This window comes from Eumetopias jubatus, unplaced genomic scaffold (assembly GCF_037043125.1).
Source record: "Eumetopias jubatus isolate StellerSeaLion01/CBP00866 unplaced genomic scaffold, mEumJub1_p1.0 scaffold_10, whole genome shotgun sequence".
In the NCBI taxonomy this organism is placed as follows: Eukaryota; Metazoa; Chordata; class Mammalia; order Carnivora; family Otariidae; genus Eumetopias; species Eumetopias jubatus.
Genome location: NW_028274816.1, coordinates 62266151 through 62333659, shown reverse-complemented (window position 1 = coordinate 62333659; position 67509 = coordinate 62266151). Strand labels below are relative to the sequence as shown.

The 67509-nt window shown below is 57.7% G+C and overlaps 6 protein-coding genes across 10 annotated transcripts in view; 3 read left to right on the top strand and 3 right to left on the bottom strand.

Moving 5' to 3' along the window:
• The first annotated feature begins 7118 nt into the window (after positions 1–7118).
• Positions 7119–10591, top strand: SBK3 (SH3 domain binding kinase family member 3). Its single transcript, XM_028097298.2, has 4 exons — positions 7119–7163; positions 7705–7855; positions 8354–8556; positions 9902–10591. Exons 1-4 carry the CDS (start codon positions 7119–7121, stop codon positions 10589–10591), a joined length of 1089 nt encoding a protein of 362 aa, XP_027953099.2.
• A 3663-nt stretch (positions 10592–14254) lies between these two features.
• SBK2 (SH3 domain binding kinase family member 2) lies at positions 14255–17435 on the top strand. The gene is made up of 3 exons (XM_028095012.2): positions 14255–14507; positions 16188–16390; positions 16773–17435. Exons 1-3 carry the CDS (start codon positions 14255–14257, stop codon positions 17433–17435), a joined length of 1119 nt encoding a protein of 372 aa, XP_027950813.1.
• Positions 17436–23984: 6549 nt separating this feature from the next.
• Positions 23985–45305, bottom strand: SSC5D (scavenger receptor cysteine rich family member with 5 domains). 3 transcript variants are annotated; one of them, XM_088027226.1, is made up of 15 exons: positions 45281–45305; positions 44741–44767; positions 44119–44427; positions 43790–43909; positions 43462–43575; positions 42887–43195; positions 41012–41329; positions 40622–40798; positions 38581–38898; positions 36832–37148; positions 36540–36783; positions 36151–36465; positions 35863–36030; positions 28483–28647; positions 23985–25555 (listed from the first exon to the last, which is right to left on the bottom strand). In XM_088027226.1, exons 1-15 carry the CDS (start codon positions 45303–45305, stop codon positions 23985–23987), a joined length of 4497 nt encoding a protein of 1498 aa, XP_087883352.1. The 3 variants fall into 3 exon arrangements, with proteins under 3 accessions (XP_087883352.1, XP_087883351.1, XP_027950899.1); XM_088027225.1 differs by having other exon boundaries at positions 36151–36468; positions 36540–37148; XM_028095098.2 differs by having other exon boundaries at positions 36540–37148.
• A 1011-nt stretch (positions 45306–46316) lies between these two features.
• Positions 46317–48896, bottom strand: NAT14 (N-acetyltransferase 14 (putative)). Of its 3 annotated transcripts, none has more exons than XM_028095087.2 (3): positions 48795–48896; positions 48177–48293; positions 46317–47413 (listed from the first exon to the last, which is right to left on the bottom strand). In XM_028095087.2, the coding sequence occupies exons 2-3, from the start codon at positions 48246–48248 to the stop codon at positions 46865–46867; spliced, it is 621 nt and encodes a 206-aa protein (XP_027950888.1). In that variant the 5' UTR covers positions 48249–48293; positions 48795–48896; the 3' UTR covers positions 46317–46864. The 3 variants fall into 3 exon arrangements, with proteins under 3 accessions (XP_027950888.1, XP_027950887.1, XP_027950886.1); XM_028095086.2 differs by lacking the exon at positions 48795–48896 and adding an exon at positions 48655–48788; XM_028095085.2 differs by lacking the exon at positions 48795–48896 and adding an exon at positions 48685–48788.
• Positions 48897–49567: 671 nt separating this feature from the next.
• On the bottom strand, positions 49568–56457 carry ZNF628 (zinc finger protein 628). Its single transcript, XM_028095114.2, has 2 exons — positions 56377–56457; positions 49568–52752 (listed from the first exon to the last, which is right to left on the bottom strand). Exon 2 carries the CDS (start codon positions 52745–52747, stop codon positions 49628–49630), a length of 3120 nt encoding a protein of 1039 aa, XP_027950915.1. The 5' UTR covers positions 52748–52752; positions 56377–56457; the 3' UTR covers positions 49568–49627.
• A 7537-nt stretch (positions 56458–63994) lies between these two features.
• CUNH19orf85 (chromosome unknown C19orf85 homolog) overlaps positions 63995–67509 on the top strand; it is a 5642-nt gene continuing 2127 nt past the window's right edge. Inside the window, exon 1 of the mRNA XM_028095099.2 lies at positions 63995–64167. Within this exon, the coding sequence (XP_027950900.2) occupies positions 63995–64167 (173 nt within the window). The remainder of the gene's footprint in view (positions 64168–67509) is intronic.

The window sequence follows — 67509 nt, the reverse complement described above, 5'->3', positions numbered from 1 at the left end:
TGCATCCTTGTGCACGGCACCTTCTAGACTCCTCCCCAGCCGGGACAGAACCTATCTGCTGGTACCGGCTCCAACTCACGGGCCCCAGGAAATGTGTGTTGAATTTGAATGGAAACGAGAGAAGTCAGCAACCTTGACACACATCTGTCCCCAGCTCCTGCCCTGCAGACGTCCACCCACACCAGAGAGGCTGGGGGAGGGTGTGTGTGAAATGTCCTACTGTGCCGTTGACCCCTAGCAGGACACAGAGCAAGAGATTTAATCTCTGCAAGTCTCCCTTCCTTCAACTATAAAACGGAGCTAATAATAGGACCTACCTTTCCCGGCTGCTGTGAGGATTAGCACAGGGGCTGGTAATACACAGAGTTCAGTAAATGCTAGCTATAATTATCGTTAATCACGCGGGATTTACAAAGCCATCACAAATGCACTCCGGCCATCCGTCAGTCTTGTCTCACACACATTTCCTGAGGAGAGGGAGAGAGAACCCAGTGTGCTCCCGGGAACTGTGAGTCCTTCCGTGTGACTGGGGTGTCGGGTGAGATAGGGCGGGGCGGCAGATAAGACGGAGAGAGCATCAGCTCCAGAAGGGCTCAGAGGCCAGGCTGGGGAGCTTGGACTCTATCCCAAGGGTAATAGGGAGCCATGGGAGGCTATTGAGGAGAGGGACACGTGTTGTCTCTGAGTGTTAGATGCTTTTGGGGTGGTGGGTGGGACACTCTATGGAGAGACACCGGAGGCCAGGAGGAAGGTGGGGTTATGGTCCACATATGTGAGGGACCTTGACCTGCAGCCCAGTGGACATGGGCGAGGCAGTCATTCTTAACCCGTGGTCTCTAGACTTCTAGAGAGATCCAGCAGGGTCAGTCCCCCTCGATGCTGTCTGCCAAATCGTGTTTCCATTTTTCCAAAAGTAAAAAAGGAACTAGGTGAAAATAATTTTGATGCTTTATTTGGTTCAATGCAGCGTATCTTCCTCATTCCGGTCGCTCAGTACACTGATTCTTCTTACCTATGGTGGTTATGGTCTATAAAGTCATAGTGAATGCTGAATCAATGAATACGGAACCACAGTCCCTCGGGGAAGGACGGGCTTGGGCTCCTATGAGCCTTTGTCACAGAATTCTCATTAACCGGTCAATACATAACCTTGTTTCATGTGTGTTCTGTTTAAAGACACCTTACTTAATATACACTGTTGACTCGCTCACACTGAACTCACGGCCCACGGCTCCGTAACTCGTGCTTGAAGGAAGCTTACCTAACACAGATATTTCTCGGTAAGACACATCACACCTTCTTGCGCTCGGGGGCCACTTTCAACCACAAAGTCACCAACAAAAAAGCACAATACCGCGAAAAATGCGGCACTAGCCAGGCTGCCGGAAGGACACTTTTGTACAGGGTGACAGGTGGAACAAGGAGGCGGGGGGGTGGGGGGCGCCTGGGGGGCTCAGTCGTTAAGCGTCTGCCTTCCGCTCAGGTCATGATCCCAGGGTCCTGGGATCGAGCCCCGCATCGGGCTCCCTGCTCCCCGGGAAGCCTGCTTCTCCCTCTCCCTCTCCCCCTGCTTGTGTTCCCTCTCTCGTTGTATCTCTTTCTGTCAAATAAATAAATAAATCTTTAAAAAAAAAAAAAAGGAGGCAGAGGGTCCCTGTGTGCAACCACAGCGGGCTCACATTTTTCGCCGCCCTGCGCATGCCCACCAGAGTGCCATGATGTTGATTTGAGGACTACAGGAAACTTCGTGGGTAGGCGAGTTTGCAAATACGAAATCCATGAATAATGCAATTGACCGTATATCCAAAACATTATCATGGCATCATGTAATTAATATAAAAATCATCAGTGAGAGAGTTTACATTCTCTTTTTCATGATAAGTCTTTGAAATCCGTGGTCTGTTTTATACTCATGGGAGTTCTTAATTTGGACCAGCCACATTTTAAGTGCTTAAGAGCCACACGTGTGGTGGCTTCTGTATTAGACAGTGCAAGTCTCTGTGGCTTTCTTCAGATTCTCAGAGGAGCCTACGAACTCAAAAACTGACAATAAAAGGTCAATGCCAGATAGAACCACCTTGGGGAGCGTATGGCAGCACCAAAGTGAGCCCCTTAGCCCAGGGCAGCCCGTGTGAGAATATTCTTTGCATCCCTGCTTGTAAGAGCGCAAGATGGGAGAAACATAAAGTGTCAGTCATCAGAAGAATGGATCCATAGAACAGGGCAGGTTCATAGGCTAGAATATGCAACATCTCTGCAAAGGAAAGAACCTGAGCTCCATGTAATGACACAGATGAAGCTCACAAACACAGGGTTGAGCTGGTGAGGACAAAAGCCAGCTGCAGAGGGTCACAGACATACTATTTATATAACATTTAACCACATGCATGGTGATCCTCTATAGCAGCTATGTGTTTATATGTGTGTAACAAATACATTTTTTTTTTTTAATGAATAACAGATACCTCCTTAGTGACAGTGGTTACTTCAGGGAGGGAGGGGAAAGATTTGGAGTGTGGTAAGTACCCTGCAGGTTGCAATTGCGGTAGCAACATTCTCTTTCTTCAGCTGGACAGTGGTGGACATGTAGGTGCTCATTATATTATTTGGGATATTTTTGGTGTGTCAGCTAAAATATTCCATTGCATGAGGAACCATAGCAAGGTTTTGTGTGGCTATGAAGAAGCAGACTCCCTGCTGAGCAGAGAGCCTGATGCAGGACTCAATCCCAGGACCCCGGGATCATGACCTGAGCCGAAGGCAGACGCTTAACTGACTGAGCCACCCAGGTGCCCCAAAAGCCAAGATTTTGATTTACTAGTTTATCATCTTATTCTTTTTAGACAAAACAAATCAATTTAAGGTTACCCCTTTTCTTTTTCTATTGATCTTTTTTTGGGGGTGCGAGGGCAAGGGGGTTGTCAAGTGCACAGTCTTTAAGTCTAACTCAATTTTTTCTGTGATCTTTCCATACATATTTTATTCATTAGTTATTTGGAAAAAATATAAAATATATAAAAAATAGGGGTGCCCAGCTGGCTCAGTTGGTGGAGCGTGCAGCTCTTGATCTTGGGGTCATGAGTTCAAGCCCCACATTGGGTGTAGAGATTACTTAAAAATAAAACCTTTAAAATATGTATATAACAGGGGCGCCTGGGCGGCTCAGTCAGTGAAGCATCTGCCTTCGGCTCACGTCATGATCCCAGGGTCCTGGGATCGAGCCCCGCATTGGGCTCCCTGCTGGGCGAGGAGTCTGCTTCTCCCTCTCCCTCTGATGCGCCCCAACTTGTGCTCTCTCTCACAGATAAATGTAAAAATCTTAAAAAAATTTTTAAAAATATATAAGATATATACTCTACTATATATAAGATGGTATATATTATATATAATTATATGGAAGGTAATGTATATTACATTTATTATTATATTATATACAATATATAACATATTATAATGCTCTGGGTAGAACCTGCAGTTGCTCCCATCTCATAAGGAGGAAACTGAGGTATGGGGGCAGTTGGACACTTGAGGGAGAGCACACCCTGGGCCAGCAGGGACTGAGCTAGGTTAGTCACTGCAAAGAGCCCATGGGGCGGGTGGACAGGAGACACAGGAGGGGATGGGCATGAGGCCTAGAGGCCGACTTAAATGAGGGTGTGTGCACCCTGGGGCCAGGACTGGAGCCTGCCCTGCCTGCCTACACCTGCCTTCTCCAGGTCACTCCGGGTGACCCTGTGGGGTGGCGTTACTAAATGGGGAGGTGCAAAGCTCCCTGGATCATCAGTGAGCCTCTCAGGGGGCCAGGGAGGGCCAAAGGCCGGCAGCGTCCCCGCCCCCCACCCCAGCAGACCCAGGTGGCTCTGCAGCCTGACCTTCTGGCTCCAGAGTAGCAGCTGCTCTGCAGTCCCTGCGGGCCCCTTGCACGCACACATCCGGCCCCACGTCCCCAGTGGAAGAATTCAGCTCTAGTCACACACCAGGGGGTCTGCCTCCCTCAAGCTGCCTGGGCAGGGGACAGAGAGTGGCCTGGAGGCCCCAGACCCTCTGTCTTTGCCTCTCACTGTCTGTTGGCCAATGCCTCTGCTGCTCCATGCCTCAGTTTCCCCAACAGTAAACTGGAAACCATCATTCTACTCATCCAGGGCTTATAGGGAGGATTCCACAAAGTCTTAATTAAAAAAAAAAAAAAGCCAAGGCCTGGCATCTGGCATCTGAGAAGCATTGAATAAATAGTCATCATTGCATTTCTTCATTTTAGTTCTGGTTTTTGAATAGGTAACACATGCTGGGCAACAACAACAACAAAAATCAAATAGTACAAAAGGCACAGCAATGAAAGTTTCCCCCAAAGCTGTGTGTTGACATCGATCACTGACCCAACTACAGCAGCAACAGAGGGTTTGTTTGGACAAATTGGGGTGCGCAGAATAGGACTGGGTATCAGCTGGTTTTCTGGAATTACTGTTAATGTTGCAATTGATAATAGCATTGCAGTTGAGCTGGAAATGATCCTTACTTTCAGAGAGATGTAGACCCCAGGATAGCAATAATTTCTCATGCCGTCTGTAGTGTATTTGACAACATTTAGCTTTTTATGAGGAAAAATGTCCAGCATAGCCAAAAATAAAGAGTAAAAGGAATCCCCTCATTCACATTTTGCGAGGCGAATGCTGCTCCTGTCCCAGCAACCCCCCACCTCCCCCACCCCCGCCGCACACATTTTTGGATTTTCTCCTGCTGGAGTATTTGAAAGCAGGCACCAGGCAGCATACCATTTCACCCAAAAAGATTTCGGTAGACTGTAATTTACTTTGACATACTTCATTCCCCCACAGAAAACAGATACAGCAAGTACTGGAAAAAGTCAACCTGTGAGGTCTGGTCAGTGCCCTGGAGGGTGGTCACCGTGGGGTCCTTTCGACTTTTGTGCACGTTTGCAGAGGTTTTCACCATCAAACCCCCCGAAAATCAAAGAGCAAAGGAAGTTCTCTGCCACCTGCCCCACCCCCGGCCTGTGTTCCCAGGGGCAACGTCGCAGCCAGTTTCCCTGGGGATCCTTCCAGAGTGTGAGTAGCGTCCTGGCTTTGTCTTTATTAATAGCGGGTTGTAGTAGTAGTAAAACCAAGCTGGGCAGAACTCAGGGCTGTGAGTCACTCCGACCTGGCTTGGGTCCTACCAGACACCTCCTCCCACTCTGACCTTGTGTAAGACGGTCCCAGCTCACAACCTCAGTTTCCTGCTCTGTAAACTGGGGATAAATCTTCACCCTTTCTGGATGGCTGGGGAGGATCTATGGTAAAGCCCTACCCCAGCCCCTGCCCAGAACCAGGCTCGGGGCAAGTGCTGAGAATATGAAAGAAGCCCTTTCCCCCAGTGCATCTCTTGGCTATTAGAGCTCCTGGGTCTGAGGGAGGGGGGTTGGGGGGTCTGGACTCCTGGGTCTGAGGGAGGAGGGGGCTGGGGGCTGGACTCCTGGGTCTGAGGGAGGAGGGGGCTGGGGGCTGGACTCCTGGGTCCGAGGGAGGAGGGGCTGGGGGGCTGGACTCCTGGGTCTGAGGGAGGAGGGGGCTGGGGGCTGGACTCCTGGGTCTGAGGGAGGAGGGGCTGGGGGCTGGACTCCTGGGTCTGAGGGAGGAGGGGGCTGGGGGTCTGGGCTCCTGGGTCTGAGGGAGGAGGGGGCTGGGGGTCTGGGCTCCTGGGTCTGAGGGAGGAGGGGCTGGGGGCTGGACTCCTGGGTCTGAGGGAGGAGGGACTGGGGTCTGGACTCCTGGGTCTGAGGCAGGAGGCTGGGGGTGTGGACTCCTGGGTCTGAGGGAGGAGGGTGCTGGGGGGCTGGACTCCTGGGTCTGAGGGAGGAGGGGCTGGGGTCTGGACTCCTGGGTCCGAGGCAGGAGGCTGGGGGTGTGGACTCCTGGGTCTGAGGGAGGAGGGGCTGGGGGGCTGGACTCCTGGGTCTGAGGGAGGAGGGGGCAGGGGCCAGAACTCCTGGGTCCGAGGGAGGAGGGGCTGGGGGGTCTGGACTCCTGGGTCCGAGGCAGGAGGCTGGGGGTGTGGACTCCTGGGTCCGAGGCAGGAGGCTAGGGGTGTGGACTCCCGGGTCTGAGGGCGGAGGGGCTGGGGGCTGGACTCCTGGGTCTGAGGGAGGAGGGGCTGGGGGCAGGACTCCTGGGTCTGAGGGAGGAGGGGGCTGGGGGGCTGGACTCCTGGGTCTGAGGGAGGAGGGGCTGGGGATGGGGACTTGGTATTAAAGAACAGGGCTTTGGGAACAGTCTCCCTGGTTCCTGGAGGCCAGACTCCCATCCCATGGAGGAAGGCAGAAAGCATGGAGCTCTGGGTCTCCCATCCCAAGTAAGGTATGTGAAGGGGCCCTGTTTCCTCTTTTCTCACTGCCGTCAGGCCTGGCCCTTGGGGGTTCACAATATGTTTTGTCCCCTCTGTCCTGGGACCAGAGCCCAGAGTCCAAGCTGGTCTAAGTTTGGAAGGGGGAGGGAGGGGGGCAGCGGGTCAGAGGGGGTGAGGGAGGGGTGTGTGGGGGGGACAGGATGTCTCTGAGCTGTCACACACACCTCTGTCCCGGCCCAGAGAAAGGGAGGGACAAAGGCTCTGAGAGAGAGTCAGGAACAAAGACGGGAGGAGGGAGACAGAGAGACACTGGGGAGAGCAGGCCAGAGCACGGCCGAGCGGGAGAACAGAGAAGCAGTGAAAGTGTGGATATCCTGAATGACAGACAGTGGTGACAACAGTGGGGAGAGTGTGGGGACGAGAGACAGGATAGGGAGACCCACCCGGAGATCCGAGAGCTGGGGCAGGGAGGCTGGTGGGGAGAGAGACTGGGAGACAGATAGTCACACAGGAGCAAAGACACTGTGAGGTCAGAGAGGGGAGGGAGGTGTGAGACGGAGCAGAGAGATTGGCAGGAGAGTACCTACGGACACACAGAGACCCGGGCTGACAAGGAGGCCGGAGGCCGGCAGAGGACGGCGGAGAAATCCTCCGACTCAGACAGGCAGAGGGAGACCGAGGCAGACCCTTTCAGACGGTTCTAGAGCGGGGCTCTGTAGGGCGAGGACCTACGTGCTCGCTCACACAAGGTCCAGCTGACGCCAGGGGACTCTGACATGGAGCTCAGGGAGCCCGAGAACCGTGAGGATGGGGACCCAGAGGTGAGAGACGGGAGACAGGGAGAGAGAGAGAGAGAGAGATGCAGAAAAGCAGAGTCAGAGACAGACATGAAGAGGGACAGTGGACAAACACACAGAGAGATGGAAGAGACGGGGAAACGGAGAAACAGCAGAGACCCAGAGTAACACAAACCCGAGGACACAAAGCAAGACTGAGGCCGCCAGGGCAACAGACTCAGAAACAAAGAACGGGAAGCACAGGGGGAGGAAGGAGAGAGAGATGGGCGCAGTGGGGGGTTGTGTAAGCTGAGGATGCGGTCCCAGCCCCCCAGCTGGGGGCTTCTGGGGGTTCCCAATGATGGTGGTGGGCAGGGTCTCTGAGACAATCACCCCTAACCCTGCCAGGACACAAGAACAGGTGGCCCAAGGCCCGTGAGTCATTGTGACTCATCATCCTCCCTGGGGACAATGACCCCATCACCCTGGCTCCCCACCTCAGCCCTGGGCTGGACCTCCAGTTTCCCCCACTGCTCTCAGTGGGCCCCAGACTCACCCCTTCCCCACCTCTGCTCCTCTCTGACAGGAGGACACAGCTACAGCCCTCCAACGGCTCGTGGAGCTGACAGCCACCAGGGTGACCCCAGTGAGGAATCTGCGTGTCCCGTACCGCCTCATCCGAGAGCTCGGCTCTGGCTCCTATGGCCGTGTACTCCTTGCCCGGCCTCGCCAAGGAGGTGAGTTTGGCCATTGAAGGGCAGACTCCAGAATAGGGTTCTCAGAAGCCACTGAGACAAGGAGCATCCCCAGGAGATGATGGGAACCCTTGATGGGGGCTCTCAGAAAGTTAAGAGCTCTTTGATCTTCCAATAAACAGAGCTAACCCAAAGAAGGGGGACTTGCCTGAGGTCACACAGCAAGGCAGGAGGGTAATCTGGATTGGAGCCCCAGTCACCATGTCCCCTACTTGATTCAAGAGAAAACTGAGGCTCAGAGAAGGTAAAGCAGTCATGCAAGGCCACACAGCAGAATAGGGAGTCCTCAGGGAAGGTCACCTTCAACCCTTATTGCACACAAAGACAAACTGGAAGCAGAGGGAGGTCAGATGCCATGCCCTGCCACTCTTGTTTTACACATGAAACATCCACAGTTCAGAGAGGTTAAACAGTTTGCCTAAGGCCCCACAGCAAGATCAGAGCTCCCTGAGCTCCCTTCTGCACCCTTCTCCCTGGCAGGTCCAGCTGTGGCTCTGAAGCTTCTTCGTCGGGACTCGGTCCTGAGAACCACCTTCCTGAGAGAGTTCTGTGTGGGCCGCTGTGTCTCATCACACCCAGGCTTACTGCAGACCCTGGCAGGACCCCTGCAAAGCCCCCGACACTTCGCCTTCGCCCAGGAATACGCACCCTGTGGGGACCTCAGCGGGATGCTGAAGGAACGGGTGAGGCGGGTGGGGAAGAAGGTCAGAACAGCTCATCCCATGTCTAACCCTGTCCCTAACCCATTTCTATCTCCAATCCTGACGCCCAGATCAGTGCTCAACCTAGCTCTGCCCTAACCCCCCAGAAACCCTCCTTATTTCTAACTCTCGGTGCAGTCCCACGCCTAACCCTAACCTAATCCACCCAGCCATTCCAACATGAGTTTGCATGGGCCGGGGGATGCGGTTGGGTTGGGAATGAGATTAGGGGTGGGATTTTAGTTAGTACTGGGATTGGGAGTGTGGGCGTGGGTGGAGTTGGGTGGGTTGATAATAGACTGGTAATGGGTGTGGAAAGCATGGATGGGGTCTCAGAGAGAGACAGGGATGGTTGAGGATGTGTATACAGAATGAGTTGGAGATCGGTTGTAATGAGGTGCTCTCTGGTGAGGAGACCAGGTCAGGACTGAATCCATGAGATTCTGGGGGTACATGAGTTTGAAGATTAGGGTGGAGCCATCTTTAGGAATAGATTTTGGATTTGAGATAGGGTTGGAGATAAGCAGAAGGAAAGAAAGGAGGGAGACAGATGAATGGATAGAGAGATGGACAGATGGATGGAAAGACGGGTGGATGGATGAAAAGATGGGTGGATTGATGGGTTGGTGGATGGATAGATGGATGGAAAGACGGGTGGATGGATGAAAAGATGGGTGGATTGATTGGTGGGTGGATGGATAGATGGATGGATAAATGGATGGTAGATAAATGGAAGGAAACAAGGAAGAATGAATGGATGGATTTTGGATATTAAGCAATTGAATACATTATTGGATTGCTGACTGGTGGAATGGAAGTTAAGCAGAAACCCTGCTGGGTAGACTGTTGAATGGATGAGTGCTTTGACAGATGGATTGTTGGCTAGCTGCCTGGCTAGGTGGATGGCTAGATTTACCAGTCCAGTGATGAAGAAAAATGACTTCAGAATGGTGTCTGAATTAGAAACACCATCTAAATTAGTAGGAACTAAGACTAGGATTCAGTATGAGACTTGGGGTCCCACTGGAGATCTGGGTGGTCAGGCGAGAGCAGATAAGAAATGTAAGGAGCAGGTTTGAGTGTTAGGGTTAGGAGAAAGCTTGGTGGAGGCGAAAAGATCTTCTGGTTCAGTTTGGGGTTCCAGCGATGACATACTAAGGGGCTGGAGTACAGAGGTTGTAGCCCGGTGTGGCTGAGGATAATCTGGAGAAGGTGTTGGGGGACACTAGAGGTAGCCACTGGTCTGAGGTTCTGAATTCTTGAACTCCAAGAAACCAAATAAAGAAGGAGCCGAGGCACCCTGACCTTCATCTCTCCTTGACCCCAGGGCCTCCCAGAGCTGCTGGTGAAGCGGGTGATGGCCCAGCTGGCCGGAGCCCTGGACTTCCTCCATGGCCGGGGGCTGGTCCATGCGGATGTCAAACCAGACAACGTGCTGGTCTTTGACCCCGTCTGCAGCCGTGTGGCCTTAGGTGACTTGGGGCTGACCCGGCCTGAGGGCAGTCCAACCCCTGCCCCACCAGGGCCACTGCCCTCGGCCCCACCCGAGCTCTGCCTTCTGCTGCCCCCGGACAGCCTGCCCCTGCGGCCAGCAATGGACTCCTGGGGCCTGGGGGTGCTTCTCTTCTGCACTGCCACTGCCTGCTTCCCTTGGGACATGGCACTAGCCCCTGACCCTGAGTTTGAGGTCTTTGCTGGCTGGATGACCACCAGGCCCCAACCCCCTCAGCCACCCCCACCTTGGGACCAGTTTGCACCCCCAGCCCTGGCATTGCTTCAGGGGCTCCTAGACCTGGATCCCGACACTAGGAGCCCCCCACTGGTTGTCCTAGACTTCTTGGGGGATGACTGGGGGTTAGAGAGGAACAGAGAGGGGCCTGGGGGCTTGGGGGGCACGCCTAGTGAAGATGCGGAGGAGGAGGAAGAGCGAGGAGCTAGCCTGGAGGAGTGGACGGATGAAGAGGAGGAGAATGACAAAGATGACAAGAGGATGGGCACAGATGGGGGAGCTCCCTGACCAGGTGACTGAGACAGGTGGTCAGAGCCTGGGCCAAAGGCCCCTCCCCCAGCACCCCCCTCCCCGCCCTGGCCACCTGGATGGAGACAGCTGCTCCTGGGAGGACAGAGACGGAACACACTGCATCTCTCCCTGCCGAGCGCTGGACAGGGCTGCATAATTCCCCTTTCAACCAGGACCTGGGAGTCCAAGACCCAGCCCCTCCTCCCTCGACCGGGAGTCCAGGCCCCCAGCCCCCTGCTCTCTCAAGGACCCTTCCTCTTCCTTCTGTCCTGAATGGGTCTTCTAGGAGGAGGGCACTGCTTCCCTACAGACACATTTCCGCAGCGTGGGGACATGCTGAGCGCCTCCATGGAGTTCTCATGGGGCCACTCATCCCCACTAAGACCTGGTTGACTCTCACCATCCATGGCGCTACATCTGAGCTTTCAGGATCCAACACCATGGAAACCTCACCCTCTGCATCTTCCATTGCCCTGGGCTCCGGGTGACACTGGGGAAGTCACTCATCCTGTCTAGACCTAAATCCTTGCACACACACACACACGCACTTTCCTGCCACGGGCCCTCTGCACACTCTGGGTCCTCCCCTGAGAACACCTTTCTCACAGCTCGGTGCCTCCAAGCTCTCTCCAGCCTCATCGGGAACCTATATCCGGGCGATCTGTGTCTCCCGTCTTTTTCAGCCTCACCTGTTTGGGCTGCCCAGGATGGACGTGGTTTTCCTCCTTACGACATCCTTTCAGTTCTGCTCCCCCCTGTGCCAGCTCCCTACCGGCTCGGAGCACCGCGCCGTGTGACTGTCCCAGCTTTGTGGGCCTTGGGCTCCGTGCTGACAGCTGAGGCTGGTTGGGATGAGCTTGCCTTCACCTGCGCCGGCCCGTGCGCCCCACGCGTCTCCAGCGCGCGCCTGGTGCCTGATGCTTCCCACCTGCAGGGCAGGGGCGCGAGCGCGAGCGTCGGTCGTGTCCCAGTACCCAGCTCAGGCTCAGGAATGCGGAACTGCTCCCCCCTCCCGGGGAATCTGTCCGGCGTGCTTTCTAGACTCAAAAGAGTGGGTTCACGAAGCGCAGTGGGGTGTCCCGGATCGGACCCCGGGGGACGGCACAAGGTTGTTGGCGCAAGTGCTGCCGAAACAGGCAGGGCCTCGCGCCAGACGGATGATTTCTTGGTTTGAACAAATGTGCCGTTGGCTGCGTGAGATACCAACCTGGTGGGGAGCTGGGGACGGCCCGGCAGCTCTCGGCACAATGCTTACAGCTGTTCTGGAAATCTAAAACTGTTCCGAAATAAAAGGTTTGTTTAAAAAATTAAGGAAGTTCACAGTGGTCATCTTGCTGCAAACCGGAGGAGGGGATGTGGCATCCCAGGCCCCCAGCCCTTCCTCCATCAGGCCCAGGAGTTCCTGCCTAGACCCCCACCAAAGTTGAAGTCTGCAGACTCAGAACGAGGGCCTCCCCTCCCCGCTCCTCCCAGGGGCTCCACCACCTGCTTCCCCTCAGCCCCAAGTCTGAGATCATCTCTCACTGCATCGTTCTGGAATCTGGTTGTCTCATCCTTTCCCCAAACAGGACCCCAGTGTCCCATCCCCTGGACACCCCTCACCAAACACTTGTGTCTGACCTGTCAATGGGGCATTGATGGGGCAGCTGGGTGGGGTCAAGGCAGGGCCAAACTAGAGAAATGATTTCATCCTCCACAGGGGCCCGGACTCCTGGGTCAGAGAGAGGAGGGAGCTGGAGACCTGGACTCCTGGGTCTGAGGGAGGAGGGGCTGGGGGTCTGGACTCCCGGGTCTGAGGGAGGAGGTGGCTGGGGGCCTGGACCCCTGGGTCTGAGGGAGGAGGGGCTGGGGTCCGGACTCCTGGGTCTGAGGGAGGAGGGGCTGGGGGTCTGGACTCCTGGGTCTGAGGGTGGAGGGGCTGGGGGCCTGGACTCCTGGGTTTGAGGGAGGAGGAGGCTGGGGGGGCCTGGGCTCCTGGGTTTGAGAGTGGAGGGCGCTCTGGGGCCTGGGTCTGGGACAGATTTCTGGCGGCGGGCAGTTCTAGGAGTCAACACACGATGTCGCTCTGGCCCTAGTGGGGTAGAAGGGGCGGGTCCAGGGGCGGGGCTTACGACCCCCTAGGTGGGGGCGGGGTCTGCTCCTGGGCAAGCCTCTGCTGGCATGGGATCTAGTGCTGGGCACTGACCACAGCAGGCAGCGAAGGGTCAAGCAAGCTTTGGAGAAGGTGAGGTTTGGAGGTCGGCGCCCTGGTCAGGAGGAGGCAAGGGTTAAACAGCCTGAGGTGGGCAGCACCTGATAGTGAAGCGGCACAGCTGGTCAAACTCCTGGGTCCCTCCGAGGGTCAGGGGCTGAACTTTGAGGCTGTAGAGTGGTTGAGTGTTAGAGAGACAGAGTCTGAGAGTCATAAGATGTGTGAGTTGTATAAGGTTCCAGGAGAGGGGTGGGCTGGCAGTCCAGACTCCTGGGTCTGAGGGAGGAGGGGCTGGGGGCCTGGACTCCTGGGTCTGAGGGAGGAGGGCCTGGGGGCTGGACTCCTGGGTCTGAGGGAGGAGGGCCTGGGGGCCTGGACTCGTGGGTTGAAGGAGGAGAGGGCCGAGGGCCTGGACTCGTGGGTCTGAGGGAGGAGGACCTGGGGGCTGGACTCCTGGGTTGAAGGAGGAGAGGGCCGGGGGGCCTGGACTCGCGAATCTGAGGGAGGAGGGACTGGGGGCCTGGACTCGCGGGTCTGAGGGAGGAGGGGCTGGGGGCCTGGACTCCTGGGTCTGAGGGGGGAGGGGCTGGGGGCTGGACTCCTGGGTCTGAGGGAGGAGGGGCTGGGGGCATGGACTCCTGGGTCTGAGGGAGGAGGGGCTGGGGGCCTGGACTCCTGGGTCTGAGGGAGGAGGGGCTGGGGGCATGGACTCCTGGGTCTGAGGGAGGAGGGGCTGGGGGCATGGACTCCTGGGTCTGAGGGAGGAGGGGCTGGGGGCCTGGACTCCTGGGTCTGAGGGAGGAGGGGCTGGGGGCATGGACTCCTGGGTCTGAGGGAGGAGGGGCTGGGGGCCTGGACTCCTGGGTCTGAGGGAGGAGGGGCTGGGGGCTGGGCTCCTGGGTCTGAGGGGGGAGGGGCTGGGGGCCTGGACTCCTGGGTCTGAGGGAGGAGGGGCTGGGGGCTGGGCTCCTGGGTCTGAGGGGGGAGGGGCTGAGGCTGTAGGAGTTGGACCCCAGACATCTCAAGGACTTGACCTTCCAAGTGCTTGCTCCCATCTAGGTCCCAGGCGTCCCCCAAGGCCCTGGTGTGCGCAGCCGCCCTCACCAGCCCCTGGAGGCAGAGAGCACCTGTTTGCTCTTAGGAGAAAGAGGCTACTCATCCACCCCCAGGGCCCAAGTGTGTTTGCTTTGGAAACAAGGTGGGGGGTGTCTGGAGTTATCTGGTTCATCTTTCACCCTTGGGCCATTGGGTGGCGCCAGGATGTGGGGGTGGGGGCAAGAGACATCTGTGACCTTAGGCTTGACCTCACCCCAACCAGCGACTGGTCTCCCCACTCCTCAGATGCCATAACGAAGAGGGAGACTGAGTCACAATGGAAAGTGCCAATGAGCCCCCAGCCCCTCCTCCCTCAGACCCAGGTCCAGCATGACCTGGGCCCTGGGTCACTGTCTCTGCTCCGTCCTGCAGAGATGCCTGGCAAACAGTCAGATGCGGAACAGGAGGAGACGGGGGCTGCCGAAAACGTAGCTGAGGAGGACCTAGGGGGCCTCACGGCAGAGGAGCTCCGGCAGGGCCAGGAGGCAGCCCTGGAGCTAGAGGACATGATGGCACTAAGTGCCCAGACCCTGGTCCAAGCCGAGGTGGATGAGCTTTACCAGCAAGTGCGTACCCTGGGCCAGGGCCGCTTCGGCCGGGTCCTGCTGGTCACCCACCGTCAGAAAGGTACCAGGGCCCGGAGACAGATGCAGGAGGGTCAGGGGCTGGTGGAATGGGCCAAGACAGGTGCCAGCCAAGGCCGGGAGTCTGTAAACAGGAATCAAGTGCTGCCTCTGCCTCTTCCAGGCTGTGTCTTCTTGGAACCTCCCCTACCCTCTCTGAGCCTCAGCCTCCTCCTCCGAAAATGTGGGTGATTCTGTGAGCATAGGTCGATGGTTCTCGCTGGTGAGAAAGGGGGGGGCAGACAGAGTCCTCCCCTGTGGTTGGCTTAGCGGTCATCACGGGGATGATTCGGAGCCACACCGTGTGCCGGACCCTCAGCAAGACCAGAGCACAGTGGGTCCCCCCACCCCCAGTCTGGCACGTTCCTGCCAGGTGTGCACACATCCTCTGTCTGTCCTCTGAGACCGGCACAGTGTGGATGGAACTCGGAGTCGGTGCCAATCCAGGGACACGCCTAGCAAGGCCCCCTGGGGAGCTCGGCCCTGTCCTGAGTGCTTGGTGCTTGGACCCCAGAGCTGAACCCGTGAGACCTGCCTTCATGGAGGAGCTCCAGCCTGCGCAGGGAGAGAGAGTGCAAGCGTGCTGGGGCAGCCACAACAAAGCACCACAGACTGGGGGGGGCGGGGGGCTTAAACAGCAGAAGTTTGTTTTCTCATGCTTCTGGAGGCCAAAGTCCCCCGCCCCCAGGTGTGGGCGGGGCTCCTCCCTGTGTGTCCACACCTGCGTGTCTGTGTCCATTTCCTCCTTCTCTAAGGACACCAATCACAGTGGGCTAGGGCCCACCCTCATGACCGCACTTTACCTCTTTCAAGACTCTGTCCCCAGATAGAGTTCTATTCTACGAAACCAGAGTGGGGACTTCCACCTCTGGGTTCGGGGAGGGAGGGTGCACAGTTCAGCCCACATCAGAGACGGATGCAAAGAGCAAGAGGTCCAGGTGTGTGCCATCAAACGTGGGGGCACAAGCCATAATGGGGCACAGGGGCCGTGCTTCTTTCCACCTTCTGGATGCCCGGCGCCTGGGCTGGGAGGTGCTGGGGCCGAGCGCTCACAGCACAGACGGACGCCATCAAAACAGAAGGCGGCCTGTGCCATCATGGCGGGAGTCCAGGGCATCCCAGATGCTTAGGAAAGGCGCTGCAGCATCCAGCTGGGGAACGGAAGGAGAGTGGTCAGCGTGTGAGGCGAGGAGGTGACCTTTCTCCATCACTCACAGGCTCCTGGTGGGGGAGGTCGGGGTCCTGGCAGCGGGTGACTATGCAAGTGAAGAAGCCAGAGTTCCGGCCTCCAGGGGACTTACGCTCCAGGTCACTATGCATAATGACTCCTCCTCGGTGGGACGGAGTCTCCGGGGCAGAGCATCTTTTCTGCATTCACTGTGGCTTTTGGGCACCGGTTTGCCGGAAGCAGGGCATTTGAAGTTCCGAGTTCAGTTTCCCAAGGGGCCCCCTCCATCTGCTCCAACGCAGCAGAGCAGAAACTCACCGAATGCTGCATTGTTGTTATTATTAAGTACCACTGACAGCGTTTCCGTGGCCATGCTGCGTTTAGGGTGGCGTGGCAGGGAGGCAGCGTTTGGAGGAGGGGGCGATGGCGTGTGGGAAAGTCAGGGCTGGGGTGGGGGGCGGCCAGGGCCACCCTTGGCTCTCACACTCCCTCCACACCTCTCCCCACTGCCCCCAGGCACCACCCTGGCGCTGAAGCAACTCCCAAAGGCCTCGACCTCTCTCCGTGGCTTCCTGTATGAGTTCTGCGTGGGCCTCTCACTGGGCACGCATTCAGCCATAGTCACGGCCTACGGCATTGGCATCGAGTCGGCCGACTCCTACAGCTTCCTGACGGAGCCCATCCTGTATGGGGACCTCATCACCTTCATCCAGCCCAAGGTGGGTAGACGGGCCCCGAGCAGGCCCCTGAGGGCCCCTCCCTGGGCCTCTCTGGAATTCACGGACACCACAGAACCATCACTGTGCCCGAGTGAGATTCACCTGCCCCCATGGACTCACCCCAGGTCTCTAGGGGGTCGCATTAGACCTCCCCAGGGCTCACAGTGCCTCACGGGGTCACACTGGGCCTCACAGTGCCTCACGGGGTCACACTAGGCCTCACAGTGCCTCACGGGGTCACACTGGGCCTCCCCGTGGCAAGTCTGTTGGAGGTCCTTCAGTGGTCTGGGCACCCCTGGGACTGAGGAGCTGCTGCATGGCCTCAGGTCCCTGCCGGCTGTCCAGGGAGGGGGCAGGAGGCCCTGACACCAATCCCCCGCAGGTGGGCCTCCCGCAGCAGGCAGTCCAGCGCTGTGCAGCCCAGCTGGCCTCGGCCCTGGAGCACATTCACTCCCGTGGCCTGGTGTACCGGGACATCAAGCCTGAGAACGTGCTGGTGTGCGACCCAGCCTGCCAGTGGGTCAAGCTGACCGACTTCGGCCACACGAGGCCCCGTGGGACGCTGCTGCGCCTGGCTGGGCCACCCATCCCTTACACGGCCCCTGAGCTCTGCTGTCCCCCACCCCTCCCCGAGGGCCTGCCCATCCAACCTGCCCTGGACGCTTGGGCACTGGGGGTCCTGCTGTTCTGCCTTCTCACCGGCTACTTCCCCTGGGACCAACCCCTGGCTGAGGCCGACCCCTTCTACGAGGACTTCCTCATCTGGCAGGCATCGGGCCAGCCCGAGGACCGTCCTCAGCCCTGGTTCGGCCTGACGCCTGTGGCCGACAGTCTCCTGTGGGGGCTGCTGGACCCTCACCCCCGGAAGAGGAGCCCGGTGAACTCCGTCCGGGGCTACCTGGGGCGCCCCTGGAGGCAGCAGGAGGAGGAAGCTGAAGAGGCAGAGGAAGGGGACAGAGAGGAGGGTGGAGGGGAAGGGGGACAGCCCGAGCCCACCTTGCCCGCGGAGACTCGGAAGGGGAACCAGGTGGGCCCCGCATCCTGAGGTCACCTCTGCCTTCTTGTGGTGGCTTTTGGCTTCTCTCTTGCCCGTTTCCCCTTTCTGCCTTCCTTGCCTCCCACGTGGGCATTCTGTGTCCCTCCCGTGGCCGGGGCGGGGGCTGAGACGGCCACGTGTCTGCCCCACTGTCCCCCTCTTCCCCAGGGCTCTGGCACCTACTGCTCGTCTTGCCCGCGGGCTTGTGGCCCTTGACCTCGCCTCCCGCACACCCTGGGGGCCTCCGCTGCCCTGCTCAGCGAGGCCTGCCCTCGGCGAGGCCCCCCGGCCCGTGTTCCTACCGCCGCCTCTCCTCTGCTCCCTTCCCTCCGGGATGCTCCTCCCCTGCGAGCTGTCTGCTGAGGTCAGTGTGTCTCTTCTGCGTGTCCTGCTGGGGGGCGGGGGTCCCGCCCGTCCTGTGAGGTACCCCGCGTAACCGGAGCCGTCCTGGCCGAAGATGTTTGCTCAATAAATGCCCGTCTGGTTCTGTGGCTGCCTCCGTGTTCCTGTCTTCCGGCCCTGTCTCTCCCCCTGGCTGGGTCTCACTCCCGCGGCCCCGTGTCTTCTGCCCACATGCCAGGCTGTCACCCTCTCGATGATGTGCCCTCTCTTCTCGCACCCAGCTTCGTCCAGCACTTAGGTCTCCATGCTGCTGCTGGTCTGTCTGCTTGGGGAAGACTGGACAGCATGCTGTCAGGCAGAGAGACGGAGCGAGGGACGGACAGGCAGACAGAGAGACAGAGTGGCAGAACACGGCCCCACGGGGTGGCTATGCTGCGTGCCCGAGGCTGGCCTCGGTGTCTGTCCGGGCACAGGCGCTTCCACTGGACTGGGGCGGGAATTGCTGCAGATGTGTGTGTCCAGGAGCGCCTGGGCCCGTGGGTGTGCACAAGTCATGGTGCGTGGGGGAGACACGGTCACGTGACTGTGTGTTTCATGTGTCCGAGCGTTGGAGCCTGTGGGGGGGTGGGGACGGAAGTTTGCGTGCGCCCGGCTCCGTGTGTGCGGATATCGGGCCTGTGTTTGCATATCCACGAGACCTTGAGTGCACGTGTGTGTAGCAGGAGGAGAAAAGTCACCCGGGCGCCGCTGCCAGTCACCAGCTGGGCCCCTCTCTCCTTCACACCTTCCCCCCCCCCCTCCACCCCGGCCCCTTCTTGGCAGCTGCCCTGTTTGCAAACACTCTGTCTTCCTCTCCTCGCCTTCTTTGGCCACCCGCCCAGAGCAAGGCTACAACTCAGAGCTGGATCGTGTGTCACTCTCTCCCAGGCCCCTACCCTCCCCCCCCCCCCCCCGCCCAGGGCCCCTGCTGTGGCCTCCTAGGTGTTGCCTGGACTGGGGAGGGGGGGTGTTAACAGCACCTGTGGAGTGACCCCAAAGACACTTGAATCTAGTTCAATTCAGAGGACTAGTGACACTGACCCCTGTCCTGGGCAATCCAGGTGAGCTTCCTGGAGTAGGGGATCATTAGAGAGAACAAGATAAGGAGGTACATAAGGGGGGGGAGCATGATCAGGACCTCCCGCCATCTTATCCGTGGATGTGAACTATCCCAAGCCATCAGGCCAAGAGTGTGTCCCAAAAAAGCTGGAGGGGGCTGGGGCAGGGTGGAGCTGGGAAAGAGGGGAGTGGAGATGGGCAGGGGCAGGGGAGGTTGCAGAGGGTGTTAATTGGTGGCAGCAGCTGAGGATTAACTGGGAGGTGATAATGACCCAGTGGGGGGCCCCAGGGCAGGGCAGGAGGACGAAAATTCCCAGGCAGGGCCTGAAGGGGGCAGGGGCAGTGCTAATTAAGTATTAGTTGCTTAATTAGGTAATTCTTAATACGAATCATAATACTTAACACTAACAAAGCAGCTTGCTCCTCGAGCAGCCCCCCTGGCAGAAACATCTGTTCACTTGGTGGGATCCTCCTCATTCACAGGTGGGGGCCCCAAGGGCAGCCAGGGAGGCCAAGGCAGCACCTGAGCTCCCACCGTGGGCCAGGGGCAGGAGCAGAGCCAGGAGCCGAACCCAGACTGGGTCCTGCCTGCCCGGGGTCCACGGTCTTCAATTTTAGGGTGTCCCGCTACCATCAGTGGCCCAAGGTGTCCCACACGGGGGGCTGGGGTGCATGTGAGGGGGTGTGTGTCGGTGTCCGTGTACGTGTGAATGTGCAAGGCTGAGTGTGCATGAGGGGTCGTGAGGTGGTCATCCCTCTCTGGGAGGACACAGGCGTTGGGGCAGGGAAACCATAGGGATAGAAGGTGGGGGCAGGTCGCAGAAGCCTCCGGACCCACTGACACGTGCTAGTGAGGATGTGGAGAGGCTAGGACCCCCATGCGGCACAGAGAGAGTGTAAACAATGGTGCCGCTATTGTGGGAGACTGCCCGGCAGTTCATCAGCTCGTTAGACACAGAATTACCATGGGGCCGGGCAATTCCGCTCCCAGGTCTGTGCCCATGAGTAACGGAAGCATGCGTCCATACAGATATTCACAGCGACATTACTCACAATAGCCAATCCGTGGAGACAACCCAAATGTCCATCGGCAGCTGAGCAGAGAAACACGAGGTCGTCCAACCAGACTCCGAACTACTACTCAGCCATGGAAAGGAATGAGGCCCTAACACATGCCACGTCGTGGGTGGACCTCACAAATACCACAGGAGGAGAAAGAGGCCAGCTCTGGAAGATGAGCCATTGCAGGACCCCATTATGAAAATGTCCAGAACAGGCAAACCCACAGAGAAGGAAAGACTGCTGGCTGCCGGGGGGTGGGGCTGGCGGGGGGAGACAGGGAATGGCCGTTGAGGGGCACAGTTTTTCTTCTTGGGGGTGGTGATGGTGGTGGAGTCGTCCTAAAATTAGATTGCGGTGAGTGTTGCACAACCCTGAATATATTAAAAACCCCTGAATTTTACACGGGAAAAGGGTGAATTTTATGGCATGTAGATTTCATCTCAACGAGGCTAAAAAACCCACAAAACAAGCATGTCCAAGGTTCTCATGCCTTGATCAGCTTCTTTCCTTCTCGGGGCCTCTGAATTCCCTTCAAGGAGAAAAGAGAAAACCCTGCCCTCCTTCTAATGGCTCTGAATTAATCACAAACCAAGACCTTAAACACAGGACCCACTCCCTAGCCTTCCCTCCGTTTCACAGAAAAGACCACTGAGGCCCCAACGGCGAGGAACCTACTTCCCGAAGACCAACAAGTCTAAAGGTGTTGGAGCCTGAGTTCAAACCCAGCTCTGGCCTGATTCCAGAGTCTTTGCTTTTCACCTCAGTCCAGCACCTCTAAAGTGTGCCCAGGCTGGTGGTCCTCAAGGAAGATCTGCTCCCCGCAGCTGGGAAGCCCCAAGCTTGCAAGCAGGACCACGTGGGTGTCCAGTGCAAAGTGAAAATGTGGGGTTTCTTGCTTCAACAAAAGTTTTTCCTTCCCCTTGCCCTCTGCCATTCGCTGTTGATGCCACGCCCTCGCCTCAGCCTGGGGCATGGAGCTACTCCCTGGCCGGTCCTCACCGGGGATGGGGCATCCAGCCACCAGAACCCAGCAGGGAAGTGACTGTGCATGAGCCCGGGCTCCGGTCCCATCGACTTCACTTAGAAAACACAGAACCAAAAATCACGAAGAAGAACATGGGCAGAGCATTAAACCAACCCAGCTGCACCCCACATGCACCCTGCTTGCAGCGGGGGGGAAAGAGCCTGCCCGGGGCTAGAGGGGGCCAGCCCAGCAAGGCCTCTATGAACAAGCTGCGGGGTGGGAGTTCTGCAGTTCAGTCTAGGACACAGATAATGCAAATGGCTTGAGCAGCTCTTCTCAGTCGTGACAGCTGCCGGCCGCGAATCACCGGCCACCTTGTTAAAACGCAGATTCCGATGGGGGGGGAGGGGTCTGAGGGGGTGCTGGTGAGGTCCGTGCTTCCAGGGCACGGGTCACACTTGCTAGTGCAAGGGACACAATTGTAGAGTACTGATCTTGCGTCCTAGCTAAACTCCTGTTAACTCTAACCATTCGTCCACTGGATGCTTTGGGGTTTTCTACGTGGACAGTCATCGCCCATGGGAAAGGACAGATCTGTGTCTTTCTTCCCACCCTTCCTGTGATTAAGGAAGCCCCCTCTGCTCCTACTCTGCTAGGAGTGTGTGTGTGCGTGTGCGCGTCAACCATGAATGGGTGCTGAGTTTTGTCAAATGTTTTTTTTTTTCTGCATCAGTCAAGCTCGCTAGGCCTCTGCAGCTACTGTTCTGGGCTTGTTGCAAGCTGGCAGGCACAGGATAGGGCTCAGCTGTCCCGTGGGAGGTGCCCAGGTCAGGGCCAGCAGTAGGTGGGGGCTGGCCTTCCACCCTGGCCCTGGGCCCTGGGGCCAGATGTTTGGGCTTAGCTGCCTGGCCAAGCAGGGATAGAGTGACCGGATAATTAAGCACCCGCTTCTTTGGGGCTGGCAGAAGGCAGCAGAGGGTGGAGGAACCTGGGGCCAGAGTGCCCAACAGCCCCCCCCACCAAGTCCAGCTCACAGATGGGGGCCTGGAGCCTAAACTCCCAGTGGGGCCCTCTGAGGGGACCCAGAGTTGGGGTGCACCTGCTCCCAACCGCAAATGGGAAAGTAGACCCTTTGCCTCCAGGTTGGCGTGCCGTCCTCTGAGCCCCTGACTGCCCAGGAGGGCAAGGGGCGGGCAGGCAGGGCCCCCTCTGGCCCTCCCTGTTTCCCAGTCAGCAGTTATTTAAGTCTGGGGCTTAATGAGACCCGGGGAACAGAATTCTCTGCGTGTTCCTTTGCCTGTTGGCAGGGGCAGACAGTCTATCTATTAGGACCCCCGGACATTATCCCTCCCCACCCCCAACAAGTAACTGGACCCTGCTGGCCTTTGCAGGACCGCGGGGGCGCCAGCTCCATGACCTTCCAGGACCTCTGAGCCAGGCTCCAGACGGGGGGGGGGGGGGGGGGGGGGGGGAGAGGAGGAGGAGGGAACGGTCTCCTGTCTGAGGCTGCAGAAACCAGAATCGGAGCTTCTTTCAGTCTTTCAAGACGGCCCCCCCTTTTACAAGTTTACAGTTTACAAGGAGAGGGGAAGGGGCCCACCCAAGGTCACTCAGAGAGGGGCCATCAGGGGAGTCCTAACCTGGAATCTCAGGCCAAGGTAAAAGCAGGGGAATTGGCATCGTGTTATTCTGGGTTTGAGTTCCCACTCTGCTGTGTGGCCTGAGGCAAGGCGCTTGCCCTCTCTGAGCTTCAGTGTCTTTTCTGAAATGGGGATCAAGTTCCTCCCTCAAAGGGCTGTGGTGAGGATGGGATGTAGTGTGTTAAGAGGCCACCCTGGGTCACATGCAGAGAAGCACAGTCAGGAAGGGATCACGATCATTCTTGTTAACCGAGCACATGATATGCCGAGCTCTGTCCTTGCCCACACCACCTCATCTAATCCTCACCACCACCACCTCCCCAGAGGGCACGTGCTATTTCTCTCCCTGGGTACCCGACGAGAAGGTTCAGAGAAAGGAAACAAAACCCCAGAGTCCCACCGCCTGGACATGGTCTTGAGTCCAGGATAGTCTAACCCTGGGTCAGACAGGCCTGGGCACCAATCATGGCTCCACTAGATCTTCCCTGAGTGACCTGGGGCCTCAGTGCCCTGATCTGTAAAATGGAGATATGTACAATAACAACTGGCACAGAATGAGCACTTATCGAGAGCCAGGCCCTGTGCTAAGCGCTCTTACATATGCATTAATTTATCAGTTAATCGGCACAGCAACCCATGAGGTATGTCCTCATTATCCCCCTTTCATGGCTGGAAAAACTCAGACCAAGAAGTTAGGTAACTGGCTCCAGTTCATGGCCACGAGCAAACTCAGGCGTTCAGGCTCCAAAGCTCACTCCTTCTCTGCTGAGCTGTGGTAACAGTACCCTCCTCAGCAGGTGTTCATGAAGATAAAGTGACATTATGCACGTAAAGCTCTTAAAACAGAGCCTGACCCAAAAGAAGTACCCAACAAATATTAGTCATTATTATCATGTACTCATTCATTCAAGAGATATTTAAGGAGTGTGCACTCTGCGTCAAGCTCTGTTCGAAGGGCTGGGCATACGTCTGTGAACAAGACAAAGACTTCTCCCCTCGTGGGGCTTCGCCACTGCGTGGTGGCGTCATCTTCATCACCCCCATCTCCACCATGATCTTCATCACTATGTCGTCACAGTCATGCCCAGGCCTGTGAGCACCTTCGTCAACAACACCGCCATGACCATGGCCAACCTGACTTCCATCACCATCATCGTTGTCACCATGACCATCACCACCATCACGGCCATTGTTAAGCTCACCATCATACGTCTACCACAGTCACAGTGACCATCATGCTCATCGCCCGTTATCACCAACACCATCACCATAAACACCATTGCCTTGCCTGGTGCCTGTGGGATTGACAAATCAAGACCAATCTTGCGATTCCATCTCTCTGGAGTTCCCCCTAGGTCCCCACAAATGTCACTGATATTTTGTTTTTAATTAGATACTTTGGTTTTCATTTTTTGTTTGGCTGTGTCTTAGCCCCTCAAATCCCATACAGGGTCACACGTCTCCCCTCAGAGGCCTTTCTTCCTCCTCTGGGGTGGTGGTGGTTGGTGCAGATGTGCTGGGGGGCCAGGCCCCCTCAGCAAGTCTTTTTACAACCTCACCCAGCTGCCCGAGGTTCCGGGTGGCCTCCACCAGCTGGGTCAGCCCCAGTCCCAGGGCTTGGCGCTGCTGCAGTTCCTGCTCCAGGACCAGGGTCAGCCTCTGCAGCTGGCCACCCACGTCCCTCACAGCAGCCACCAGCTCCACCAGGGCAGGCGGCTCACAAGCCATGACCCTTACAGGTGGTGGCGGCGCCACACATGGGCCAAGGGGGTCTGGGCTCTCACCAGGGGTTGGCTTTGGGGTGAGATGGTCAGGGAGAGGTTGAGCCAGGGGGTGGGCCATGGAAGACAGGTGGAGGTCAGAGGTCACAGTAGGGTCAGAGCCTGAGTGTGGGGTCTGGGTGGGTGGTAGGCTTGGTCTGGGGCTCTGGCTTCTTGGTGGTTCAAAGTCCTGAGTGGACAGTGTGTCCATGCTTGGGGCTGGAGAAGGCGTGGAGTGGCTGGACTCTGAGGCTGGAAAAGGCGCTTGGCTCAACATCTGGGATGTAGAGAGATGGGAGGACCCCGTGGAGGTCAACCAGGGCTGTAGGCTAGGCTTGACTGTTGGTGCTGGAGTGGGAGAGAAGAGTTCTGTTCCCAAGGAAGTTAGAATGGATTTGATAGTGATCATAGGGGTGGAGGTAGGGCTGGCCGTCATGGCGGGGCGAGTAGAGGTGGCAGAATGAAGGGTCATGGTGGGGTGAGGGGTCGTGGCAGGGTAAGGGGTTGTGATAGGGTGAGGGGCTGTGGTGGGTTGAGCGGCGGTGGACTGAGGGGATGTGGTAGACCGAGGGGTCGTGGTGGGTTGAGGGGTTGTGGTGAGGTAAGGGGCTGTGGTAGGCTGAGGGGATGTGATGGGTTGAGGGGTCATGGTGGGTTGAGGGGGTGTGGGGGGTTGTGGGGGCGTGGGGGGTTGTGGGGTCGTGGTGGAGTGAGGGGTGGTCATGGGTTGAGAGGTCATGGAGGGGTGAGAGGTCAAGGTGGAGTGAGGGGTGCTAGTGGGGTGGGGCCTTGTGGAAGGGTCTGGGGATCTGGAATGATCTGGAACTGTGTTGGTGTATGGAGCTGTGTCCAAGTTTGGGGTTGTGTCGGATTCTGGAGTCAACTCTGAGGTAGAAAAAGGCTGGGTCACCACTGCTGGTGCAGAGGGGTCAGAGGTCAGTTCTTTGGGCAAGGTGGGTGGTAGGGTGGGTGAGAGATCAGGTGTCAGCGCTGGAATCACAGCGGCCTCGGGGGTGGACAGAGTGAGGCCAGAGTTCATCCAGGAGGCCAGGTCTGGGCTGGGTGGCAAAGTGCCAGGAGGGTCAGAGGTCACCTCCCGCGTTGACGCCGTCTCGGGAATAAGCCCTGGCGCAGAGTCGGGGGTCACCGGTGGGCCAGGGGGCTCTGGCGAGGCCGAGGGGGCCGGGCAAGGGGCAGGGGGCGCCGTCCTGGCCGTTGTGGGACGCTGCAGCCGACGCTCTGGCCACGGTTTCCTCAGGGAACCTGGAGGAGGAGGAAAATCAGATGGCTGAAGTCAGCTTGCCCCGCCCACCCACTCGGCCCGCCCCGCCCCTCCAGGGAGAAACCGACCAACGGGAGGGCGCAGGGCCTTGTGACGTCATGGGTTGCCAGCAGACTTCACCCCGCCCTAGCGCCCCACCTCCCCGCCACCTGTGATGTCTCCAGGCGCCACCTGGCGTCGTCCCCTGCCGGTGAGGGAGCGCGAGGGAGGCGGGGGGTACCGCGGCCGGCGGGAGGGGGCGGAAACGTGGGGAGCAGTAGGGGGAGGCTGCAGGGGGTTGTGGAAGCAAGCAGGAAAATGCGGGAGTGTGGGGGATGCGGGGGCTTACCTGGGGATGCAGGAGGGGCTGAAGGGCAGAGGGGTTGAGGGGGCACACGGCGGGAGGAATGTGGGAGATGCCGGAAGGCTCAGAAACGTGAGGGGGTATGCAAGAGGGCTCTGAGCCTAATCTCAGTAGTCAAGATTTTTATGTCACATTTTTAAACAAAATTATTGCAAAAGATCCACTGTGAACAAAAAAGTCACAATTTTACCCCAACAGAATCTGACGGGGCCAGGATTCGGGAAAGTCAAGTGAGGTAGATGGGATCCTGCCTTTAGTTAAATTTTTGATATTTAGTTCATTGTGAATGCTTTACACTAATTTTTATTTTTAAGACCATAGAGGTACTATTCACCTTGATAACTGAGTGTTTTGACGGCTCCTTACATTTAGGGCCTGAGTAGAGTGAGAAGCCTCACCCCCTTCCTGGCTCAGCTTCCAGGTAAATGAGAATTTTATCCCTTTTTGCAGATGAGGGGAGTCAGGCCAAGAGAGTAGGTACCTTGCCATAGGTCACACAGATACAGTTCGCAAATTGTGGGAACAAGATATGAACCAAAGTCCTTTGCATTCAGAGTCTAGGTCATTAAGTATCACTTTCTCAGTGATGGATATGATAACATGTGGCCACTGAGTACTAGAAATGTGGCTAGTCCAACTAAGGAAATGAAAGTTTCATTTAAAAAAAATTTTTTTTTTTTGGTGGGCAGCAAAGCAAGGGTTATTGAGACTTAGCAAAGTGATAATACAAAGCTCCCTAGGAGGGAGGGGACCTGAGGGGGTTGCCCTCATTTTTCAAATTTTTGATTCATTTAAAGTAAAAAGCCACCTGTGTTGATAGCTACCATATTGAACGATACAGCTCTAGAGGATTCCAGTTTTCCTGTAGGATTTTTGATGTGCATCCTGTTCTTGCCATTTGTTTACAGCATTAGAGAAGTGGTTAAGTAAAGTGTTTGGCCTCCAGCCAGGGCTTAAACCCCAGATCTGTCACTTTCCTAACTGGGTGACCATGGACAAGTTATTTAACTGCCTTGAATCTCAGTTTGTGGATGATCAATGTACCTCCCTTGTAGAGCTGTGATGATTCAGGGAGCTCCTGTGTGTACAGGGACTTAGGACAGTGCCTAGCATGTAACAGGCACTCTTGTGATTATTAATACTGTCATAGTCATTGATGTCCATACCTCAATTTCTCTCATCTGTGAAATGGGCATAATTCTAGCACCTACATCATAGGGCTCCTATAGATGTTATGAGGGCTAAAGGGGTAATATATGTAAAGTGCTTAGAATAGTATCCAACACATGGTATATTGCTCAGTAAATATTAACTGGTTTAGTTATTATTTCAAGAATCTCAGCTTGCTTAAATATTGTAGGGGTTCAGATGCCTACAGTGGTATTTTTAATTTTTCAGACGCAAGGTACAGAGAGCTAAGCTAATCATACTCCTCTGTATATTGTCATCAACAACCCTGCAATGTCTCTTCTTTCTTCTTTTTCTTCCCTGATCTCCATCCCTTGCACTTTCTCCCACAGCTACCTCCATTAATGTATTTGACATATGTCCTTACACAATATCTTATACAATATAGAAGGCATATATGTATATATGTTAATATATTAAGTGTATGTGTATTTTTGTGTTTGTGCTTTTTAGTTTTTGCAAATCACTGGAAATTTCATTCTGCTTCTGTCTTCCTCCATATTATGTTGTTCATACCGCTCCATGTTGCTCTCTGTGCAGCTAGTCACTGCTTTAGCTATTGCATGGGATTCCATCATGTGCACCCACTGCATTTCTCTTGTTACCCATTGCTGGACCCGTAACCTGCCTCCAACTCCCTGATACCACATTCCAAAGAAAACCCTCATATAGGTTTCCCTTAGAAGCCTGTTCAACAATTTCTCTGGAATACAGGAAGATGATTGCTGGGTCACAATGTACAATCCTACTTAATTTTACTAAATTGTCTTTATCAAATAGCTATATCTAGTGGGGATGTCTGTATTCCCACATCTTCACCCACACTTGATATTACCTACCTTTCAAATTTTGTCCATGCTTGTCATCATTTTAATTTGAATATCCTGAGTCCTTATGAGTGTGAATGTTTCTACATGTACTTGTGGGCCATTTGGGCTTTCCCTTCTGTGAATCACCTATTCATAACTGTTACCCATTCTCTTATAGGGTTTCCTGTCATTTTTTTATTGATTTGTCAGAGTGAATTGCATAGTATAGGTTAGGGCTTCCCCACCTGGGCATCGTTGATATTTGGAGCTGGATGATTCTCTGCTGTGGGGACTGTCCCGTATGTAGTAGGATATGTAACAACATCTGTGGCCTCTACCCATTAGGTTCTAGTAGCCTCACTACCCTTAGTCATGACAATCCCAAACATCTTCAGATATTGCCAATCATTCCCAGTCGAGGGCCACTGATGTAGATAATAACCCCTTGTTTCAGGATGTATTTCTGTTGGGTCTCTGGGGTAAGAGTGGGGTCAGCACTGGGGAATTTGGAGTCCATTTCTCTACCCCACAACACAAACGACGTGGTTGTCACAGCTACAGTCCTCACCTGTGTCTCCACGGATCCTTGGAGCTGGAGAGGAATGGCCTGGGCTCCAGGTGGTAGTAGTGGTAAGAGTGGATCCAGGTCTGCCTGCGGTGGGTGTCCCCTTGGGCAGAGCCCCTCCTGAAGGTGTATCCCACGTCTGAGAAGGCTCATAACTATCCTCATCACCTTGAGAGATAGAGGGAGAACTGAGTCTCGCTTCCCTTGATTTTGACCCTCTGTTTCTCTTGGACCCCAACTCAGGCTTCATCCTGTCTCAACTGGACCACCACCCCAATCTCCTCCCTGACTTCACAGCCACCCTGGTGACTCAGCTGAGATGCTCTGAACTACCAAGAACAGAAACTTGGACTAAACCAGCTTATAAAATAAGAACAGTTATTATGTCAATGTCCTGATGTCCCTGCCCTACTCATTCTTTATATTTCCCTCGGCGGGGGGGGGGGGGAACCTATAATATCTTTATTAATGAACCACCAGGAACATTTCCGTATTATTTTCCCTATGGTTTTTGGATGAATACACTTGGATAATCTCTACATGACAATAATTTTATATAACATATAAATGTATAATATACAGTGACCCTTGAACACCATAGGTTTGAACTATGCAGGAACACTTGTATGTGGATTTTTTCCATAAATACAGTATGGTACTGTAAATATATTTTCTCTTCCTTATGATTTTAGTAACTTTTTTCTCTAGCTTACTTTATTATAAAAATACAGTGTATTATATGTGTATATATATATATAAAACTTACAAAATATGTGTTGTTTATGTTATCAGTCAACAGTAGGCTTTAGTAGTTAAGTTTTGAGGGAGTCAAACATTATATGTAGATTTTTGACTGCATGCGGGTCAGTGGCCCTAGCCCCCGTGTTGTTCAATGGTCAGCTGTGTAATAATAAAAATATACCATTTTATAAGCATAATGTAAAATATAATGTAAAGTATATCATTTTATATAGGGAGAATAGAAAGACTGAATTCAGTCTTCTAGCTTGGTGGATCAAAAAACTTAACAATAGCTTTGTTGGGCGCCTGGGTGGCTCAGTCGGTTAAGCACCTGACTCTTAATTTCAGCTCACCTTGTGATCTCAGGTTTGTGAGATCCAGCCCCACGTGGGGCTCCATGCTCAGCACCCAGCGAGTCTGCTAGAGGTTCTCCCCTTCCCTCTCTGCCCCTCCCCTTCACTTGCATGCGTGCGTGTATGCTTTTTCTCTCTCTCAGGTAAATAAGTAAATCATTAAAAAAACACAATAGTTCTGTTGAGATATAATTCACATACCTTAACATGTACAATTCTGTGTGTTTGAGCGTATCCACAACACTGTACAACCGTAAAGTCCATGTTCCTCATCTCACTTCATTAACTGCCCCCTACCCACCTCTCCAGCACTCCCTTACCATGCCGCCTTCCACACGGTGTTGCTGCTCACCCTGGACCCCAAGCCTTGAGGTGTTCACATCTAGCCTCCGTGCACCTCTGAGCCTTTGCCTTTCCCTTCTGCACCACAGACATTTTCCCACTCTGCATGTGAAACCAGGCAGAAGGATGGTATCTGACATACTAGGCATGTTTGTCCTGGTCACCGTGAGCTCTGCGGCTAGCTGTCCCAGTCGCAGAAATCCCTTGCTCTGTCACCTGGCTGATACATCACACACGGATAGAACATGGGTCAGTTTTCACCCCGATGACCAGCATCGCAGATACCTCAGTCATGTCTCCCTATTATTAACCGTTCTTAATTAAATACCTTCCCCATGCCTGTCAAATATCTTAAGAGGATAACTGTGAAATCCTACCTGACGGTCACACTCATTAGGAATTTTAAAAACCATTAGCAGTACTATTAATTAAAAAATTAAAAATGGAAAAAAGAGAGAAAAAAAAACATTCGTGGTGAAGATTTCTTTTCAAGATGCTGGGTTTTAGGAGAACTCCATTGAGAACATAAATTGAACTCCGTTAAAATGTCAGCCCACCAACTGCAGGCATACTCCTTGGGTCTCTGTGTTCTTGAAATGTGCTCTAAGATATGGCCACCTGCTCATGGTCCGTTAGCATGGGATCAATTTGATTTTTTTCATTAAAATATGCATTTTTAATTTAAGCAGCAGCATTCCAGAGTTACAGTCCTGGTGAGGCCCAATCACACCCCTTCTCTGAAGGACTTTCTGATGCCATATTGTTTCTCCATGCTTCGGCTTCCTAAGTTGAAGACTTTGCCCATCTACATATATACTGCATACGTCCTTTTGCAGCTTGGTTTGTGGGTGTGTCCCCTCCTAGCTGGGTGAGCAAGTCACTGAACTCCATGACTCAGTTTCCTCACCTGTAAAATGGGTACCATGATGGTCTACTCCATGGGGTCGCAAAGCCTGGCATGTGATAAGCTTATTCTTTGAATTAAATTCATCTATCTCTAGCTCCTTCTTTTTAACCTTCATATACCATTCCGTTGTATGAAAACACAACTGTTGATTCCTCTGTACCCCTGTCGACAGGCGGTTAGGCTGTGGCCAATGTTTTGCTGTTACAAACATGGCTGCAGTGAATACCTTAGATCTGCGTCCTTGGGTTCACGAGTGAGAACTCCTCAATACCTAATTGTGTAACTGCTGTGTGGAAGGCAGAAGCATCTCCCTAGACATTGTTAAACTGCCCTCCTAAATAGGTGCAGATTCTCATGCCCACCTTTACCCCACATCCTTGGTGCTGTCAGACATTTTAATTTTTGGCAATCTCATGGGGAGAGGGTGGGTGGAGAAGCTGCCGTTTTGCTACAGATGACCAAACTGAAGCCCAGAGAGGGCAAGGAACTTTCCCGAAGTCACACAGCCAAGGAGCAGTGCTAGGCTTCAGACCCAGGCAGGTCTACCTGGTCCTAAATGGAGACCTCTTTCCCTTGGGGTGCAGATCTCCTGAGTCCTACCCCACTCCTCCCCTGGTGAGCTTTTATTCATCCTTCAAGATTTGATTCAAAGGCCACTCCCCTTCCCCCCTCAATGAAGTCATGCCCTGCTTTATGCTTCCTGGGTTCTTCAGAGCTAATTCTGTCATATGCTCCTTCCCCGTCTCCATGGCTAGAGTGGTTAAGAGTGTAAATCCTGGAGTTAGAATCCAAGCTCTGCCCTTTGCTGTACTGGCCTCTTTGTACCTCCGTTTCCTTATCTGTAGAAGGGTGTTAAGGATAGTACTGATCTCATAAGGTTCCCTGGGGGGAGGAAGTGAGTTAAGCCATGTGATCCTGGTAGAAGGTCCCTGACGCACGGAGCACATTCAATGAATACTAGCTATGATTGTTAATACTTTCACCCAACCTCTGAATTTAATCCTGCATTTACTCTTGGATCCCCTCCCCTCTGCATGACCTCATGCAGCCATAACATACAGCAAAAGCCCAAATCCGTCAATCATCCCACCTCCCAGGCTGGGTGTGGGAGGTCCATTAGACAAGGCTGTCCGTCTGCACAGCTTCATCCATTCCCACAGCTTCAAATTCCATCCTGTCAATTTATATCTTCAGCCCAAGCACTCCTCAGAGCTCCAGTATTGCGTATCTAATGTCTCCGCTTGGGTGTGTTAAACGCATCACCAATGGATCTAATATTCCCACTGTGGATCCTGTGGATCCAGCTGCAGTAGTTCCTGATCCAGTAAAAGGTGGGTCCCCATCTCCCACCTCCCTCTTCACACACCCTACCCAACCCATCATTCAAATCCATCAGCTCAACTCCCAGAATATAGCTTACATAATCCACTTCTTAGTCTCCACTGCCACCTTTCCAGAGACCTCTCAGTCTCCCTGTATGCACTCTAGCTCCTCCATCCATTTCCCATGCGGCATCCTGGGTGACTGCTTTGAAAACGCACACGTGACCATGTCCTTCCTAGCTCAAGATGCTCCACCGAGGGCTTCTCGCTGCACAGAGAATAAAACTCAGAGTCTAGCCCTCTGCTATCACTCTCACCCTGCCTGGCTTACTCTGCTTCAGCCACGCTGGTACCCTTGCCATTCTCTCAAGATCTCACCATAGGGCCTTTGCATGTGCTGCTCCCTCTGCCTGGAATGCACCTTTAGCTCCCTCGGGGCTCCCCCAGCCCCACTGACCTTGCTGCCGTTTCTGGAACCAGCTAAGTACACTTCCACCCCAAAGCCTTCACATGCACTGTTCCCTCTGTATGAAACACTCTCCAACCAGATATCTGCATGGCTTTCTCCCTCTCCTCCTGAAGGTCATCACTTAAAGGGCACTTTCTCAGTAAGGCATCTCCTGTGGCCATCCTATTCCAAATTGCAAGTCTCAGCCTCCCTTTCCCTTGCTCATCACCGCTATGTTCCCAGGGGTTAGTATTCACGCCTGTCACACAGCAGGTATTTGACACACGAGTTAATGTCTGCGTCTCCAAATCCCGAGAAGCCTCAAAAAATGTTACTTCAATGAACTAGAAAGTGAAAATTCAACCTTTGAAGCCTCTAGCCTCAGCTGTTACAATTCAGTCAACAAATGTGTCTCTGCTGAGTCTCTACAGCACACATTGGATGGTAGACAGAATAACGCTCCCCCAAAGATGCCTGTACCCTAATCCCCAAAACCTGTGAATAGGTTACCTTTTTGTGGCAAAGGGATAGTGCAGATGTGATTAAAGGTCCAGACCTTGAGATGAAGAGATTATCCCGCATCAATCCAAGTAGGCCCAATCCAATCACACAAATCCTTAAAATCAGGACAGAGAAAGATGTGAAGACAGAAGAGAGGTCAGAGAGGTGCAACATTGCTGGCTCTGAACATGGAGGAAGGGGCCACGAGCCAAGGAATGTGGGGCTTCTAGAAGCCGGAAAAGGTACAGGAACAGATTCTCCTCCCCTAGAGCCTCCGGAAGGTACACATCCCTGCTCACACCTTGGTGTCAGCCCTGGGAGAGCCCTGTAGGACTTCTCGTGCACAGAACTGCAAAATGAGCTTGTGTTGTTTCAAGGGAGTACATGTGTGGTTATGTTATGGTAACAACCGAAACTGACAGTTAAACAAACGCATGGACCTAAGGGTCCAGGGAGATGACAATGTCCTACTGGAGATGCCGTTTCTCACCTAGAGCCTTTGCCCCTCCGAGAATTCCCTTCCCCCCGGTGTCTGCCGCTGGATAATACCACTTCCTCTGCAAGGTTTTTCGATTGCTCCACTAGAAATAACAACTCCTTCCCTGGGATCCTGCAGCTGTTGTTCATTTATGGTAAATCAGCCTAACCACCAACGTCCTGTGGTTTTAAACTATTTCACACACATTTTGTTCATGGGATCGGGACCTGAGGTCACCCAGCTAGTTCTCATCTTGGTGGAGCCACAACTGGAAGCCGAAGAGTTGGACTAAGCAACTCGCTCAGTGATCTTTCCCAACCCAATGAGCAAAATGTGTGTGAAATCATGTAAGATGGACCTCAACAGCGGCTCCTGTGTTTAAGTTCTGAGTCAAATTTTCTCCCCACCTGAAACACGGGCGTTAACAGGACCTGGGTCTCCCGGTTGTTGGAATCATGCGTGCCCAGCACGGAGTTAGCTCGGCTGGACTGTTTTTCCAGAGGAAGAAACGGGCTCAAAGGACTGGAGTCATTTATATTCAGGGTCACCTTGCAGTGAGGATAGGAATTCACGTCTGTCCTTCCGCCCACTCCCCATCTGGCCCCCTTATTACTGTATCTGGGACCACCCGAGATTTCCCTTGAGAGGCTCGCATTCTGCACTTCTCCGAGCTCACGTAGTCGCCTCCCCTCCCCCCGCTCCAAGCAGGAACTCCATGCCCCGCGTCTGACCGTCTCCGCCACGAGGGGGCGCGAGAGGACAGACAGGGGTCTGCGCCGGGTTGCAGAGAACAAAGGCTCTAGAACCCCAGCCGCAATGCACCCGGGAGCAGCACCTCGGGAGACTGGGCAGGACCGGCCCCACCTCACCACTCCGATCCCCCACCCTAAAGCGCGGCGGCCCCGCGGCCCGCTCCTCCCCTCCGTTTCCCCTCACAGCGAGCCCAACCTCTCGTACAGGTCGCCGCTCTGGAAGCCCACGGAGCGCTTCACCCGGCTTTTATTACCGCGGGCGCGGGTCGGCCGGCCAATCAGGAGGCGCAGCGCGCCTGCGGCGCCACAGGGCGTGAGGCGGATTGGGCCCACGCCTCCTCCCGAGGACAGCGGAGTGCGCGTGCGTGCTGAGCGCCAGAAAAAGGCGGGAAGGTGCCCGAGGGGCGGGGCGCCCCGTTCCTGAAGCGACGAGTCCCTCAGGAGAAGACAAGCGGAGGGGCGCGGGGCGACAGGCAGCAGTGGGGCCTTCGGGGGATGGGAGAGCACACGGAGAAGGAGGGAGGGGGCAGCAAGCTGGATGGAGTGAAAGAGGCGGGGCCGGGGCGGGACGAGACGGCCGTGAGCTGAGGGCGCAGTCAGCGCGCGAGGCACAGAGGGGCGGCAAGAAGCACGAGTGGCCGCGGTGCGGGGCGGGCAGACAGCAGGGCACGCAGGGGAAGGTCGAGCCGCCGGCGTGAGAAACGGTGGGTCCCGGAGGAGGAGGCGGAGAGAGCGAGAACGGAGGAGGATGGAGGCATCGCGCAGATGCCTGTGGGAAAACAGAACGCTGGGAGCGTGCACTGGGTGTAGGCACGCGAGAGCGAGGGTGAGAGACTAGCCGACCAAGAGAACAGTAGAGCGATGGATACGCGGAACGGGGCGATGGAAGAGCGAGAGCGGGGCGGGCGGGCGAGGACGGAAGGGCCGCGGACGCGCGTGCGCCCCCATGCGCGTGCGCCCCCATGCGCGTGCGCCCCCATGCGCGTGCGCCCCCATGCGCGTGCGCCCCCATGCGCGTGCGCAGGGACGCCGGGCGGCAGCGGCAGCGAAGCCCGCGAGAGCACGTGCGCATGCGCAGGGACGCGGGGCCTGGGAGACACCGCGGAGAAACCCGGGAGAGCGGGCGATGGAGCGTGTGGGCTGGGGCGCACGGGCTCCGGGTGTGGCCTCAGGGGTGGAAGGACACTCAGGCCGGCCGCACGAGCCAAGCTGTAGGGGGCTGGAGGATGACGTGTGACCTCGGCCAGCTGGGAGGTCTCGGGGCTCTGGGTGGAGGGGCCTAGTCTCAGGTGTCGCGGCTGGTTTGCGGGAGGACTGTGAGCTGAAGCCATGCTGAGCCTGGTCCGATGCCCAGAGACACACGGGCGTCTCCTCGTCAGGGCTCTCGAGGAGAGCCCAAGGAGGGAGCATTTTAGGGTCTCTAGAGCCGCGGAGAACCTGTCCGTGATCTCCGACACTTCGGGGTCTCTTGGGAAGCCCTGCCAGGAGGCGCACACAGATTGATGGGGGCCCCATCCGCACCCCGGCCGTGCACCTCACCTGTGTCCGGAAGACGCCTTGTCGCCGGGGAGGGGGCCCCTGGGCTCTTGGTGGTGCCCCAGGAGAGCCTGTGTCCAGGTACCCCTGCAGCGGTGGTCCCCTTGGCCAGGTCCTCTCCCGAGGTGGGATCCCAGGTCCAGGGGGGGTAATCATCCTCATCCGCGTAGCCTTGGGAGAAAGCGGGGCATGGGTTGAGCCCCACCCTGTCTCAGGTCCTTGCTGCTGCTCCAGACTACCCTTCCAGAACCTCCTGGAGTGACTCTGGGTCCCCCACCCCATCCCCAGTACCAGTGCAGGTGAGCCCCACGTCTTCCTCGTGGTCACAGTTGTGCTGGCCCCATGCCCTAGCTGGGCAGTCACTCAGCGAGGCCTCGATGCCCTTGCAGCCCACGTCATCCAGCCAGATGGGACCGGTGCCGGGGCCGTAGTGGGTTTTGCCCACTCGGGCCCGGACCCTTCCACAGCCCAGCTCCCAGCAGGCCACGGTACTGTCCCGCAGGTCCCAGCTGTCATCGCATACTGTCCCCCAGCGCCCAGCATGCCACACCTCCAGCCGGCCAGCACACCGGTTGGGCCCATCGGCCAGACGCACCCGGAACGGGCCTGCTGGTAGAAGACCCCAAGTCAGGAGGGGTCAAGAGGGGTCAGCCTCACCTCTTCATGTTCCCTCCACTCACCTGATCCCCCAGTGGTGCTCCCAGTGGGGGAGGGGGCTGGGTCTTTGGAAGACTCTGGAGAACCTTGTGCTGGGGTCTCAGCGGATGGCTCCGTGGAGGCCAGAGGGATTCGCTTCACCATGGCCTCGGAGGTCACTTCTCTGGGGCCTTGAGTGGTTGATGTTGCCACGGTCTTGGCGGTCCGTTCTCGGGGGGCCCGGGGAGTCCGTGTTGCAGTAGTATGTGAGGTCATCCTGTGGGGAACCTCAGTGGTCAACTTGGCAGTAGACTCGGAAACTGTTCTTCGGGAGGCTTCAGTGGTCAGGGTTGTAGTGGTACGTGAGGTCAGTTCAGGGGGCCTCTGGGTGCCCAGGACCCTGGAGTGTTTAGTGGTTGGCATCGCAGGGGGCTGTGTGGTCGGTCTCCTTGCATTTTTGGTCACCCACTTCTTAGTACTCTTGGGCATTTTCCCTGGGGCCTTGGTGGTGGTTTTCTCGGGAACACTGGGGGTCGGCTTTGCAGGGGGCTTGGTGGCCAGTTCCCCAGGGAGCCAGGCATCCGGATCTCTACCCAGGCCAGGGATCCAACTCCAACTGAAGGGGTCTGCAATGGAGTCCAGGCCAGGGGTGTCTGGAAGGTGGGAGGAGAGGACAGGGAAGATGGTGGATGCCATAATGACAAGGTTGTCTTTTAGACCCTTCCTCTCTCATCTCTGCAATCACCAAGTTTCCATTCATTTGTTCATTATTCATTCACTCATGCATGTCACCAACATTCATCGAGCACCTTCTATGACCCAGGCATTGTGCCAGATGCTGGGGATACAAACCTCCTGGCCAGAAACACCACCCCCTGCTCCTTGGCTTTTACAGTTGTGACGTGACTGATCCTCTCTGCCCTTCCCACATCTGACCTCTCCTCTTCATCTTGCTGGCCGCCCATGGCGTCACTTGCTGTAACTTCTGACATTCTCCCTTTCTCCCTGTCCAGCTCTTACCAGTTACCAGAGTGGTACCAGGTCTGGCGGGTCACTCCCCAGCTCAAAACCCTTCTGTGGCTCTGTGGCTTTAGCTTCAGTGACTCCATCCTGTGGGTCACCACTGTTGTCACATCTCTCTGATTAGCACCTGTGTGCAGTAAAGTGTCACCTGTGCCCAAAGAAAGGTTCGGCCCTTGGCCCCTGGTTCCTGGGGCTACCCAGAGAGTCGGTACGAACATTGTGAGTTATGGGCAGCCAGCCGGCAGGCAGCCATAGCTTGTAACCGAGCTCCTATAAAAACTCTGCACACGGAGGCTAGGGGAACATCTCTGCTTGGCAGTACTGCGTGTGTGTGGTCACTCTCCCCTGCTGGGAGAACTAAGTGCTGTCTGCATGGCTCCCCTGGGACAATGGCTGGAAGTTCCGTGAAGGTCTCCCCTGAACCGGCCCCTGAGCCTCTTCCTTGACTGGTTTTTATGACGGCTCTTCTGATTTCTTTGTGAGTCCTTCTAGAAAATCACAGAAGCTGAGGTTGGTCTTGGCGCCCCCCCCCCCCCGCAAATGATAACATGTCGCACGGGTTTGCGGTGATTTGTTGGTGCATCTCTTTCTGTCAGTGAGTTGTGAGCTTCCCAAAGGCCGGGACTGTGCTCGTTGCATCCTGAGGCCCCAGCACCTGGCTCAGTGGCACTCCATAAATGTTAGCAAATGAACGACAGACACAACACTTGTGCTTACTGCAGCTGGCCCTCACTTTGGCTTCTCTCCATCTCCCAGTGTCCCCTCTCTTCACCTCCTTTATCTTGGGGAGGAGAAAGAATCCCAACTCTGCCACTTAGTTGCCGTGTGACCTTGGGCAAGTTACTTAACCTCTCTGTGCCTCAGCTTCCTCAGTAAAATGAGCCTAACATCCACCAACTTGTACTAATCGTGAGGTGTGAGTGCGGTCACAGGTGTGGGAACACCCAGCCTGGGGCGGGGGCTTAGGAGACAGCACTCAGTAGATGTTAGTGCAGATGTTAATTCCTATCCCTTCTTCCAGGAAGCCCTCCAGGAGCCAGCAGGTGGGCAGGGCCTCCTTACCAGTGCAGGTGACTCCGACGTCTTCATTGTGAGCACAGTTGTGCTTCCCCCAGGGCGCAGCGGGGCAGTCTGAGAGTGAGGCCTCGGTCCCCAAGCACCCCACGTCGTCCAGCCAGATGGGGCCAGCCCCCCAGCCGAAGCGGCCAGCCGCAGGGTCCTGCTGCCGAGCTCTGCCGCAGCCCAGCTCCCGGCAGACCACGGCTGAGTCCTGCAGGTCCCAGCTGTCATCACACACCGTCCCCCAGCGCCCATCGTGCCACACCTCCAGCCGGCCTGAACACCTGCTGGGCCCTGCCACCAGGCGCAGCTGGGGGGACCCTAGGTTGGAAGAGACCCAAAGAATTAGGAAGCCGTCTGGCTCGCTGAGTCCCTCCACCTGCCTTGCATCCATCCACCCATTTGTCCATGTGGGCTTTCCCACATCCATCCGTCCTGGCGGCAGGCACAAGGGATAGAGTCAGGCACGGTGTGGGTTCCTCGAAAAGTTCAACACAGAATTACCACGCGATCCGGAAATCCCACTCGGGATCTACCACAAATCAAGGGAAGACGGCTATTCAAAGGGATACTTGCACACAAATGTTCATCGCACCGTTCACAGTGGCCAAAGGGGGGACACAGCCTGGGTGTCCGTCACTGGATGGAGGGACAGCCGAGTGAGGCATACACACAACATGGAACAGGATTCAGCCTTTCTAAGGAAGGGAATTCCGATACCTGCCCCATGGACGAACCTAGAGGACATCAGCACAAGTACTGTAGGATTCCATCTGCGTGAGGTCCCTAGGGGAGTCAAGTTCATAGAGACAGAAAGTAGAAGAGTGGGTGCCTGGGGCTGGGGCGGGCGGGGTGGGGAGTCTGCGTTTAACGGGTCTGGGGTGTCTGTCTGGGATGGCGACAGAGTCCTACAGCTGAATGCCGGTGGCTGCCCGACCTTACGAATGTATTTAATGCCACTGAAATGTACACTTAAAAACAGTTGAAGTGGTCAGTTTCATGTTACGTATAGTTTACCACAGTGAACCAAAAAGAGAAGGTGGGCTCTGGAGCAAGTTGCTTTCACCTGTGTTTCAGTTATGTGGCCTCCTCTGTAACACGGACACCAGGCAGCACCCACGGCCCGCGTGGCCGCGAGTGTCACCCGATGGAGACATGGAGCGTGCCTGCAACAGCACCGGTCACACAAGCCAGTGAGCGCTGAGTGCCACAGGAAAAGGGGGAGAGAGGCCTCCGGCAAGAACAAGTCTCCCACCCTTGACGAGTCAGCTGTGCTAAGCAGGCCTTTCACTGTTTCTGACGCTGTGACCTCTCGGGGCCTTGCTGACCCTGGACGGACTGCCCCTCGAGGGACAGCTAATTCCGAGAGACAGGAAATCAGCGGAGTGTGCCTCTTGTGTGCACACCAGCCAATCCAGAGCCCACCCCCACCTGCTCCGGGGGGCCTCACCCTCTGGGCCGCTGTCCACCTGCCCTCGGCCCCGCAGGGCCAGGTGCCCAACAACCAGGGGCAGCCCCTGCACCCCACCACTCGCGGAGACGATCCAAGGGAGCCGACCCTAAGCCTGCTTGCTCGGCCTTGCCTGCTCCTTCCCACAGAAGCCATGGCCCAGGCTCTTGCTGCGGGTTCCCCTTGCTCCCTCTACCTCCTGGCCAAGGCGCTGCTTCCCTGCATGGCCCCTGCAGCACGTGGGCTAGAAACCCACTATCTTTCCGGCGGCAGTCCTGTCTTGATCTGCTGGCCGCACTGCACCTGAATAATACTAAGGCCTGTGTTTTACAAATGACAACAATTGTGGATCCAGTCCTTTCGGTGTTTGTGGGGAGACCGCCTCCCCAAAATCACGCGTTTCAAGATGGCACCAGGAGAACATTCAACCAAGCACAGACTCTTCTGGGCATGGGGCTCTGTTCCCTCCTCCACCCTCATCTTTGCCCCCGATGAGACAGTCTCTGAGCAGGGAGGAAGGGTGCCTCGTAGCTGACTACGGGGGAGGAAGCAGTAGGTAAGGCCCCATTTTCTCGGGGAGCAGAACAGACTCACCAGCTTCCGGTCCAGGCTCCCGAGGGACAGTGGGGGAGACAGGAGGAGGTGAGAGGCCTGCTGTCCCTGGGGCCTGGCTCGCTGTGGGGGCCGGGGGCCGGGACGCTGCCTCCCTGGGCAAAGAGCAGTTGCTGTCCACTGCCGGGGCCGTGGGAGGGACATATCCAAGAGGCATACCTGGGGCAGGAGGGAGGTGATCACCACCACGGTGATGCTGGACAGCTCCCCACACCCTCCATCCCAGGACCACTGATGCAGAATGAGGTTTCGCGGATGAGGACAAGACGGGGCAAGTGGGCGGTCAGGGCACCCCACGAGCCCCCCACTCCCCGTGCCCCCCCCCGGTGCTCTGGCACAGCCACATCCCCAGCCTCCCCCGTGTGTCCTCACCGTCACACACAGCCCCGGCGTCCTCCCGGTGGTGACAGTCATGCTGGCCCCAGGGCCGTGCTGGGCAGAATCGCAGGGCCGTCTCGTTACCCCGACACCGAAGGTCGTCCAGGAAGATGGGTCCAGCGCCCTCCCCGAAGAAGGCGCCTCCGGGGGCAGCCAGCGCACCCCCACAGCCCAGCTCGCGGCAGGCCACGGCGGCGTCCCGCAGGTCCCACGCATCGTCACACACGGTCCCCCAGCGCCCGCTGTGCCACACCTCCAGGCGGCCGGCGCACCCGTGGGGGCCGTCAGCCAGACGCAGCCGGGGGGCCGGGCCTGGATGTGGGGAGAGGGAGGGGAACAGACAGACGGGAGACTGCGATGGGTGAGCGGCGTGCGCTCCGAGCTCAGGCAGCTGCACATGCGCAGGTACCGAGCTATCTGTGGGGCTGGGCTGCCTGCCCACGACGACGCTGGACAGCAGGTATCGCACCTTCCCTTTGCCGATGAGGAAAAGGCTCCAGGATGGGAAGTCACTCAGCAAGAGTCCAGCTCGGATCTGTCCGCCTCCCAATGCCCCTGCCTGCCCGGGGGCAAGCCCTGGGGACGCTGGCCCTGATCCCACTCCCCGGCTGCCTGCCTCAAGCCTGTAAAGCAGGGCCTCTCAACCTCAGCACCACTGACCTGGGGGGGACGGGTCATCCCTTGCTGGGGGGGGGGGCATCCTGTGACTGTAGGATGTCCCGCAGAATCCCTGAGCTCCACTCCCCACATGTGAGTAGCATCCACAGTGTGACAACCAGGCACCTCAATAGGGACTGCTTCTTTTCCCCAGCAACTTAGCCCTCCCTCGAGCCTCAACGTACCTCCCATGACCTGGGCTCTGAAGGCCCTGCTTCTGCCCCTACGTCCTGCCCATGCCGTGCAGCACTGTCCCTGGCCCTCTGCTCAGTGCCCCAACCCGAGTGGGTGGGCTCCGCCCCCGCCCCACCCCACGCTTCAGATGCCCGGCCCACGCAGCAGACCCGTCTGTAGCCGGACAGACCTGGCTGGCCAAGTTCTGGGTCTGGGGCTCAGTCTGTGATCTGGGCCATTTGGGTTCCTTCTCTGAACCTCATTTCCACATCCAGGAACAGAGGGGTGAGAACAGCCACCCCAGAGGCCGTCCACATGGGAGTGAGGCTCAGAGACAGCAGGGGAGGTGCCCAGCACGCTGCTTGGCACAGAGCAGGGACTCAGGGGGACATTTGTCCTCTTCCCCTTCACATCAGCCGCCTGAAGCATTGCCCGCCTCCTGCCCACCCCCGCACCCCCCGTCTAGTAGGCACCTACTGTCTGCCTGCAGCCCCTGTGCCTTCCCACCCACAACTATGGGCAGCAACCGCGGTGTGCCTGCTGGGTCCTGCAGCAGACCCACTGGAAGCCCATGAGAGTGAGGACTGTGTCTCATGCTGTGTCTGCAGGCCAGGCAGGGATGGTGCTTCAGGGGTATTTGTGGGAGGGGGAGAGGGGGAGGGAGGGAGGGAAGAGGGGAAGGGAGGAAGAGAGGGAAAGAGAGAGTCAGGAGGGAGGGAGGGGGAAGGAGGGAGGGAAGGGAGAAGGAAGGGAAGGAAGAGGGGGAGGGAGAGAGAGAGGGAAGGAGAGAGTCAGGAGGGAGGGGGAAGGAGGGAGGGAAGAGGGGGAGGGAGGGAGGAAAGGAGAGAGGCAGGAGGGAGGGAAGGAAGAGGGGGCAGGGGGGAGGGAAGGAGGAGCGAAGGAAGAGGAGGGAGGCGGGAGGAAGGCCGGCGGAGAGCCGGGTAAAGCAGGTGCACTGACCGCAGCAGGCGGGCAGGGGCGGACCCAGGGGGCGGGTGAAGCGCCGGGGGCGGGGGCGGGGGCGGGCGGTGGACATACCGGTGCAGACCAGCCCTGCATCCTCGCTGTGGTCGCAGTTGCTCCTACCCCAGGGGCTTCGGGGACAGTCCCGCAGAGCCTGCTCTCCGCCTCCACAGCCCACGTCATCCATCCACACGGGCCCTGAGCCCGGGCCAAATCTGGCGCCTCCGGGGGCGGCCAGCGCGCCCCCACAGCCCAGCTCGCGGCAGGCCACGGCGGCGTCCCGCAGGTCCCATCCGTCGTCACACACCGTCCCCCAGCGGCCACCGTGCCACACCTCCAGGCGGCCAGAGCACCCGTGGGGGCCTGAGACAAGGCGCAGCCTCTCTGGGGGTGGGGCAGGGAGGGAAGGGGTGGTGAGTCTTGTGCGAGGCAATTTGGGAAAAGCGGATTCAAACACCCTTCATTTTCCATCTGGGAAAACAGCCCCAGAGGGAGCAGTGGCCTGAGATCCAGGGAAGGAGCGGCCACCTGGGGCCCCTGATGGGGTGGGGGTGGGCTGGGGGCACAACAGGAGCCTGGGCCCCACTGAACCCCAAGGGACACAGTGCATGCTGGGGTCCCCAGGTCAGTCCAGGATGCACGGATCGTACCCTGTCGGGGGGCTCCAGCCGTCAGCACAGGGGCCCTGGTGGATTTGGGTTGCTTGAACGGCCGCGGGCTCTTCTTCCTGGAGTTGTTCTGTGGGGTCCCAGCTGGGCGGGGGGCTGGGAGAGACAGCAGGCAGAGCGCAGTTGGTGGGGAGCTGTTCATCCTCCCGCCTGGGGGCCTGGACTGTGCTGCCTGAGAGTCCCTGAGGGTGTGAAGGGGGCTGTGACAGGGGCCCCTCCAGGTGGTGAAGCCAGTGTCCCCGTCTGTCCCCTGGGAGATATCAGCGCAGAAGTCCCCTCACAGCTGGAAGCGTGGCCAGGGCAGACTCACCATGGGTCACAGGAGGCTCCTCAGAGCCAGGGCTCAGCTCCCCAGACAGCCCCAGCCAGGAGTCCCCCTCCAGGATCGAAGGTGGATCGTCCCTGTCCCTGGAGTTGGCCACACGCTGACCTGCGGGACGGCACAGGAGCTTGGCAGGGCCCCCCCCGGACCGAGGCAGGCACCAGCCCCCCCAGGCAGTGGTCAGCTGGGAGTCCCAGAGGGAGACACCTGGTTTTGGAGGGGGTGTCAGGGGTGGGGGTGCCTGGACTTCTGGATCCTCCGAGTCCCTGGGTCACATCTGTAGAAGTGCCCCCCAAGGAGGGTCCAGGGCCCCTCACCTGCACAGACGACGCCCGCGTCCTCCTCGTGGGAGCAAATGTGGGCCTTCCAGCCGCGGTGGGAGCAGAGCCCCAGCTGCCCCTCACTGCCCCGGCAGGCCAGCTCACTCAGCCACACGGGCCCCGCGCCCTCCCCGAAGAAGGCGCCTCCGGGGGCGGCCAGCGCGCCCCCACAGCCCAGCTCGCGGCAGGCCACAGCGGCGTCCCGCAGGTCCCAACCGTCATCACACACCGTCCCCCAGCGGCCGCCGTGCCACACCTCCAGGCGGCCGGCGCACCCGTGGGGGCCGTCAGCCAGACGCAGCCGCTCTGGGGGGACAGAGGAAAGGCTGGGACATCCAGGAGGCCCAGGGCCCAGGAAGGGCAGGGCCAGAGACTGGCCTGCAGCGTGTGGTGCGAGACCAGCCGCCCTGGCCGCTGCCGGGGGGGCCCCAACTCCTGGGTTCCCAGGAGAGCAGGGGCCCCACAGGAAGTGGGAGGTTGGTCAGCGGTGGTTCTGGGGGGAGCAATGCCCGAGGTCATAGGTGCCCGCGGGGCCCCTGGGGTCCCCCTGGAGGGTGAGACTGGGCAGGGGTGGGTTGGAGCTGGGCAAGGCCAGACAGAGGTGCTCAAGGCCACTTACCAACAGCCTGGATCCCCATCAGAGCCACTGGAAGGGAGGTTGGAGGGGTAGGGTAGAGTGAGGGCAGGCCCCGAGGGCGTGCTTTCTCCTTGTCTTAAATACTCACACACACACAGACACACACACACGCACACACACAGAATCTGCACAGCTCTGAACCAGAAACCCCACCGCTGGGAAGCAGGACTTGGGGCAGTGGACTGGGCAAGACTCAGGTCCCTGAGACGGGCGGGGCCCCACATGCCTGGGGTCAGGGCTGGGAGCCAGGCCCTTTGTGCTCCCCCAAGGGCCTGGTTAATGTCAAATGGTGAGTGACCCCCCCTCAGGGTCAGGGCCGGTGGGGGGGGCGGGTAGTCCCTGGGGTCCTCAGAGGGTGGGACTGGGTGTGCAGAGGCTGGGTCCCTTGGGGGATCAGGCAAGGAAGACCAGATGTCCCTTATCACAAGCACCAGGGACAAGGCCCCGGAAGTTGGACTTGCTTAAGGGTATGAGCTCAGGGGTCAGAGGTCCCTGAGTCCCCAAGAAGAGGGGGTCACTCACCGATAAGACAGGCCCAAACCCTCATGTTTGCAGACTCCAGGGCAGGGATGGGGTGAAAGGGGACTCGGAGCAGAAGAGGGGAGGAGGCTGCGGCCACCGGAGGGAGGGAAGGAGAGAGGGAGGGAGGGAGGGAAGCGCCTGCCAGAGGCGCCCTGGACCGGGAAGAAGCAGCAGGCCGTGGCTGGACGCCTTGCCAGAAGGAAGAGAGGCTGCCTGCCGAGGAGGCAGCAGGGGACAGGAGCGGGGGCAGGGAGGGGGCTGGCCGGCAGCTGAGTTCTGAGGAGGAGGGGGGTGGCGGTGGGGAGGGAGGGTGTCCAACTGCAAACTCCCACGGGGAGCCAGGGAGCCGCCAGGCCAGGCGCCCTGCAGTGCTTAGAGATGCTGAGGGGAGGGTGGGCGGGCTGCAGGAAAGGGACCGGACAGGGGCATGCACGGGCAGCCAACCTCTGCCTCCTCTGTCCAGCCAGGGGACATGGTGAGACCAGGGTGGAGCGGAGGGAGCGTGCATTCAAACCAGCAGCAAGACGGCTTACAGCCAGACACCAGGAAGGACTTCCTGATTGGGAAAGGAGATGGAGGAAGCCCTCTTGGTTGGCCCTGGTGGGGCTGAACGCAAACCCTTCAGGCCTCCAGCTGAGGGAGCACTGGGTGAACCCCAGGGAAACTGGAGTGGGGGGGGCCAGGCGGACTAAGCGCTGAGTCCTGGGTGAGGGTGGGGGACTCCACACACACACACACACACACTCACTCACTCATTCCCCCCCGCCCCCCACTCTGCACCAGGCAGCTGTGAGGTGGAAAAAATTCGGTAATGGGGAGCGTGAGTCAGAGGGCTGGCAGGGAGCGGGGCTGCCGTGAGCTCATTGCCTCCCCTTCTCCCTGTCCAGCACCCCCAGCAATAATTAATGGAAGGAAAAGCCAGACAGAAGGGGGAGGGAGGCTCAGAGACAGACTGGAAAAGACATCAGAGAGAGAGAGAGAGAGAGAGAGAGAGAGAGAGAGAGAGAGAGACGGCCGCACAGCAGTTTCAGGCTTTATTAACAATCGGGTGTAAAAAACCAGATGGGTCTGGCCGCCCCTCTTGGCCCACCTTCCGGGGAGGGGCCTGGCGTGGGCAGCCCTGTGCCCACCCCACCCTTGCCAGGGCCTCTCTCTGGGCGGACTACCCTCCTCTGCAAAGGCTCTGCTCATCCCCTCCAAGCAGTCATCAAACCCCTCCCCATCCCCAAGAGGGCCTTGTCCCCATTTGGGGTGCCCCTGCCCTAAGTCCTAACCCATGGGGCTGGGCCCCCTCTCCTCCTCCCCACATCTCTCTCCCGGGCTCAGGCCTGGAGCACAAACGGTGCAACCTTTGCAGACAGACTGAGGAGATTTCTCAGTGCAGACAAAATCTGGGGCGGGGAGCTGGACAGGTTGACCTCTGTGAAAAGTTCAAACACTACAGACAGACATCAGCCTGCAGTGGGGTGTCTTGCCCTCTGCAGGCCTGCCTCCGGGCCCCAGGCAGGCTGGGGATTCCCAGAGGGAGAACCCGTATACAGTAGTCGCTCACTTAAGTGCTCTCCCTCCTGCCAGGGTCCGGAGTCACAGGTCCTTGCTGAACTCCCTCACGAGGGTGTAGCCCATGCAGCCCCAGCTCCCCGCAGCCTGGTAGCCACACCCCTCCAGCATCCCCGCCACGCCCCATGCTGCCACAGCCACTGGGACCACAAGCCGGGCCCGGGGCTCCCCCATGCCTCCCGCCCAGGCCCGCGCCCGGGATTCGGCGAAGGCCAGCAACCGCCTGCCCACACCTCGGCGGCGGTGCCATCGAGAGACGGAGAGGCGGGTGACCCGGGCGCCGTCCCCAGCGTTGGAGCCTGGGGCCAGGGCCAGGACGCCACACACGTCACCCGAGCTGCGCACTGCCACCCAGGGGCCCCCCAGGCCGCCTGGAGGAGGCAGTGAGCCCCATCGGGCCCGCAGGCCCAGCTTCATGGCGGCCACCGCCAGGAACACGGGCAGGAGGAGGGCCAGGGCGAAGGAGGCCAGGACAAAGCGCAGGCCGCTGCTGGCTGCTGCGAGGAGGAGCAGGGCCGGCGGCCGGGTCAGGGCGTGGAGGGCCACGCGGTTCTCCGTGTCCTTCACACCAGCCTGCGGGCAGAAGGAGCCGTCAGAGCCGGGGGCCTGGGCCTTCCAGCACATAGGGCCCCCGTGCCATCAGACGTCGGGGAGAGGGGAGGGGGTGGGCCCAGGCAGGGGCGGAGAGGTGGGAGCTCCCAGAGGAGAAGGGAAGGCGGTGTGATGGGGCTTGCGGCCAAGGAACAGGCAGGGGACAGGACCAGTCTGCTCTAGGCTCCAGTAAGCAAACGTCCAGCACACTGGGCCGTGAGCGAGTGAGGGAATTAGGAGCTGTGCCGCACACCCGATCCAGGGGAGCTGCAGGGAAGGCTGACGCCACAACAGGACAGAGGACTGGCCCAGTTCAGAGTAGGCGCATGCTCTGGACACCAGGAGGTGGCACTGGGGGGCGGGGGAGACGCAGCGCCAGGCTGCGGCCCAAGGGCTCTGCTGAAAGAGTGCTGGGGAGGAGGCTGGTGCAGGGGGGCGGGCTGAAGTCTGCAGAGGAGGGAGGGAGCTGGTGCCACGCTCATCGCACAGCCCTCCGGCTATTAAAACTTTTATTTTTAGTAATCTCTACATCCAAAGTGGGGCTTGAACTCACGACCCCGCCGTCAAGACTAACCAGCCACGAGCCCCTAAAACCTTCCTGACCCTAGGGGTAGGAACAAGGCACTAGGAAAAGAAGGGACCGAGCCAGAAAGCCTGTTAGGAGGAAAAGATCAGGTTCCAGGAGTCCGGGCTGGCTCAGGCAGGTGGCTGGAGCCGCTCACGACGTGGTCCCGCCTGCTCTCACCTTCAGCATCTCCAGCACCAGGGGTTTCTCGTCTTCCCTCATCTCCCGCACTGACAGGTGGCCGGGGGCCATGGCAGCCCCCAGGCTCCCGCGCCCCGGAAGGCAGCAGGAGTGCACCTGGTGGAAACAAGCAGGCCAGCGTCAGTGAAGGGCACCTCTCGTCCCCACAGCGCCCCAGACATGGGGACCAGCAGCAGCATGGTCCAGATGGGGACACCGGGAACGCTCGGGTCCCCCGAGCGAGGTCCCAGGCAAGACGGGATTCACCCTCCACCCGCGACCTTTCTAAAATCTCCCGGACCCCCCCGCTCCGCCCGCCGCGGTGGTCAGCGAGTTCCCCCTAAAACCCCTGCGGACGCCAGCACCGTGCAACCCGGGGTTCCCTCCCAGGCTCCGGGGCTGCCCTGGGGAGTCAGCGGAACTCCCACCCAACAGCCAGGGCATGGACCACGCTCCCGGCCCCCCAGGCGTCCCCGACCCCCGTCGCAGGAGCAGGCACCGCAGGAACCTCGGCAGGTCGCTTCAATCCTTCCACCAGGTGTGGGGGCAGCAGGGTCGGGAAGGGGTCGCCTGCGGAAGTGACGTCGCACCGCGCACGGAGGGGGGCGGGGTCCGCACCCTGCCTTAGCAACGGTTGCCAAGCGTCCTGGCTGGGGTGGGCGGGTGGCAGGACTCCGGGCGCGGGTCGGGGAGGGACCGGAGCAAGGAGCAGCGACCCCGCCAGGGTTGGGGTAGAGGGAGGAGACGCCAGCCGACGCGGGACGGGGCGGGGCCGGAGGGGATGCGGACGGCTGGGCGGGGCAGAACGGTCCTTAGCCGAGCCGCAGGGGAGAAGCGCACGTTCGCTTCCTGACCTTCCCTGGTTGCTAAGCAAGCTGAGAGGCGGGTGGGGGGCGGTGATGGGAGCGCATCAGTTCTCATTGGCTTGGGGGGCCTTCGCGGGAGGGGCCGTATCCTGGGCTCACTAGTTCCCAAACTCCCGACCCCAGGAACCTCCACCCCAACCCACCTGGGCTCTCTGTCAGGCACCTTCGGGATAAGGATTCCCACCCACCCATTTTTCAGATGCGGGGAGAGGTGGGGTGACTGAGCGCACAAGTGGCAGAACCAGGATTCTGGATCCCAGCTCCTCCCCACTACAGTGACCCCCGTAGCCCTTTTTTAAGGATAAACAGAACCTCACGTAGGAGAAGTGGCTGGCCCCAAACCGCAAAGTCAGTCACCTGAGAGCCAGGAAGCAAGAGATACAAGACTCCAAGCTCCCAAGCGGTGGCTATGGCCATGACATTCCCCCCACCCCAGCCGCCCCCAAGAAAACAAAACACGGGAGAGGAGATTCTGGTCTTTATTAGCAAGCCCAGCCGGCAGCTCCCCTCCCCCCACCCCCCAGCCCAGCCCAAGCAGTGAGTCCGGGTCTCCGTGTCGGGCAGAAGAGAACCCGGTGGTTCTACTCAAAATGTGTGCACCAGCTGGACTGCGGGCAGAGTCTGGACAATCTGGATGGAGGGCAGGCCCTGCGGGGTCATGCCTCCAGGTGCAGCGCCAGTGGGCACCACTTGTACCATCTGGGAGGGGGGAGCCGTGGTGATGCCCACTGGGGCAGAGGCTTGGCCAGGTGGTGGTGGGGTCAGTAGCTGCAGCGTGGCAGTGCCTCCCCCACCGCTGCTATTCTCGAGCAGTTCCGCGGCTGGCGCACTGCGGATAATGAGCAGTTTCTGTCCCGGTGGGCCTGGGGCAGGAGGCTCCGCCAGCCCAGGGGGTAGGGTCTCCACCTCCTGCACACACAGCTGGGTCTGCTCCCCATCTGCCCCGCTCAGCACCAGGACGCTCTGCAACCCCTCGTCTGTCTGCAGCGTCTCAAACAGCACATCCTGGACAACACCAGTACTGGCCTCACCATCACCTGGCTCCCCCGGGCCAGGACCCGCCAGCAGCTCCTCAGCTGTACCACTCTGAACCACCAGCAGATTGGGGGCCTCAGTGGTCACAGCTCCCCCACTGGGATTGGACAGCTGGCCTGCCACAGGCTGGAGCTGGACGGTGGTCACTTCCTGAGCCGGCTGGAGCTGGACGGTGGTCACCTCCTGGGCCGGCTGGAGCTGAACAGTGGTCACTTCGGGGGCTGGCCGGAGGGGCTGGAGCTGGACCCCACCCACTTCCTGTGCCCCTGCCTCCCCACTCCCTACATTCTGTAGAACAATGAGGCTCTGCCCTCCCCCGCTGGCCCCTGCGTTGCCCCCTCCCTGAACCCCCAGTCCCCCAGGACCTGGCAGCCACACTACTCCAGGCCCCTGACCAGATTTCCCTGCTGCCCGTGGGCCCTGCCTTCCGCGGCTGCCCCCAGCACCAGTACTGGAGGAGGGTAGTAGGATGAGCTTGGGGGGAGCCGGTGGGGGCGGGGGCGTAGGGGGTTGGACGCTGCTGGGGATAAGCTGGAGGCCCTGGGCGGTCTGCACCAGGAGAAAAGTCTGGGAGTTGGGGGCTGCCTGGCCTGGGGGCGGGGCCGGGGTCGGGCCCCCTGCCACCTCGAGGGAGAGCGTGGCCTGGAGGTGCGGGAGAACGTGGACGTCTTGGGTGGCGGATGGGGCTGGCGCGGCAGCCAGCGGGGCAGGGGGCTGGGAGCCGGCGGTGGGGGCTGCGGGGCAGGCAGCCGTGGGGGCGGGGGCGTGCGTCCTCAGGTGCCGCTGCAGGTAGGCCGCCATGACAAAGCTGCGGCCGCAGATCGGGCAGGCGAAGGGGCGCTCGGCCGAGTGAGTGCGCTGGTGCAGCAGCAGGTTGGACGAGTGCGTGAAGGTCTTGGGGCAGAGCGGGCAGCGGAAGGGCCGCTCGCCCGTGTGCACGCGCTGGTGCTGCCGCAGGTTGGAGGTCTGCGCGAAGCTCTTGCCGCACACGCCGCAGGCGTGGGGGCGCTCGCCCGTGTGCACGTGCCGGTGGCGCCGCAGGCACGACGTGTTCCGGAAGGCCTTGCCGCACTCCCCGCAGGCGTAGGGCCGCTCGCCCGAGTGCAGCCGCAGGTGGTACTGGTAGTGCGAGGACCACTTGAAGGTGAGGCCGCACTGGCCGCACGTGAAGGCCCGCAGGCCCGTGTGCACGCGCTGGTGGATGGCCAGCAGCGACGAGCGCTTGAAGGCCTTGCCGCACTCGCCGCACTGGTAGGGCCGCTCGCCCGTGTGGTCCCGCAGGTGGTAGCGCAGCCCCGAGGAGCCCTTGAAGGCCTTGCCGCACTCGGCGCATTTGTAGGGCCGCTCGGCACAAGCCGGCGCAGGCGCGGGCGGGGCGGGGGCTGCTGGGGCCAGGGGCTCCTGCGGACAGGTGACCTCGGCGGCCTCCGCCTGCGGGGGCGGGCGCCCTGCCGCCGCCTCTTCCACGTGGCACTGCTGGTGCGCCAGGAGGCTGGCCAGCTGCGGGAAGGCGCCGTCACAGCTGCCACAGCGGAACGCCTGCCCGCCGGCCGCCCCGTGGTTGTGCTGGTGGCGAGAGAGGCCGGCCACCGTCCGGAAGGACTTCCCGCACGGGAGGCAGGCGAAGCCCGGGGCGGCGGCGGCCGGCGGGGGCTGCGGCGGCGGGGCCGGCGGGGACTGGGAGGGCGGCGGGGCGGGGTCCGCCTTGGGCGCCGTGGTGGCGTGCCCGTCCCGGGGCGGGGTGGCTGCCTCGGGCCCGGGGCAGGGCTGGTGCTCGAGGAGCAGCTCCTCGCTGCCGAAGCCCAACTCGCAGCCCTCGCAGCGGTACACCAGCTCCACCGTGGTCTCCGCGGCGGCCAGGAAGAGCTCGGGCACCACGGGCGGGGGCGCGGGCGGCGGCGGCGGCGGCGGCGCGGGCGCGTGCAGGTAGGCGTCCGACACCAAGACCTTGGCGCTGGGCTCGTGCTGCGGCGGGGCGGGGGCGGCGGCGGCGGCGGCGGCGCCGTGCGTGCGCTGGTGCAGCAGCAGGTTGGACGAGTGCGTGAAGGTCTTGGGGCAGAGCGGGCAGCGGAAGGGCCGCTCGCCCGTGTGCACGCGCTGGTGCTGCCGCAGGTTGGTGCTCTGCGTGAAGCTCTTGCCGCACACGCCGCAGGTGTAGGGCCGCTCGCCCGTGTGCACGTGCCGGTGGCGCCGCAGGCTGGACGAGTTCTTGAAGGCCTTGGGGCAGTCGGGGCACGGGTAGGGCCGCTCGCCCGTGTGCTGCCGCAGGTGGTACTGGTAGTGCGAGGACCACTTGAAGGCCAGGCCGCACTGGCCGCACGTGAAGGCCCGCAGGCCCGTGTGCACGCTGCGGTGTATCTGCAGTAGCGAGGAGCGCTTGAAGGCCTTGGGGCAGTCAGGGCACTGGTAGGGCCGCTCGCCCGTGTGGCCCCGCTGGTGGTAGAGCAGGGCGGACGAGCCCTTGAAGGCCTTGGGGCAGTCGGGGCACTTGTAGGGCCGCTCGCCCGTGTGCGTGCGCTGGTGGTGGAGGAGCCGGGATGACCACCGGAACGACTTGCCGCACTCCCCACACTCATACTGGGCTGTCGGGGCAGGGGCTGCGGGGCCGGGCTTCTCCCCAGGCCCCTCGGTGGTAGAGGCCGGCGCCATGTCTGCGTGGGAGCCGACCATCACACCTGGCGGGGGATTCCGGGTCAGGGGAAGGCAGGAGCTCACCCAAACACCCCACCTTCTCAACCTGGACATACATCTTTGCCCTTGAAGAGGCAGAGGATACCTCCCCAGCCCCCCTCCACCCACGGGATAGAGAGACTCCCTTAGGATCAGGGCCCCCAGTGGTCCAGGTCTGCCCCAATGCAAGGCTTTAGGTGCTGAAACAGAAAGTTCTGGCAAACTGGGACGAGTGCTCACCAGCCACAGATGCTGCCCATCCCCTCCAGGAGGCTACACAAGTCTGAGAAGGCTGTGCGTGGTCTTTAGGAGGTCGAGCACTTCCCTCAGGACTAAGCTCCTTCCCTCTACAGATAGGTACCGCCCTGGAAGAAGGCTGGGGGTCTCTCTAGCACCCTGGCTTCTGATCCTGGACCCTTCTCCCTCTAAAGTCTCATCTTCCATCCTGCCTCAACACCAGCTCCCATTGCCGCTATAACTAAAGCCCTGTGTGCATTCCACTCTCCACCCCCCCCCCCACATCCTGCTTGCCTACTCCCTCTTGTGTATTAATCAGAGATCCCTAACCTCCACCAGACCCATTATAGCACTGCACCCTCCACCCCATCCACATCCTCACTTCCTGCCTGGCTACAGTCTCCCCCCCCCTTTTTTTTTTAATTTTTAATTTTAAGATTTTATTTTAATTTTTAAAGATATATTTATTTATTTGAGAGAGAGAGCACAAGCAGGAGGGGCAGAGGGAGAGGGAGAGAGAATCTCAAGCAGAGTCCGCGCTGAGCATGGGGCCTGATGCGGGGCTCCATCTCATGACCCTGAGATCACGACCTGAGCTGAAACCAAGAGTCGGCTACTCAACCGACTGTGCCAGCCAGGCGCCCCAAGATTTTATTTTTTAAGTAATCTCCACGCCCAATGTGGGGCTTGAACTCACAACTCCGTGATCAAGAGTTGCGCTCTACCGACTGAGCCAGCCAGGCGCCCTTGGATTCAGTCTCCCTTTGCACTCACACCCATGCATCTCAAAGTTCCCTGCACTGCTCACACTGCACTTCTCTAGTCCATTCACCGCACACACACCCCCACTCAACAGGTGGTACTGGACATATTTCTGTTCCCCTCAAACCTCTCTCCTTTCCCCTCCTCCCCTTAGCAGGTGACCCTGCCATTGATCTTGTCACTGAGAACAGAAAAGCAATCAGAAGAGAACATTCCCATGTTCTAACTACTGTAGCAGTGATTCTCAACGAAAGCAATCAACTCTCACATCCCAGGGGACATCTGGCAATTGTGGGACTGTCCAGTTGTCAACTGGAGGGGCTAGTGCTCCTGGCATCTAGTGAGGGGAGACCAGGGATGCTGCTCGACACTCTACAGTGCACAGGACAACCCTCCACAGCACAGAATGATCCAGTCCAAAACACCAGTAGTGCTGAGGCTGAGAATTCCTATACTACCCCTCCCCCTTGCCTGCCTCAGCCCATGGACTCTGACTTCCCACCTACAACTTTTCTTTATCTCCTGGACTATTTCAGTGTACCCACAAGCTGCATCTCCCATCTTAAAAAAAAACAAACAGCAAAACCTTTCATCCCGCCCCCCCCCCCCCCAGCTATGGCCTTATGTCTCTCCACCCCCTTTGCAGCAAAGCAACTCAAAGTGCTGTCAATACATGCTTTTTCCTGGGGCACCTGGGTGGCTCAGTTGGTTAAGCGTCTGCCTTCAGCTCCAGTCATGATCTCAGGGTCCTGTGATCAAGCCCCACGTCGGGCTCTCTGCTCAGCGGGGAGTCACCTTCTCTCTCTCTTTCTCTCAAATTAAAAAAATACATGCTTTTTCCCATCCCAAACCCCATCACTCAGATCCTCCCCCTGACTCTACTCCTGGCCTCCCTGGTACTAAATTGCATGGTCTCTGTTCAATCCCCAAGGGTCCCTCCCTCCTTAAGCCATTCTCCTCACCTTGGGGCACTGGTTCCTTTTCATCTCCGACTTGTGAATTTAGGAGAGCCCAGGGCTCTGCCGACCCTTGGTCCTCTTCCTCATCCACACTCTCTCCCAGGGAACCCCCACTCACTCTCAGGATTTCAGTCTATAAGTGGGATGACTCCAAAATGTATCTCTATTTGACACCCTCTCCTTTGAACTCTAACCCCCTGCTACAGTATGCCATATGGATGCTTAACAGACAACTCAAATTTAACATGCCCCAAATCTAACTTGGTGGGGTTTTTTTCACTCCTGCTTGCTCCCTTCTTCACCCACAGTCTCCATCCCTGAAAACTGCTCGGTCCTTCCTCAGGTGTCGCCTCTTTCTCTCAGCACCTATGCCCAATCCAGCAGGTTCTCCTGTCTCAGAAGGAACATATCCAGAATCTGGCCACTTCTCTCCTGAGGCCCCCATTGCCACCTTTGTCCAGGGCCTTCCTCCTGGGCAGCTGCAACAGCCTCCTAAAACAGATCTCCATGTTTCCACCCCTACTCCTCCTACCCCCCAGGATGCGCCCAACACAGAGGCTGCGCGGAACTTGCCAAAGGCCTCTACAGCTCCCATTTCAGAGAAGACAAATCTCTTACAGGAGCCTACAGACTCCCCATGCCATGGCTTCCTCCCCTCCCTGACCTCCGGCTAGCCTCTCTGACTCTCACACCATCCAGTCACCACCTGGAGCCTCACACAGGCCCCTGCCAGGGACCCCCCCCCCCCTTCCTGCCAGTGTGCTTGCTGACATTTCACCTCGGGGAGACATTCCCTGCACCAGACCTCAATTTGCAACCCCTTCCAACACTCCCCGTTCTCTATAGTACTTATCACCTCCTAACCTGCTTCTGATCAGGGTGTCCCAACCTCAGCACTGTTGAGATGTGGGGCTGACCAGCGCCGAGGGGCCTGTCCCGAGTACTATGGGGTGTTTAGCAGCATCCCTAGCCCTCTACCCACTAAATTTAGTGGCATCTTATTCACTGTCGCGCTCCAGCGCCTAAAACAACGTCTGGCACAGAGCGAGCACTGAGAAAACATATTCTGAATGAAAAAAGGCCGGGCACCTCCTTTGGACAGGCTATAAAGATTCCCTTTAATAAGATGAGCATCCTCTTTAAAATGTAGGGAAGTCCTTTTAAGAAAAGCTGCCCGTGCCTTTCGGAAGACCGAGCATGCCTTAAACAAGAGGCGTCCGCCCCCTGCAAGAGCCGGGCCCATCTTGCCCAATGAAGAGCATCCCCTTCGAAAGGCCGGACCACACCCTTCCATCAGACCCGACTTCCCCTTTAAGAGGCTTCTCCCACCGCACACCAATGTCCACCTTTGTTGAGCTAAGCTAGTGGAGTCTTGGAAGCCACCAGGACTCAGAAGCTATTCCTTCGATGTCTGGGACACTGTCCGTGACCTTTCACAAGATAACCCATCCTTAGAGGATAAAAAGCGGGAAGCTGCGGGCAACTACAGAACCTCACCCAACGCTCCAAAAGCAGCCCCTTGCCCTTTAAGAGGGCGGAGCCGGCCTAGCGGACAAAAGTCGGAGGTGAAGTAGCGCCCTTCCCTTTAAGGCATCCCTTCCGGTTTCACGCTCGCCGTTTCCCCAACGTCTCCGCCCTCCGGTCCCTCCCCCCACCCCTCCGGTCTCTCACCTGCGGCCCCGACCGGGGGAATGAGCGGGGGAGACCTAGGGCCTTCCCGCGGGGGCCGACGGGAAGACGGGGCCCCGGCAGCGGCGGGACAGGAGTGGGGGCCTGGGAGGGGGGCGGGGGCGCGCTCCCTCCCAACAGCCCCCGGCGCGAGGCACCCAACCTTTATCGGTCGCCTCTTGCGCACACAAACCCCGACGTCGCCGTTGGCGCGTCACGACGCCACGTGCGCCGAGGCCCCGCCCCGCCCCTCCCGTTGGCCTGCGGCGGTCGCTCGTTCCCCGGCGTACGCGGCGCACGGCATCGTGGGAGTTGTAGTTCTTCCCCGACCTCCGGCTGCCTGGTCGTTTTGGCGGTAGCGGAAGTCAGCACAAGGCCAGGGAAAGCCAGTCGTGTACCTGGGGTGGGTGGCTTGTTCCCCCTTTCGACTGTCGATTCTCCCTCTCTGTCATAAAATCCCTCTGCAGCAGCGCGGTTTCCGAACGGCCTAGCCAACCAGGGGCGTGGGCCTTCCTGGCCTGGGCCCCACGCCCAGGCCCTGGTCTCCTAATTTCCCCATCGGGGAAACTGAGGCCCGCGAAGCTTCCTGCCCCCCAGAGGTCCCACGCGCTCGCGGTTCCCAGGCGTCTGCTGCGTGCCCGCGTTGTGGTTGTGCAGGAGCTTGCGCCCCGCTATGCCTTCTCCTTCGTGGCTTGGGGGCTTAGGGAACCACTGAGTTGTCGGGGATCCCCTGTCCCCCTTTCCACCTCAGCCCAGGACCGCTTCAGCCTTTGAGCCATACTGGCTAATGAAGGGCATCCAACACAGTTCCTCAACCATGGCACTAGTAACGTCTGGGCCAGATCGTTCTTTGTTGTGAGGGCCATCCTGTGCCTTGTAGGGGGGTCAGCAGCCTCTCTGTGCCTGGCCTCCACCTTCTCTCCCCCACATGTCCCCTCACTGCTCCAAGGCAAGCCCCCTCAGCCTGAGGGCTGTTTATCAGACCAAAAGGCCCTTCTGCTCCTACCCCACACCTCCTCAACTCCTGTGGGAAAGCCCGCGGTGCTAGGTGGGGTCCCATTACATGCTCAGCAGCACTCAGCCGTGGTTCATGACACAGGGCATCCAAGCGTCCACAACAACCAGCAAGGGGGCCTGATCAGAAGCAAGCAGTACTCTTCGTTGAATGAGCCTCCCAGGCAGTTTCCCAAGGCCCCCAGGCAGGCCCAAACTCAGGTGTGATCTGAGCTGATGTGAACCTTTTTGTCCCTGCCCTGCAGGATCGTTTTTGCAGTCTCCAGTGAATTTGTGCATGGAAATCCTAGGATTCCAGCTCAGCCCAAACATCCCTTTCACTTCAACTTTTACCTCCTCTGCCAGAAGGGAAGCTGCCCGGGGACTGGCAGGGACACATGAGCAGAGCTCTGAGCTGTTGAGGAATAAAGAGGGGAAGGAGAGAGTTGCAGGCATCAGGGTAGAGTTAGGAGGCCCTGCCCCAGGAGGTCGATCCCCACCCGCTGCTAGAGCTCCCCAATACACCGGACCCCACCTCCTGAGGTTGCTCCCAGATGGAGGGAGGATTCCACACTGGGTCAAGGTGTGGATGTGGAATGTACGGCCCAGCTGGCTGCAGGGAGAACCTAGGCCCACCTGCTTCATCTCAGGCCACTGGGGCCCCTGCAATAGTGAAAGGAGCTCTCCGAGCCAACAGAGCCCCAGCCAGCCCCCATCTACCTGCCAGTCAGGAGGTATAATGAGGGAGGTGAGAGAGGCAAAGTCCCAGAACCTGCCCTTGTCAGCCATCCCCTACTCTGGAGCCAGAAAATAAAGGTTTTGAACTCAATGGCCTCAAGCAACTGGCCGTGCAGATTTAACTGGCTTTTTCCAAATAGTAGTAGCTGGACACCTCATGTAGAATTCTCTACAAGGGACATCATGGGGCCCTCATACAGACAAGCAAACACCGCTGCAGGCCCCTGGCATTCTTGTTTCTGGCCAACAACACCCTGCCCCAGGTGCTTTTGGGGGAGACTAACCCCCTCAACTAGATCAGGCATCTTATCCAGCCCCAGACCCTCCAAGCCCTTGTCCTCCACCTTGCCGGCCAGATGAACCGTTCATCCTGGAGGACAGAGCTGGGAGTGGGGACTGCAGCCTTTGAAGGTAGCCAAGACCTACCTGACCCTTCCCAGGGATCTAGGCTGTTACTCCTGCCCCAAAGGCCCTATGTGCATGTGGGGTTGTCCCTCTCTGTCTACCCCATCCCAAAGCTGTCAGCCAAAAAAGGGTTGGCAAGGGTCTGCACCCACTCCACCTCCTGATTCCAGAGAAAGGCAGCCCCTCCCTCAATGGTAGTCAAAGGAGAAGAGACCCTGGGAGGAACTGGGGAGCCTGGGCCTTTCCCTCTTCCTCACACTCCCCTGCCAGCCACACTATGGGTGGTGGGAAATGTGTCCTGGGTTTCTGGAACAGTCCAGCTCCAAGGTGGCCCAGCCAGGACCAGAGTCTGGGCCTGCCCTCTTTGGGATCACAGGGTGGGGAGGGGGCTCAGTTCTCACTCTCGGTGCCCCCAAATGCTCAAGCCCTCCAGGCCACATCCCTTCTCTCTGGAAGGAGGGGGCATGTGATGTCAGGCTGTGTGGACATTCAGTTCTGGTTTGGGCCACTCAGCCCGTTGCCTTCATGATGGCACCACTTGTACTCACTAGAGAGGCGAGGAGTAGGGGCTGGGGTGAGAGGTGTCCCTGGAGCACCTGTCTCCCCCTACACACACAGCAGGAGGTATCTGGACCAAAGACAGGACTCCCAGGGCCAGAGGTAAGAATAAATAACCTTTTTCACCTGAGTGCAGGAAAGAGAGCAGAGATGCACTTTAAGCAAGGTGGGGGGTGGGCAGGAGCCCAGGGGGCTGGCCTACACCTCCCACAGACTAAGGATGGTCCTTTTTGACATTTCTTGGGTCTCCCATGGGGTGCCCAGCCGGCCCTGCCTGCATGGGCCTGTCCCAGGGAAGGAGTGTTATCCCCACTTGACTAGGGGCTAAGTAGAGGTCCTCTGAAGTCTCTTGGCCAGGCAAAGAACCAGGAAGTGATTCCTGTAACCCGGAAGTGATTTAACCAGTAGTGTCTCCAGCCCCAGAGTCCATCGCCATCCAAGGCCTATCTAGCAGGTCCCCACATGTATCGTCACAGCCCAGCACAGAGGAGCCAGAGGAGACTCCCCAGCCGGTCACGCTGGGTCACATGGTCCCTCCTGTACAGGGAAAACACATCCCTCGGTTTTAAGTACAAAAATGTGGACAGGGACAGATCTGCACCAAATGCCCTCCCCAGGAGTGGCCTCCACTTTCCATGATGATCCCCAATGACCCACGCCCTCGTACACTATGTGCCTTTTCTTCACGTGGCCAGTGGACATGACAGACTCCTGTGACAGGTCATGTGATACGGCGAAGGTGAAGGGATTTGGGCAGGTGCAATCAAGGCTCCCTGTCAGTTGATGTTGATCAAAAAGAAATGTAATGGTTAATTTTATGTGTCCACCTGACTGAGCCACAGGAAGCCCAGGTATCTGGTTAAACTCGATTTCTGGGCGTGTCTGTAAAGGTGTTTCTGGAAGAGATAAGCATTTGCATCAGTAAACCGAGTAAAGCCAATGGCCCTCCCCACCGTGGAGGGGAGGCGATTGGCCATCACCCAACCCAAGGGGGGCTTGGCTAGAACAAAAAGTTGCAGGAAGGTGCAGGAAGGTTGGATTCCCTCTCTACCTGACTGTTGATCTTTGCCTGCCCTCGGTGCTCCTGGTTCTCAGGGCTTCAGACTCAGACTGGAATCCACGCCATTGGCTCTCTGGTTCTGAAGCCTTGGAACTACACCACTGGCCTTCTTGGCCTCCAACATGCAGATGGCAGATCATGGGACTTCCTCCATAATTGCATGAGCCAGTACCTTACAGTAGATCTCTTTCTATATAAAGGTTGTGCTGGGTCTTTGAAGCTGGGTCTAGAGGTCAGAGATGTGAAATGTCAGCGATTCTCCTGCTGGCCTCGAAGCCGCCCAATTCCATGAGTTCTACAGATGAAAGGAAATGAATTCTTCCATGTGAGCCTGGAAGAGGACCCAACCTCAGATGAGACAGCAGCCCCAGCCTACACCATGATCGCAGCCTCGTGATCAAGTGCCTGGACTCCTGACCCATGGCAACTGTGAGAAAATTAGAGGATATTATTTTAAGCCATGGTATTTATGGTTATTTGTGACACAACATAGATAACTAATACACTTCTTGTGTTAGCTTGCTGGGGCTGCCCTAACAAGGCCCCACAGGCTGGGTGGTTTAAACAACAGAAATTTATTTTCTTATATTTGAGACTAGAAGTCCAAGATCAAGGTGTTGGCAGGGTTGGTTTCTTCTGAGGCCTGTCTCCGTAGCTTGTCTTCTCCCTATGTCTTCACATGGCCTTCCCTGTATCTGTCTGTGTCCAAATTTCCTCTTCTTATAAGGACACCAGGCATATTGGTTTGGGCACAGATATATGACTTGATTTTAAATTAATTACCCCTTTAAAGACCTTATTTCTGAACACAGTCACATTTTGAGGTATGGGGGTTAGGACTTCAATGGACGAGTTTGGGGAGACACAACTTAGCCCATACCGTGGTGTGAAACAAATATGACAGTGTTGGCCTCTGAGTTCTTGGTTGGGAACACCAGGAACCTGCCACCTGTAAATTTTCACAATAAATTTTAAGACAAACAAAGCCCCATTGGAACTAGGTAGAGAGATCACAGATGAGCAGGATGGAGGCAAGTTTTGTCTGGGCTCCTGGCCTGATCCTGACACCTCATTTCCCCGCTCCCCATATTAGAGAGGGATTCAGGAGTGAGGTCTCCACATTCCAGGTGCAGCAAGGCCAGCAAAGGAGGTTTGGGGCAGGGCCCTGGGGTCTAGGCACTACCTCTGCTTCAAACCCTACATAGCTCCTCATCACTCTTGCCTTCCTAACCCAACTCCTACCTGGCCTACAAAGCCCTCAGGGTTCAGCCCCTGTCCACGTCTCTGACTTTACCTCTTCCTATCGTTCCCTCTGCCTGGGAAGCTCCTGGCTGCCCTGTCTTCCACTCAGGCTGCAGGACAATTGTCACCTTCTCAGAGATGGCCTCTCCATCTGAAGCAGCACCCCTCCCCCATCCAACCTCCCTCATCCTGGACTGGTCTTTTCTTGTTTGTGGGTGTCTCCCTCCCAGACTCCTCCAGGGACACACTGTGCTTGTCTTGATCACTGCCATATCCTCTGTCTACTGTAGGTGCTCAGTCAATGTTTATCAAATAACTAAACGTCCCCCCCACCCACCCCCATGATGAGGGTTGGGATGCGGGAAGGGAGCCTGTGCGGACCTTCTAATACCAGGAAGGGCAGGTCCTCAACAAACCTCAGAGGAAGCCAGCCCCCAGCTGTGGGTGACGCTCATCCATGACCAGACCGGAGGAGAGGGGCCCGAAGGTGAGGGTGCCGCCGCTGGAGCGCCGCCTCCCAGCACTGCCCGGGGTGTGGGCGCCCCCTGGTGGAGCATCCCTAGGCCCGAGTCAGGAGGGCTGGCGGCCCTAGCTGTGCTCCAGACTCCCCTGGCCGAGGGACAGAGCTCGCTAGCAGATGCTGCCCTTGGCTCCTGGTGTTGGATTCGGGTCTGCTCCTGGAGCCGGGCTAGCAAAGGTCACGCCCCGGCTATGCAGTGGCTGTCCTTGAGCCTGAACCCCGACCTCCAGAGGGTCCCCTCCCCCACGGCCCCTTGCCAAGGGACCCTGCACGTTCCCCTCTGGGCCTGAAAGTCACAGGAGAGGAAAACTTCCAGGCTGTCCCACAACATCACATGCACGCCCAGGATGTGCACACACACGTGAACACACACACACGCACGCCTTGCCCAGGGCAAGAAACACAGACACAGACTTGGAGAGACACTGTAGAGACAGAGACGGCCAGAGAAGCTGAGAAACAGCCATGGCAAGTGCTGTGGTCAGAGACAATGAGGAGGGAAGGACAGGAGACATCCAGGGAGGGGCAGAAAAGCCAGGAGGGCCCAAGGGGCAAAGTGCAGCTCAGTGAGGGGGCTGGAGAGCCTTGGAGGCGTCCAAGACGGTCGCTTGGTGTCTGCCGCGGTCGGCCTGGTGGCCCCCATCCCGAGCCCTGGGCCCGGCCTCTGCTACCGTATTTGGGCTGCTGCCCCAGTGCTGACCCTGCCCACAAGCGCAGGGTGGCGGGCCTACGCTGACTCGAGTTCAAATCCCAGCTTGGCCACTTACTTGCAGCGTGAGCTTGGAGAAGTCACGGCGGCTCTGGAAGCTGGAAAAGGCTTAGGGGACGGATTCTCCCCTGCAGCCTCCAGAACGGACACCTCGCCTTCAGCTCAGAAGACCCACCTTGAACTTCTGACCCCCAGAACTGCAAGAGAATAAATATACATGGTTTTAAGGTTTGTGGGAGTGCGTACCCCTAGGACACTCACACCCCCCAGCGCAAACCTTTAACGCAGTCCCCCCAGAGCAAACACGAAGACACCTCTCCCGCGCCAGCCCAGACCAGGGTCCCCCACTTTGGCCAATGCCCTCCCAGGAACAAGAGGACCCCACTCCCGCCCCCCAGGAGCCAGCCTCCTCCCCACCCGCCACGTCCCAGCCTCCCCCAAATACCAAGGGCCCCCCAGTCCCTCAGTACAATGCCTTCAGGGAAACCACACCGTGTTTTCTCTTCCCCTCCCACGGCCACAGCCAGGCTGTGCCAGAAACAGTCCCTCCTGTCACCCACCTAAGCACCCAGGCCAGCCAGCACCTGTCCCCCGCCCCCTCCCTTGCTCACTCACTGCTCTGGCGGAAATGCAGGGTTTGGGGCTCAACCCCCTCACACAGAAGCCAGCCCTTCCTGCTGGCTGGAGGCCTTGGGCACAGGCGAGCCCCCTCTCTGAGCCTGTTTCCCAGGATGCTGGGCCCGGAGCCGAGGGAAGCACAGGGGGGATACATCTGCAGGTGGGTGGGGAGATGTCAGGTGTCTGCCCCGCAGCTGGAGGCTGCCAGCATCCCTCCCAGGGAGCCGTGTCCCCCTCCCTCCCAACCTGCACCCAAGCCTCCCACCACTCCCTCCCCTCAACTCCAATTAAGGGTCCTCAACACTAATCGATGCGGTTGACTCAGCCCCTGGCCTCGCCTCCCTAATGAGGCCTTTGTCCCCATAATTGGCTATCTCCAGGTGCTTTTCTCTGCCCCCCACCATGCTGCCCTGTCCCATATCCTAGGTCCAACTATGTGCTAATTGGGCCCCTGGGGGGGCGCACATAAAGCCCCCCCCCTTGCCTTCCTATATCAGCCCCCACCCACGGGTTCCTCAAAGCTCTGCATCCAGCCTCCAGGAGGTAGGGGTGGGGCATAGGAGGGAGGACTTGTCCTAATTCCCTGGGCCCTGCTTCCTCCAACCAGAGCCTTGCCTCCCCTCCAGAGTCGGCCTGCCCCTCCCAAAGGCCCTCTCCTCTCCTGTCTGCTGTCTGCCTCCCCAGCCCTGAGCTCCTGGCCCTGGTTGCTCCTCTCGCCTCAGATTTAGGAGCTGCTTTCTGATCAGCAGGAATATTGTGGAGAGCTATCACCCCAGCCATGCACCCCGGGACCCCTACAGCCTCTGCAGTCTCTGAGCCCAGCCCTCGGGAACTGTGTGCCTTCGTGAGTGGGGCAACCACCCACATGCTGCGTGCCCTGCACCCTCGGCGGACCCGGACCCCCAAAAGGAGACCCAACCACAGGAGGTTTCTGCACAACCAGATCTGCAGGTGAGTGGGGGTGGACGAGGGGAGGGGCCAGACAGCTCAGAGTGGGGGAGACCAGGCCCAGACAGAACAGAGAGAAGGGGACCCCAGAATGCAGTCAACACTCAAGATGCATTTATTGACCATTAACTGTGTACCGGGCCCCTGAGATCCATCTGTGCAAGTAGACAGAACCCCCTGCCTCATAGAGCCTGTGTTCCAGCGGCAAGGCAGCTGATCAGGGACAGCTAGATAAAGTAAGTGATACATGGATGGACCTTGAGAACATGATGCTGAGTGAAAGAAGCCAGACACAAGGCCACATATCGCATGATGCCATTTCTGTGAAACATCCAGAACAGGCAGAGCCAGAAAGCAGGGGAACAGTACCAGGGGAGGCACTGCTGGAGGCAAGTGGGGATGGTGAGTGATTGTCACTGGGTTCGGAGTTGCTTTCTGGGGTGACGAAAAGTTCCGGAACGAATTAGAGGTGGAAGTTGCACATTGTGAAGGTACTAAATGCCACTGAATTGCACACTTTAAAGTGGCTCATTTTAAGTTATATGAATTTTACCTCAATTTTTAAAAATTATATGGCATGCTATGAGGTGATAAGTGCCATGGAGGGTGTGCTGGGGGAGGACTGGCATTTTAGGTGTCAGGGAAGGTTTTACGGAGAAGGTGACAGTTGAGCCAAGACCTGACTGAAGCCAGGGAACAAGATGTGGATGTCTGAGGGAAGAGCATTCCAGGCAAGGCACAGCAAGTGCAAAGGCCCTGAGGCAGGAACATCCTTGGAATGCTTGAGAACCAGTATGGCTGGGGCACAGTGAAAGGGGGAAGGAATTAGGTTCTAAAGAAACAGGAGCTCCCCATTTAGCACTATATCATTCAGCCTCTGGGCCTCTGCACATCCTGTTCCCTTTGTGGGACAACGCCCTTCCCTGTCTCTGGGAATGTAGATGGGGACCTGAGCTCCTTCAGGTCTGTACTCACGCCTGTCCTCCCTCTCACACCTCACCCAGCCCTGCCCCACCTTGCCCTGTGCTCTCCCCTCACTTTGTGACAGTAACCAGTTTTTAAGCACTTGCTGTGTGCCAGGCACACCATACTAAGGGTTTGACATACGATATGTCACTTAATGCTCCCAATAAAGAGTAGGTTGCACAGTAGGTTGTCTTTGTCCCTACATTAGCAACGAGGAGGCTCAGAGAGATTCGATGACTTATCCAAACTACACAGCTAAAGAATGGATACAACCCAGGCACTCTGAGTCCAGAGCCCATGTTCTGTACTACTTTGCTGTCCTGCCTGGAAACAGCCTCTCAGGGACTTGAGGCTGACGATGATGTGATGATGGTGATGATGGAGGTGATGGTGGTGATGATGGTGGTGATGATGGTGATGATGATGGTGATGATGGTGGTGATGGTGGTGATGGTGATGATGATGTGATGATGGCGGTGATGATGTGATGATGGTGGTGATGGTGATGGTGGTGATGATGTGGTGATGATAATGGTGGTGAAGGTGATGATGATGGTGATGATGATGATGGTGATGACGATGATGATGGTGGTGATGATGATGGTGATGACAATGATGATGGTGGTGATGATGATGATGATGGTGGGGATGGTGCTGATAATGGTGATGATTGTGATGATGGTAGTGATGATGGTGATGATGATGATGATGGTGATGATGATGATGATGGTGGTGATGATGATGGTGGTGATGGGGATGATGATGATGGTGAAGGTGATGATAATGGTGGTGGTGGTGATGGTGATGATGATGATGGTGGTGATAATGATGGTGATGACAATGATGATGGCAGTGATGATGATGGTGATGACGGTGATGATGGTGGTGACGATGGTGATGGTGGTGATGATGTGATGATGGTGGTGAAGGTGATGATGATGGTGGTGGTGGTGACGGTGATGATGATTATGATGATGGTGATGATGGTGGTGATGACAGTGGTGATGATGATGATGGTGATGATGGTGATGGTGATGACGATTATGATGGTGGTGATGACGATGATGGTGGTGATGGTGATGATGATGATGATGGTGGTGATGGTGATGATGATGATGGTGGTGATGACAATGATGATGATGGTGGTGATAATGGTGATGGTGATGGTGATGATGGTGATGGTGGTGACGACAGTGGTGATGATGACAGTGATGGTGATCATGGTGATGATGGTGGTGCTTGTTCTGAGCACTTTAGTATAAACTTATAATACTCACTCACAATGAATATGAATTCATTAATCCCCCATAGTAACCCTAGGAGGTAGATTCTATTATAATCCTCATTTTTCAGATGAGGAAACTGAGGCACAGAGAGGTAAAGTGACTTGCCCAAGAACCTGCTTTTCTCAAAGTAGGTTGTTCCTCCCAGCCAGCCCAGAACCTTGCTCCAAGAGGTCTTGGAACCAAATCTGAGTAAACAGGAGCCTGGTCCAGCCTAAATCCTGCCTCCACACTACAAGACACCTTCCACCAGGATGCCCAGCGCTGGCCACAATGTTCACTGCCACTACCCTACACACCCATTATTGAAGAGGAAAACACACATCTCTTCAAACAGGGTCCAGCCCTGTGTCCCAGAGCTAGCCTTCTCACTCCTCTTCAGCCCCTTCATCAACCAGTTCAGGACCCCTCCCCCATCTCCAGCCCCCATCTGGGTTCCCTGCCCACCTCCAGTCTGGACCCTGGGCTAATGCCAGCCTCTTACCTCCCAGGTTCCCTGTCTACCCTCCCCCACTCAGCCTCCCTGCTCCCCCAGGGCCAATTCCTCTCCTGTAGCATCCCAGACATTCCCACCCCCATGCCTGGCTCTGTCACATGCTCCCCGGAGACCCAGGCCTCCCACGAGTTGCCTCATGGGCAGCCCAGGCAGCTCTGGAGCATATTCCCTGAGAAAATCCAGGTCAGAGGTAAACTATCCTCGGCACCTTCCCACCCACGCCCTCCTCCACCCTCCAGGCCCCCTCAGGCCCTGCTCCCTCAGGAGCCCCCTCCCACCCATGTATATGGATTTTTGACTTTTTATTGTGAAGAATTTCCAATCTACAGAAAAGTCAAGACAGCTAGCTGTCTGACAGAGCAGTTCTCAAAAAATGGTCCCCAGACCCACAGCATCAGCACCTCCGCACAGTGTGGGGATGTGCTAGAGACGCAGATTCTTGAATGTCACCGCAGGCCTGCAGAACCCAAAGCTCAGGGGCCCAAGGACCTGTATTGCCACAAGCCCTCCAGGTGTTCCATTGTGCTCTCAAGTTAGAGAGCCACTGGCTTAAAGATCACTCACGTACCATCACTTAGACTTTACCGCCCATAACATTTT

Excerpts from the sequence above, each read along its gene's own strand:
- SBK3 (XM_028097298.2), top strand. The coding sequence starts at position 7,119 with ATGGAGCTCAGGGAGCCCGAGAACCGTGAGGATGGGGACCCAGAG. Across the intron at positions 7,164-7,704 it reads GTGAGGATGGGGACCCAGAG|GAGGACACAGCTACAGCCCT; the intron begins GTGAGAGACGGG and ends CCTCTCTGACAG. Across the intron at positions 8,557-9,901 it reads GCGGGATGCTGAAGGAACGG|GGCCTCCCAGAGCTGCTGGT; the intron begins GTGAGGCGGGTG and ends CCTTGACCCCAG.
- SBK2 (XM_028095012.2), top strand. The coding sequence starts at position 14,255 with ATGCCTGGCAAACAGTCAGATGCGGAACAGGAGGAGACGGGGGCTGCC. Across the intron at positions 14,508-16,187 it reads GGTCACCCACCGTCAGAAAG|GCACCACCCTGGCGCTGAAG; the intron begins GTACCAGGGCCC and ends CACTGCCCCCAG. Across the intron at positions 16,391-16,772 it reads TCACCTTCATCCAGCCCAAG|GTGGGCCTCCCGCAGCAGGC; the intron begins GTGGGTAGACGG and ends AATCCCCCGCAG.
- SSC5D (XM_088027225.1), bottom strand. The coding sequence starts at position 45,305 with ATGAGGGTTTGGGCCTGTCTTATCG. Across the intron at positions 44,768-45,280 it reads GGTTTGGGCCTGTCTTATCG|TGGCTCTGATGGGGATCCAG; the intron begins GTGAGTGACCCC and ends CCTCCCTTCCAG. Across the intron at positions 40,799-41,011 it reads CGCCGGGGCTGTGTGTGACG|GTATGCCTCTTGGATATGTC; the intron begins GTGAGGACACAC and ends CTCCTGCCCCAG.
- NAT14 (XM_028095087.2), bottom strand. The coding sequence starts at position 48,248 with ATGGCCCCCGGCCACCTGTCAGTGCGGGAGATGAGGGAAGACGAGAAA. Across the intron at positions 47,414-48,176 it reads TGGTGCTGGAGATGCTGAAG|GCTGGTGTGAAGGACACGGA; the intron begins GTGAGAGCAGGC and ends TTCTGCCCGCAG.
- ZNF628 (XM_028095114.2), bottom strand. The coding sequence starts at position 52,747 with ATGGTCGGCTCCCACGCAGACATGGCGCCGGCCTCTACCACCGAGGGG.